Raw genomic sequence first — 71017 nt, 5'->3', positions numbered from 1 at the left:
TTTGTAATAATATATTGACTTTTGAAAACCATTTAATTAATTAAGAAAATATATAACCAGATCTACACCGATCCACCAGAAGCAAATAACTAGAGAGATACACGTATGCACAAGGAAACCACGCGTTCATGCAAGTTGGCCAACTAGCCTTGACGTACAGCCACGTTGAAGAACCCACACACCATCTTAGTTAGACTTGGTATTGGCGGTGACAGCGTGAGGGGTAAGGGCAAGTTGAATTATATATAATATGTGCGTAAACTGAATTTTGAATATTTCAGTACGATTTCTCTTGCAGCAAAACTAAAAAGCATTCCAACCAAAATAAAAGTCAAAGCCATACCAATTTAATTAAAGCATATATATATATATATATACCAACCCTCAGCCAAAGGAAAATCCAAAAATTCATATTACTAGTGTACGTGCTTTGAGAGTCGGTGGCGAATCCCCTGAGCTTTGTCTCAGATCTGAGGCTTTTGCCTCTTTCCACTTTTCTTTCAATCTCACTCTCACTCCAAAATTGTTCTTCCCTCTCTTCTGTCTCGGCGTATCAATCGGAAGGTATGTAGACTCGTTTTGACTCGGGTGCTCATCGGTGACGGCGTCGGTTTCGCGGCAGCGGCTGATGCTCCTTGGTTCAGGATTTGGTTTTAGATCGGTTGTTTTTTCTGGGCCATTTGCTATTGGGTCATGTTTAGTGTCTTTGAATGGATTAGTATGTCTGTTTTATTGTACATTTACCTTGATCTAATGGAATCTCATCTCAATTTCCACCCACAAAAAAAGAAAAAAAAAAAACAAGTCCCAAATTGAAAGTTGTTGTCCATATATTATTACCACATATATGATCTTGTGCCATAGTTAATTAATTGTTCCTTTTTTTTTGGCCAATAATTAATTAATTGTTTCTTTTCATTTTATTAAGATATATGGTAATTCTTTTTAGATATTAAAGTCATTTTATTCAAACTCTTTGCATTCATATATTATTAGTCAAACTAAGAGAATATATAGCCTATAACAAGTTCTTTTTTTCCTTTTAATAGACGGATCGAATAGTTTGTTCCTTAAATCGTCATAGACGGACTAGTTTATTGCTCAAGAAGAAGCTATTCGATCAACATCTAAGATGGAGGCTATCTAATTCAGACTAAGCTCCATCCAAATAGATAAAACTAATTCCAACAAGGCAAAACATACCTAACAAACGCATATACGTGCTACATGGTTACAAATACGAGGCCTAAATTAGCACACAATATATTCACTGAAAATTGTTAAAAAACGTGCAGCTAGTACGTACTTCATCAACCAAGACACCGGACAAATGGATCATATAAAGGAGACAAGATTGAATATAATACTTTTCATTAATTTGTATCTATTTTATTACAAAGATATTTAAAATTTGTAAATTTATATATAATTAAGTAACACCGCAAAATGCAAATGAGCTTATAATTTCGTTACTCTTTCAACATGTGACAGGCTCACAGGAGTAACATTAATAGCTAGAAAACTGAAAACAAAAGACACCCTCTAGGAAAAATATTAAAACAAGTTAATATGCATATATATAATCTATATTACATAATAAATATTCTTCATCAGTACTTCCCTTGTTTCCCTTTCTGCTTGCCCTAATTACTTGCTTGACATGCATTCTTTAGCAGTTGGTTAAGGCCTTGAACCACCTTGTTTCCCTTTCTTTTCCTCTGCAAGTTTCTGCTGTTTCTGCTTGTTTGCTTGACATTCTTGAGCAGTTGGCTGATGATGAGACGACGAAGAACCACCTTTTCTATGTGAGCTCGACCCATGATCATATCTAGGGCGCCCTAGGAGGCTATAGGCATCGAGTTGTTGATCTTTAAGAGAATAAGAAGACATCTCTACTTCTTAATTTGATCTTTTGAAAGATGTATTATCTTAGTTATGTGTATGTATCTCATTTGCCTTTCTCTATTTATAGGAGGGGGTTTTTGGGTTGGTGAGGCCGAGGAAAGCTTACTTCCCAAGTAATTAACAAAACGAATTGTTCTATTTTTCTTTTCTATTCTAATTTCATTTTTCTATATTAATTAATGAGTTAGAAAAAGGAATATTCAAACTATGCTATAAAAAGTAGTGTTTTAGGATAAGTATGTTGGTTTAGACGACACAAAGCTCCCTTGCGTTTACACATGAATTTGGATTTGCATGTACATCTTACATGGTACCTAACGGTCCAAGTAATTAACCCCTTGGTTTTCAGAGGGTTGCACAATGCTAGCTGTTATACGGAGCGTGTTTCAATGGTTTGGTTACATTTGAATATGCGGTTGCTTGACGAATTTTACTTTTGGACTAGGTCGACTTAATTTGTTATATATTATATTGATCTAAGTAATTAATACCTTGGAATTTGGCATTACATTTTCATTATATGAGCATTCTCTTGTAATTTGGTTGCTCTTTATGAACTTGGGTAGTTGGGTGGTGTGAATAATTGTGCTTTTGTTACAATCTAGACTTTTTTTTTGGCCATGTTACAATCTTGACTTTGAAAACCATATATCTAGCTACGAAAATTAACAGAATAATAGCCCAGAGACACCGACCAAAATCACATAATTAACCAGAGAGATACACGTACGGAAACCACTTGTACGTGGAAGGTGGCCAGCTAGCTGATCAAGTAAAGGGTCTAACAGCCACGTCATAGATCGATCCACACATAATCTTAATCTTCTATCTTCTGCAGCTGGCATCTAGCTGGTCAAGTCTATATAATGTGGAATACTAGAATGAATTAATGCAAAATAAGCCTAATGCAAATAACAAATTACACACAACTTGGGTCAAACTAATAGGATATTAATGTACTAGAAGATGCCACATTTTCCCAAATCAACAAGGGGTAACGCACGCTCAACAAAGCTAGAATATATTGTCCCATTGGGTCAAACCACAAACATATATCAGACACTCTCATTTTTAGGAGTTGAACTTAAAAAATCTTCCTATAAAGTAGAATTTTTTTTTTACCAAACCAAGTGGTCAGTACCAACATTTGCAATATACGTACACATTTTCTTTGCATTTTCTAATTAAGTACTTATGGGCAATTTGAATTCCAACTTGAGTAAATTGTGTTTTGAATATTTGAATATGATGGCTTGTAAATTGTGATAATGAGGTATTCCGGCCACCTCAAAATTCTCTTATTTTGACCATTTTTTAAAATGGTCTTACAGTCTTACAATTGCCTCTTGGAAACTATACCTTAGTTTCTAGTGGTGAAAAAATGGATCTAGTACGTGTAACGTGTTTGACCCAAAATAAGTGTGTAATTTTCCTTCATCACCACGGTCCTATTTTGTCTTAACTTAAAGTTAAACAAAATAATAGAAGTGATTTTATAATTGCCAAATTCATTTTTTATTTATGAGAGTGTCTGATATATACGGCGGGGTCAACCTTAGCCTTGATTTCCGGACCAAAAAGGGAAAACCTTGGCCTTGATTTTTTCCTGTTCAATAAATTGACCACTGACCACGATGGCTGGCTTTAACTTGATAGCTACAGAAACCGTGCTTTTTGGGTACTTATTTATAGGGGTCACCAAAAAGCCCAAGATCCCCACCCGAAGCTCGCTCGACCCATTGGGCCCGAAGTCTGATCTGATCCAAAATTTGGGCCGGATCGGCCCGGCTTAAATAGTCATTGGGTTGGACTTGGGCTATCCCCTTAAAGTCCACGGGTCACCTAAAGCCCGACCGCTTAGGCCCGGTCCAAATCTCATTTACACATAATATATCTTCAATAAAAAAAATATAAGATTTGGCTATGTTGTGAATCAAACATGAAACCTCATAGAACAAACTTCAACTCTCAACTAACTGAGCTGACTAGTTTATTTGTCTTATTGGTGAATCAGAACATATTTAATAGGTTTTTTGTTTGTATACTCTAATAAATTATTAATATGCTTATTCAGTTATTATATAATACTCTAATCATATAATATTAGTAAATAGTAATAGTGTAAACTGTGTAATACCATAAATAATAAACTTTTAAACTTATATACAACATTACAAATTTATAACTATAGTTATTAAAGTTATTACAATAAATTTTATAATACAATTATAATTAAAGTTATTAAACCACGATCGTTTATTAATTCAACGATCTGAACCGTTCATTTTATATGTTGATAGTCAAAGATCATCCATAAAAAAAAATCGGCCAAATATGAATTTATCTATCCGTTCGAATGTTCAATTATTATTAGAAAAACCACGATCATTCATTAATTCGACCACCGTTACGTCACTCTTACATCTCTGATTGAGCTAATTTTTTGTAAAGATTCTCTTTGAGTGAGGAACTAAAGTTTGAACGGTTCGGATCGTTGAAAATACAATTGATATGTGAGCTTCTATATATAAATACACTTGAAGAGTATAATTCTAATAACTTTCCCGTTGAAACCTTGTTGTTTCCATAATTATGAAGACTACAACGTGATTTCAACAATCTGATCCGTTCATAGTCAAAGATCATCCTTACAAAAAATCGGCCAAATCGAAATTCATCTACCCATTCGATCATCATTAGAAAAATCACGATCGTTCATTAATTCGACCACTGTTATGTCACTTTTACATCTATGATTAAGCTTATTTATTCTACGAATTATCTTTGAGTGAAGAACTAAAATTTGAACGGTTCGGATCGTTGAAAACAAAATTGCATCGTTTGTTTATAAAAATATGTAATAAAATATATAATAAAACATATATATGTACATTTATGTTTTATTATAGTTGTAATGTTCTATATAATTTTAAAAGTTTATTATTTATGGTATTACACTATTACTAACATAATAGTATTATATAATAACTTAATAAGCATATTAATAATTTATTAAAGTAAACAAACGAAAGAGCTATTAAATATGTTATAATTCACAAACTTGACAAATAAACTAGCCAGCTCAGTTGGTTAAAACTTGAAGTTTGTTATGTGAGGTCTCATGTTCAAATCATAACATAGCCAAAATCCTATATTTTTTTATTGAAGATATATATGTGTCTAAATAGGCTTTGTGCCCCTCCAAGCCCGCAAGCCAAAGCCCGATGGGCGGGCCTTGGGCTTGTGTATTAAATCCTAAGCCCAACCCGGCCCATTGCCGACCCTTACTTATTACCCAATTAGTTTACCCAAAACAGAAAATTACATAATTACTTTACTTTTATTAACAATTACTACCCAATTAGCTAGTTTACCCATATTTGTTAATTACTAAATCTAAGAGTACTAATTATTAGTTTAGGGCATGTACTTTATATCGTGGTGGATTAATCTGAGTCTAAGGGTTCTGTACCCTATGATTTAGGGCATGTTTGGTTCAAGTTTTGGAGGACTGTGAATGAGAAATTAATTTTATTCTCATGTTTGGTAAGTATATGGAAGAAAAATCATTTCCTGGACTAAGGGAAATGATTTCCCTTATTGGGGGGAAAATGAAACCCTTGATGGAGCTTGGGCCGGTTTTGTTTTCCCCTTATTGGAAAAACATTTATTGCTTATTTTGTTGACTAAACTAATTATGATATTTTATTAAATTAATTAAAAAATATATTACTTTTGTTTAATAAATAAGGGTACAATTAAAAATCTAGACCAATTTTATTTTTTATTCCTGCACAAATCAAATAAAGAAACGAAAATAAAAATGAAATTATTAGTTTACTTTTCCAATATTACCACTCGGGGGAATGACAATTTTACATTCTCTTCCCCCTGAAAAAGACATAAGAATTAATTTTTCAGAAAATTAATTCCTCGAACCAAACAGCCCTTAGAGTTTAATAGTAAAACTCAAAATTACAAATCTAGCTACATGTTTGGTTTGGATTTGTAATACAAAGCTCATGGCAACGAAAACTAATTAATGGGCATTCTTTGGAGTCAAAAAGTGTTTGACAAATTAATAATGTGGCCTTTTTATTTTCAAGTCACATCATTGTTCGTCTTATACGTAATTGGATGACATGCATATGCATGATGAGATCGAGGATGACTTAATCGATTGATGATGGTGCTGCAAGTGGTCAGCCCCAAAATAAAAGTCAAAGCTATCAAATTAATTTAAGAGAATTCATATACATAGTCTATAACTTAATTATGACTATATATGAAATGAACATAATAAGGATTAATATAGTCACAACCATATATGCATGGCATCTGTACGTGTTAGCAACCTTATCAGAGACCTATACAACCCTGTTGATCTTTGCATTGCATAGATGTTTAGTTGGGCCTGCACCATATCTATAATCAACATTTCAAAATTAATTACTGTTCATATATAGAGCTAGGTCTTAGCATAAATGTACCCATGCTTGGATCATAAATAAAAAGCTGAGGAGATTATAATAATAAGATCGAATATAATACTTTTCACAAATTTGTATCTATTTTGGTACAAAGATCGATAATCAAACTAATTTTGTAAATAAATCTATATATATATATATACAGACTTCTTTTGTTGAGGTACACCTCAACTTATTTATGTTGAGGTATGACCTTGTTGGAGCCCACACGAGTCGTTTTGTGTCGATCCGAACCGTTCACAAGGATAATCTTCATTGATAGATCATCCTTGCAAAAAATTAGCCCAATCGGAAATCATTTGCCTATCTAACTTTGATAAAACAAATAAACGGTTTCATCAAAAATATTTGGTTCGTCCATTTATTTGATCAAAGTTAGATAGGCAAATAATTTTCGATTTGGCTAATTTTTTGCAAGGATGATCTATTTATGGAGATGTAAAAAATGAACGGTTCGGATTGACACAAAAAGACTCGTGTACGCCCCAACAGGGTATACCTCAACATAAATAAGTTGAGGTATATCTCAACAGAAGGAGCCTGTATAAATGGAGTGAGAGCTTATAAACTTGTATCTATATTTTGGTACCTGTCTGATCAGCTGCAAGTGAGAGCTTATAATTTGGTTACTCTCTCAACATGAGGACATGATCACAGGATCAATAGCTAGCTAGAAAACTGAAAATAGAAGACTCCCTCTTAATTAATATATATATATATATATAAATTAATACAAATCTATCTATTGCATAAATATTTTCAATCACTTCCCTTAATTGCTTCCCCTTCTTCATCACTTCCCTTGTTCAATTCTTCTTTTCCCCAGAAGGTTTCTTCTTGTCTTTAATTGCTTGACAGTCCTGAGCAGTTGCTTGAGACGAACCACCATTTCCATGCGAGGTTGATCCATGATTATATTTAGGGCGCCAAAGGAGGCTATGGGCATCGAGTTTCTGATCTTTAAGAGAAGAAGACATGTTTACTGTGCTACTACTTAAGATTTATATCTTCTGATGAGAGATATTTGTTATGTATATATCTTCCTTAAAATGCACATATTTATAGTTGAGGGGAGGGACTAATTGGGAATTTTGAGTTTGGTTAGTTGAAAAATTATTGTAATATCAAGTCACACAAAATTTTTCGGGGTACCTTACCATTTAAGTAACCAAATCAATTGTGTTTTTTATTTATTATTATTAATTAATTTTATGTAATAATCAGTTAACAAAAATCAAACTACGAAAAGTAGTGTTTGGAGCTTCATTGATTTAATATTTATACATACGTACGGTTGCTATGTATGATGCATGTTTATTTTAGAGAATGTATGATGCATGTTTATTTTAGAGAATTTACGATGTATATTTGAATGGTTTAATTACATCTTACACGTACGCTACCAACCTTATGCAATATTGTTTCAGATATTGCTTGGGATTTCAGAGCGTGTTTGAATTAATTGACCAAAAAAAAAAAGAGCGTGTTTGAATGGTTTATTTACATTTGAATGTAATTAATTAACTACTTGAAGTATATATTACTCCTCCTAAATCACACATTCCTGGAAAATTAAATAAATTTTTGACCAGGACTCTGTTATTATATATATCGAGATAATATAATGAATGAATTAATAACTTAATTATACTGTTATACATGATCAGTATTATCTTTTGATTTGACTAATTTTTTATTGTAATTTCCTAATTATATCCCTTCCATGGGATCAATTAAGTTTCCTTTGTTTATTGACTTTCAAAACCCATCTAAGAAAGAAAATGAACGTCAGAAAGGAATATTATATATCCAAGCTTGCTTGCTCACAAAAAAAGTATTATCAGTGCAAAACCCTAAAACTGAAATGTTGAAAAGAGTTGTAAATCCGTGATAAATATCTCAAATTACAAAAGAAATGGTCAAGAGATCGACCTGTAGAAACTGCTCCACCTTTCTCAATGATATATATAATCTTTCCCAAAACCGACCAGATCCAAGCAAATAAATAACCAGATAGTTATATATATCTACAAGGAAATGATGTACGTGTAATATATACATGCCTAGTTGAAAGTAATAGGTTTAACAAGCGTGTATAAGATCCGCACACTATTTTAACGAGAAATTGTTTTATATGATTGTAATATCACATAACATGCTGATATAGTATTATCAATCCATTTAAATTATAATACGTATATAATTATTAATATTTAAATTCTTAAATCTTAAATAACACCTTTAAAAATTATACACTTGTTATAATTATAATTTGAACATATCAGTAACATTATATCAGCATGTCACAGCATGACATACAGTCAAGTTTTTACATGTGGAGTTAATTAATGTAAAATAACAAAGACTTCATTTGGAATGTAAAAATTGTGACCCTAATGCAAATGGCCTTTTAAGATAAACTACCTACATTCTCCTTCGACCTTCTCTTTTATTATTTTCTCATTTTGCGGTGTAGTCTCATGATTAGAACAGTTTATTTTTTATATTTTTATTTAAAGATCGTATATGTAAAAAATCAATTAAATCGAAAATCGTTTTGTTATGTAGTTGTTATCAAATAAACAAATGATTTTGATTCCCAAATTTTATACATAAATTTAGATTCCTAACATTATTCATTATAGTATAACGTCATATATAGCTATGTATTTGGTTTGGCCAGCTGGGGTGGGGCTTCGAAATTCAACCCATGTTGCCCATTATTCTTGGCTCGAGTGACTTGCTCTGAGCTTTACTTACATTAATTAAAACGTGAAAGCGTGTTGAACAATATATATGGTCAGTAACCCATGCAGTTTTCGTAGGAAGATATTTTGGATTTCCTGTGCCATGCATATATATTCAACCCTTTCCTTCTTTTACTTATTTATTCATTTTTTTATTGGCTATCTATCTCTTCAGAATTCAGATCACGATCAACGATTCAACACACACGTTGTTTCCTTATATATTTCTGCTCTGTTACGGTCGGTCCGATCGAGTATCCTCGGCCTTTTTCGGGGTAAAATATGAGAAATTGTGCACCAATTTTTGTAAGCCTTGACAATTTCTTTCTTTCTGTTTTTTTATTCCTACTTTTTAATTTTTTCTTTATATATATATATATATATATGTACGTAAGATCAGCATTGCAGTATTGCACTACCTTTGAAAATCAAAGCATATCTCAAGCACTAGTTGTCCAGCTAGTTGGTAGGATATTTATAGGTTGATTTTTCTAATTATAGTAAAAATAGAATGGGAAAATAGTTATTTATACTATTTAAACTGATCATCTTATGTACTATATATATATATATACAGGCTCATTCTATTGAGGTATACCTCAACATAAACTTATTTATGTTGAGGTATAACCTTGTTGGGGCCCACACGAGTCATTTTGTGTCCATCCGAACCGTTTGTAAGGATCATCTTCATTGATAGATCATCCTTGCAAAAAATTAGTCAAATCGGAAATCATTTGCCTATTTAACTTTGATAAAACAAATGGACGGCTTCATCGAAAATATTTGGTTCGTTCATTTATTTGATCAAAGTTAGATATACAAATGATTTCCGATTTGACTAATTTTTTGCAAGGATGATCTATTAATGGAGATGTAAAAAATGAACGGTTCGGATCAGCACAAAAGGACTCGTGTGGGCCATATAGGATATATCTCAATATAAATAAGTTGAGGTATACATCAATAGAAGGAGCCTATATATATATATATATCTTAATATATATACATATAAGTTCTACTTCCATCAGGTTCCTTCTATTGAGGTATACCTTAATTTATTTATGTTGAGATATACCCTATTAGGGCCCACACGAGTCGTTTTGTGTCGATCTGAACCGTTTATTTTTTACATCTCTATTGATAGATCATCCTTGCAAAAAATTAGCCAAATCGGAAATCATTTGTCTATCTAACTTTGATCAAATAAATGGACGAACCAAATATTTTTTATAAAACCGTCAATTTGTTTTATCAAATTTAGATAGGCAAATGATTTCCAATTTGACTAATTTTTGCAAGAATGATCCATCAATGAAGATGATCATTGCGAATGGTTTGAATCGACACAAAACGACTCGTGTGGGCCCCAACAAGGTCATATCTCAACATAAATAAGTTGAAGTATACCTCAACAGAAGGAACCTACTACTTCCATTATATATATAAATAGTTTTAGGGAACAAATATATTGGTTTCTTGTAATAATGTACAAACCATATATTAACCATGCATCCATGTTATTGGTAAACGCATGGGTACTTTCTGTTTAATTAACTTGCATGTCAACGAAAAAAAACAAATTTGTCAATGTGCCCTACTCTCCCTCCTCGTGCTATAAATATGCATGGAAACCTAGCTATGCAAATTAAACTAATTAAGATCCTGTTAGGTGCACCAAGATACATACACCAATTCAGTACATACGTACAAGCAAATATGTCTTCTGAGGATCCAAAAGATGTTCATAGTCTTCTTTGGATTAAATCCGATGGTGGATCGGCCGGCGGTACACCTGCAAAGGGTGGTTCGTCGTCTCGGCCAACTGCGCAGGACTGTCTAGCAAGGGACAACAAGAAATCTGGAGGGAAAAAGAAAGGGAATAAATAAGGGAAGTCAAGAATTATATATGCAATACGTCCAAACTTATTTTCATTTCATGTTTGCTTCATTCCATTTATTTTTGGTTTTTTGTGGTCTCAATGTATTCTCCCTTCTACTTGTACACATTTCAATTCATTTCATTTGTCATTAGTGTACTGTGAAAATGGGTGGCCGCATGCTGCCAAGAATAAATCCCACATGGGTGTACGTATCAGGAAAAAATTAATGCAGTATGTTGTTTAATTTGTTTTGGTATACATGATGTTCTTATAAATTCATTATATATTATATATTTATGTACAAACTTTGACACATTATGGACGAGGCAATTTAGACACTTCACAAATCTCCATTTATACTCCTTCTTTAATTTTTATGTTTTTTAATATTATTTTTATATTAATTTTTTGACTTTACCTTTAATAGCTTTTACCTTTATATTTTTTTATCAATTTATGTTCTAAATTTAATCTCAAATTAACTTTAATGGCCATATTAGACAGAGTTTAGGATTGCATAATTTCATTGAGTGGTCCAAAAGCCTTTATATAGTCCGAAACTGGACATTGGAACCCAAGTCCAATGGATTTAGGTACTGAGTTCTCCTCATCCTTCTTGTTCTGTCCGATCCAATCTGGACCTTTACCCAAGAGAGACTTGGTCTGGCCCGACTCAAAGTTTTGAATTTGGACCGGTCCGGTCTTTTTCGGGTCCTAACCGGTATCAATAAAACGAGTTTATCTGACGTGGCTGCATAAAATCTTCAGATGCCAAATCAGCAAACATTTTTATGACCTGGCACAAAACCACTGGTTGACCCTATGTGGCACTCCACAGCAGTCCGCTAACATGCGCCCCATCTAACCTGCACCCCTCCTATTTCCCACCCTCCGTTTGTTTCCCGAGAAAAACCGAAAAAGAAAAATAAAAAAACAACGAAAAAAACACAGAGAGAACCATGGCGGTTCGAGCCACTGTGTCGCGGTTCCCAATCGACGCCGGGGCTCACGACAGCTCAGGCATACCATGGGGCGTGACGGTGACGCCATTCGCGACCAAGGACGAGAACGGTCAAGCGCCGGTGTACGGATCGGACGGCCAGCTGTTGCCGCGGTGCGAGAACTGCTGGGCTTACTTCAACACCTTTTGCGAGCTCGACCAGTGGTCCTGGAACTGTTCGCTCTGCGGAAACCCCCAGGGACTTTCGTCTCAGGCCATTGCTCGCTACTCCAACCCTCAGTCCTGCCCCGAAATGATGTCCTCCTTCATCGATCTGGAGCTTCCTGGTTGGTCGCTCTGCCACACTCTATTTTGATTTTTCTCTCTGTTGTTTGGTTGCCGAGAAAATGAACGAGACTTCGAGCTTCGAAAGTTTGAATAGGTGTTTTTTATTTTTATTTTTAGTGATGATTTTTTTTTTTTGTTTTGTTTCCGTCTTTCTGTTCTGCAGTGGAAGAGTCGGATGAAGCAATGCAACCTCGCCCGGTTTATGTTGCTGCCATTGATTTGTCCTGTAAGATTACATTGCTATTTGGATTGGACTTTTTAATGATTAATTAGGGTTTGTTTTGAAGTGAAAGTTGACCTTTTTGGCCATTTGGTGCTTGAACAAGTTAATGTCATTAGGTTGAAGTTGAAAGTGTTTGAAATGTTCTAATCACAATGATAATGACCGTTAAAATTGCCGTGAGGAACTGATATGTTGATGATAATAAGTTTGTTTTTATTAATATCTAAATACTTGGGAAGAAATAGGATGAGAATATATAGAGCCGGAGGATTTCTCTTAATGTTAAAAGCTATCACCGGGTTGTGCTGATGATAATGAGGCCGATGTTCAGTTAGGTTGTGTCCAACTCATTTCTGTGTTGCATCAGATGCAGAAATTCTCCTAATGGTTGATGAGTGGGCTTATTTAGGGGGTATATGCTTTAGGATATAGAATTTGAAGCTTAATCTCATGAATATTTATCTCACTAAAACTAAAAGGTTTGCTTTATAATCGGGTTACTTTCAAAATTGGAAGTTGTTTAGGTTTGTTGTGCTTCTCTTTTTCTGGAGTTGGAGACCGAAGAGGATGTTAAGGATAAAACCATGTTCTGATTGCCACCATCTGGTTCATTTTAAGTTAAAAGTAACAGTTATCTTTTCTCAAGATAAGTATTTTGCAGACTATTATTGGAAAGACTCGCATGACAGTTTTTGTCAAGGCAATCTACCTATAGTATCTTTCGAGAACTTAATTCTTACTTAAATATAAATTCTTTGAGATTTGAGGGTTTTTGATTGTGTTGTTGTTCCCATCATTCTTCCCTGCTTTCCACCTAGCGAAAGATTCTCATGCTTAGCTTTGATAGATGCTTTATAGACACTTCGACTTGCTGGAGATCTATTTGGATTTTGACGAGGAGCATTTTAATTTTTTTCTCCAACTGTTGTAGTTGCATCTAGAGCAAAAATGTGAGTGTATTTGTTTGGTTTGAGGAAGCATCTAACGCCTTGGCTTTACTAACATTGTAGTAGAAGTTGATTTTTCCAGTGTTGTTGATTGGGTTTAGTGAGGAGCTGGAAGCCCTTGGACTCCAGTCTTATATGGGAATAGTTAGATATTCCTAAGGTGATAAAATGTTTCCTTCAATGGGTGCTTAGTTCTTCAAATTAGAAAACAAAAACTCTAGTGACAGTGTGCTGATGTGATGAGGATCTTCTAGGCGTAGCATATGGCAGACTAAGATGGCTTTAATCTTGGCTTTATTTTGACAGAAGTGAATTGCCAGAATTATGGCTTGTTATGCTGCAGAGTTGACTCTTGAGTCGAGGAATTCTATAGTTCTTGTTAATAGTTTCATAGGGATCTGCTTGACTCAGTCTTGGATAGAGATGTCCTCATCTTTGATAAAGTTTGTTGGTTTATCACTATTCCCAAACACTTGAGCTATTAGGGCGTGGACCAACAATTATTCTGACACTTCCCTCACATGTGGGTCTCTCTCCACCGTCAGATCCCAACATGTACAAGTGTAGAACTCAAATTATTTTGGGTGAATGCAATTGTAGGGATTTGAACTCAGCATCTCCTGCTATGATATCATGATAAAGCTTGTTGGTTTACTGCTATTCCCAAAAGCTTAAGCTATTAGAATGTGGGCCAACAATTGTTTTATATTCTAGCAATCTTCTTCTACCTCTGCTTTATAAAATTGTGAGCATCCACGAAAGTATTCACTAAGTGACTCATTTTAATAATTTCCCCTCAACTAAACATTTTCCTAGTTCTTTCTGGTCATCTATATTTGGTGTTTCTTGATTACTTGATCTATGCATTCTCTTCTGGAGTTGATAATTTCCTTCTTTTTATTTGCTTATAAGATTTTCAGAGAAATGACATTTATCTTTTATGGATTTTACTGCAGCTTCAGAAGAATTTTTGGAACTTACTAAAAGTGCATTGCTGGCAGCTTTGGAAGGTGATAATTGCTAGATCGAAATGATTTTTAGTTCTTTCTTTCATGAATGCCTGTACTTGGACAGCTAAAACTTTATCTTTTAATTTTTGTTATAACAGCTCTTGGGCCCGGTTCGCTGTTTGGTCTTGCTACCTTTAGCCACAAACTAGGGTTGTATGACGTTCAAGGGCCTATACCGGTTGTAAAGAATGTTTTCATTCCCCCGGATACAGAGGGCACCCTACCAATTGAGCTTGAAGATGTCATGCCTTTGTTACAGTTCTTAGCTCCAGTATGTCAGCCATGGTGTTTTCCAGTCTTATTTTCTTTTTGTGCAATATATTTCATCATTGAGTGATTGGTTGTTCGGGGACGATTTCTTCAGTACCCAAAATCGCGGTTTCTAAATAATCAAAATTTGGTTTCTGAGCTAAATTCAGTAACTTTGTTACAGGTGGATACTTGTAAGGACCGCATTGGATCTGCACTCGAAACACTTAGACCAACAACTTCATGGGAGAGAACAACAGCAGCAGGTCAAGGAGTAGATGGTGTTTTGATGGGTGGACGTGGTTTTGGGGTGGCAATGGAATCCCTTTTGAACTACCTTGGATCAGAATATGGAAGCACATTTGCATTAGGTGATGAATCTCAAAGCTCATAAGCTGTAATTTTTTTTTTATCTAAATGCTGCAATAATCAATGTTTCAACTCTTATTTTTTCACCATATGATTTCTAAAGCATGTTGTCTCTTTTGAATGCAACTGCAGGTAGAGTCTTTGCGTTTTTGTCCGGTCCTCCTGATTATGGAGCTGGGCAACTAGATACAAGACGGTATGGTGAACAATATGCTAGTAAAAGAGAGGATGCCGACCGTGCATTACTTCCTGAGCAGACTCCGTTCTACAGAGATCTGGTAATTTAGTCTTACTTATCGTTCTTATCATCTGCTGGATATCTTTCTGGAAATGTAAGCATTGACATATGTTACAGGCTGCTGTCGCTGTTCAAGCAGGTGTTTGCGTGGACATTTTTGCTGTTACAAATGAGTATACAGATTTGGCGTCTCTGAAGTTTCTTAGCGTAGAAAGTGGAGGCTCATTGTATTTATATTCAAATACTGATGATTCAACTCTTCCTCAGGACATGTGAGTATGTCATAAAAAATGTTGTGGAATTATTTTGACCTTTTAGTGTGTATAAATTCAACTCTTCCTCATTGTATTAGTTGATGTTTTCTTTCCAGATAGTCAGACATATTATGTTGTCAGACTGTTAATTTGGACCACACGTTCAAACAAGAACCTGCCTAATCAATTTAGATTGACAATTAACATGCCAAACTATCTAGTGAGAAAGGTTTTCCTTGTATGTGTATGTGTGTGTGTGTGCACGCGCGCGCGTGTGCGTACATATATGTGTACAATTACGTATATTGGAAGATAAAATAACACTAGTATATTCTAAAAAGTATGAATAGTTTCATAAATATCTTATCTTTATTTTCTGATATACATTAACATGTTTTATTGATACAGTTAAGATAGTAACTTCATCCTCGGATAAGGGTGAAGTAAATAAAATCTTTTTCTTATAAAAAAAAAAAAAACTTTACCCTCTGATAGAATAACTAAATAAGTAATTTAGACTTACAGGAATCCTGAAAGACTTTAGAGAGTGCCCTGATATGAGATGGGCGATGTTGTGACTGATATGCATTATTTGCAGGTACCGAATGCTAAGTCGACCATACGCTTTTGGTTGTGTACTGAGATTGAGGACATCATCTGAATTCAAAACTGGCCACTCTGTGAGTGTCATGTTGTTTAATTATAGAGTTAATATTATACCATTTGCTTATTGTATTTCCTTTTTTATTATGCAGTATGGTCATTTCTTTCCAGATCCACAGTATGAGAATGTTCAACACATTATCTGTTGTGATTCTTACGCCACATATGCTTATGACTTTGAGTTTGAAGAAACCAAGGGATTTGCGAAGTAAGTATATACCCATCATAGTATATATTTGTTTTGGCTGAACACAAATGATACTTGATGACTATTATTTGACTTTGAGTTTGAAGATACCAAGGGATTCTCTGTGGTGTTATTTATGGTTAATTTTGGGTGTATTTACAATAACTAGAAAATGATACTTTGTTTATCCTAGTTATTTTCTTTTTACTAAACCTTCAGCATGTACCATGACTTCTATTTTTTTGGTCTGTCAACTTTCAAGAAATCTGAAAGCACATTTTTTTCCCCAAACCACAGCCCACCTTCATCAGTTGTAAGCAGCATTCACTATCTGATGAGTGCTTTTTATACAACTTTATAGTTCTCCAGCTCAAAAGGCCATTTAGTTAAAGAGGTTCAATTCCTTGTTTGTTAGTTACCATGTCAAGTTATTTTGCTCTTATATTCATTTTTTCTAGCTAGCCTAACTATAATCAGATAGCCTTCCTGGGCCTTTAGTTAAAGAGGTTCAATTCCTTGTTTGTTAGTTAACATGTCAAGTTATTTTGCTCTTATATTCATTTTTTCTAGCTAGCCTAACTATAATCAGATAGCCTTCCTGATCTACTTCTCAAGTTTATAAGATGAAAATTCATGAAGAAATTTCAAACTTTTTTTTTCAATACTAAACTTTGTAATGTGACTGAGGTAGTAGGGTTTTTTTGGAGGGCGAAAGGGGGTGTTGGTGTCTTGAATTATCTTTAAGACGTAAAAAGACTTCTGCACATTATAAACCATCTGTTCACTGGAAATGCCTGATACCAAACATTAAACAATTCTTTTTTTCTTTTTTTTTTTAATGTATATCATCCACTATTTATTTTCTCCATTTGAAAAATTTTGGTCTTGCTAATGTTCTAGGTTATAATTGGTTCTCTAATAGACATCACATTTTGAAAGAAAATGAAGGAAAAAGTAAAACTAATTCTTGTCCCATTATCTCCATTGAAAAATTAATTATCAATCAGTTCAGTAATAATCAAAGAATTACTTGGTATGTTTGCATACAGCGTAAAGAATCATTTATATAAAGTGAATGCTATTTCTTTCAGATGCTAATCGTCTGTTGCTTTCAAAACTTAGTTTCTTGTTTGGGTTCATTTGGATTTTCACATTGTTTTGATATTTTCTAGCCCCCTCTCTCTGTCTTATAACTTTACATTTGCAGCTTTTAATCATTGAGCTGCATTCTTACTGCATGGCATCACTTGCTGATATAAAGCTCAATGCTTGCTTGATGTGCATCTCTAATCCAATCCTGAGGTGGTTGTCATACTTTTGCAGACATGGATCAGAACCTCCTATTATACAGATTGCATTTCAATATACAGTTGTTCTGCCCCCTGAGGAGCTCTCTGATTCAGGCTCGGTTTCCTCAAGTAGGTATGGTTGCTTTTACAGACAGCAATCTTTAAGTTGGTAAACTTGTTTTATTTTTTCAATAAATTAACATCCTATCTCAGACATTATCTTGTATTTTCTTTTGATGATTCAAACATTATGTTGCATTTCATCTACAATTTTACAGTGAATGTGGTGTCAATTAGTTATTTTACCTGAGTACGTTGGCAGAGGTTACTTCTCTTATGCTTGTATCTGTTTGATTCCAATTTGCTGTAACTGAGCCTCAAAAGGTGTTTCTTTTAAAATCTAAACCTTTTACGAAGAACCTTAGTAGCTCTGATGCGGCATTTTGTCCAACCATCAACTTTCCCAAGCATATTAGACACCAGATCCCAGAATTCTTTTGCCTTGAGATAAGCTCTTGATTGTAGAACTAGATATTCCAATAGATGGAGGACAACTTCTAGATACCTCAGTGGTCCTCTTAGACATTTGCATTTGATTCTTACAGAATTAAAACATTTCAGCATCTGTGTTTTTAAGAGGAGAGACATTAATATACCCTTTGCTCAGGTTGTTCTAGATGCATTTTCTTATAGGTAAATTCTACTACACATTTAACACTAATATGGAGCAGATGGGAGATAAGTTTTCCTTTAAAATGTAATAGTTTAATGACTTGTTCATCAGGAAGAAAAAAAAGTGCATGGATTTGTACTTAAGCTGTACTTGATTTAAGGTGCTTTACCTAGCTCGTTCTAAAGGACTGTGTATGAGCCTTTTATAGCTTTGGGTATTAAGCATGTCCAGCTGCACTTTGTTTGACACTTCCTGAGTGATGAGAAGCAACATGTCTTGGCATGAATGAATAGCCTTCTGAAATAAAACAATATTGTAGGAAGTTAGGAACCAGGATATTTTCAGTTCAGACAAAAATGCTTGGCATTCTGATGCAGTTCATTGCGTTTTATCTGATATCTTAAACATAGTATGTAATAAAAACATTCTGCTAAATATGGCTTTTTCTTTTTGTTATGAAAGCTTTCTGTGGTATTGACTCTACTCTACGTGTCGCTTTTATATGGGGAAATGTTTTTTTGTTTCTGGTGATTTGCTTTCCATAATGCTAAATTCTGTATGTTCACTAATCACTATTTTTCTCCCCTCCACAGAATGATTGCCTCTATGTGCTATGTTGCCACCACCAATCTTGCAGTTATTTTTACTTTTTAAGTTTACTAACTGTTTAGTTTCTACTTTAAATGCTTTTTGGCTAAGCTTGCTGTATGGTTATGTAGAGGCAAGCATTCCCTCAAACGACGGCTAAGGATCCGAACTTTGCAATGTGCAGTTGCCCAAAATATAAATGAACTCTATGACAGTGTTGATCCTGAAGTGGTTCTATCATTACTTGTTCACAAGGTATTTCTATTACCATCCTGCCAGTTTTGTCCCTTTGGATAGTTGTTCATATGTCTTTTGTCTCTGTTCATTAGGCCCTATCTATCATATTGCACCATGTAAATTACAAGATGATTTCTTGACGTCACTGTTCGTTTTGTTTTTGTTCAAGCGGACTAAAGGACTATCAAGCATGAATTCTGTAAACTGTGTTGGAAGGTTTCTATGAGGATGAATAATTTATGTTCTCTTACTCATTTTACACTAAACTGCACTACAGTATTGGAAGTGCGTTAGAAATCACAGCAAGCTTTCTATGTATTGGTTGGCATAATAATTTTTTGCTATTTTCATATTTTAATACATATTAAAAAAACAAAAAGTATGACTAACATACAGTTCTTCACTAAACCTTAACTTCCTCCCCACACTCCACTTGTCTCACAACTACCTATTTATATTTTCTTTTATAAATAAAAATTTCAAAAAGGAAACAAACTTTCATGCACATGACCGCATGTGAGAGGACTCCTTTAAATAAGGAGACATTGTAGTGTGATCATATAATTGTCAACTAAATGCCCATAGTCCCATGTAAATTGGTAGCTTACTACATGCTTGAAAGGTATAAATCTAAATATCATTGTCTTGGGACTAACCCTTCATGTGACATACCATTTTGGATAAAAAAAAAAAGGTTTGTGATGAGATGTCTCAGTTAAAATGCTCTTCACTCTATTCTGGTTGAGTTTTTCTGCGAGTTTTGTGAAAACCAAGAAAAATAATATTTTAACAGGACATTTGACTGAAATCCTTGGCTGCATGAATTGGGATGAAGTTATGGATTTTATTTAACCTTTATGTATACACGATATAATGACTTAATGAGTGAAGCTAGACTAGACTGTGGATTATAGTTTCACAAGGTTTTGCTATCTCAATCAAAGTGGTCGAAGATGCATTAAAAGAAAAAGAAAAAGAAAAAGAAAAAGAAATCTAAACTATGAATTTTTTATTGTTAAAAATGAAAAAATGCATCTTAACATGGTTGACTGGAATATCAACTTATTTTCCCCCTGTTTGGAGACTTAATTTCCTGGCATCACCAGATCCTGCAGGAGAGTTTCCCTGGGTCAGAAAGGAAATATGAGATATTCTTAAACTAACAACTCACATTTAAGAGACTATTTAGTGATGATAACTCTTTTGCATTTGTATGTAAATTAACTTGATGTTGGGCTGAGTTGTTAATCCCTGGTTCTCAATGGGCTTTGTGATTTATTATTTTTTTTTTTAAGAAAAGAAGATATAGATTTTTATGAGGGAATAGCACTCATTCCAAAATTTTGGGCGTGGTGTGGGTGTAGGCCGCATACTACAGTTATTGTTAATACCTAAAGATGTATTAAGTTAACACTTTTTATTCTTATCACTTAACATTTGTCACAAATTGTTTATTATAGGGCGCAAACTACTGTCATTGTTAATACCTAAAGATGTACTAAGTTAATGCAATTCTTACTTTTATCACTTAATATTTGTCACAAATTGTTTATTATAAATTTGTCAATTCTATAGGTTATATTAGCCTCTTTGGAGCAAGGGGTTAGGGAAGGCAGAATGTTGCTTCATGATTGGCTTGTGATCCTAACAGCTCAATACAATGAAGCATATAAACTTGTTCAGTACAAGAATGGAAGTTCAGTAACTGCTCAGATTGATGTTGCATTCTCACAATGCCCAGAACTGCAGCCTTTACCCCGCTTAGTTTTTGCATTGCTTCGAAATCCTCTGCTCCGTTTTCACGAAGAAGGTGTTCATCCTGACTACCGAATTTACCTGCAGTGTCTTTTCAGGTATTTGATGCACAAATTGTTATTAGTAAAAGGTTTTCCAGGAATCTGTTACAAGTTTTTGACTATCAATTTTGCAGTATCATATAAAGATTATCCAACTTGGTTTGTTTTATTTTCCGCTCTATGCATCATCATATACTTGTTGCTATATTGTGCAACAGGACTTCTATGTCTAAGTTGATAGTTAGTGTTGGAAAAAAGAAAGTTATTGTTTATTTAATTCCCCTTCTTGTTTTATGCATTTTTTGGGTTCCTGAATTTGAAATTCCTTACCTCTGCAACAAAATTTATATTTCTGTGATTGATGCCTGAAGAATTAATTGTGCTCGTCTCTTCTGATGAAACATCAACTCTGCAATTCTTCTTTTCTGATTTTTGTGTGCAGTGCACTGGAACCAAGTTCACTCCATCGTGCCGTGTATCCAGTCTTGACCTCCTATTCTACACCAGATAAACAAGCATACCCACGCCATTCACTGAGTCGTGCTGCACTGATTACCAGTGGTAGTCCTATATTTTTCCTTGATGCATTTACGACTCTAATTGTGTTTTATTCTTCGACAGCAGACCCTACACTTCCTTTTCCTCCACCCCATGATTGTAAGTTCTCTACATCATTTCTTGCTGGTTATCAAAGTTGAAAGAATCTTGGTTTGGCAGTGCTTCACTTCTAATACAAGATGTATTTTAGGTTTGTTGCGGACTGTGATCAACAAATTAAAAAAAGAGAGGTGTATCACCCCCAAACTCATATTTATAAGAGGAGGGCAGGATGATGCCACAGCTTTTGAAAACTATCTTATCGAGGAGCAAGACGTTGATGGAAGTGGTCTAACGAGCATCATGGGTTTTGTTTCCTTTCTTGAAGATATTACACAAAGTGTGTTGGAATACATGAAGTAATACTGGTATGAGAATATAATCACAAAGTACAGGAAAAAGGGTGGAGCTTATACATTTAGGGGGGATTGCTTAAATCACAGAAAGAAGGTGCTAAATCTCTTGGTGTACTGAGTCTACTGCCTTACTTGTTCAAACTGTGTATGCCCATTGAGGTTGAGAACTACTTTCTGCTGATTGAATCAACTGGGCAACTGTTTCTAACCATCTACTTTTTAAAGCTCCCTGCATGGTACGAATTACATAGAAATCAGTCACATTATTGTTGTAAAACATAGTTGCAGGCATGGAAGAGCTCAAGAAACTGTGCGGAAACTGGCTTTTGTGTTTGCCATTGCTTGGTGTAAAAACATGTAGTTAAAGGTGAAACGTTTGTTTTAAGTTAGAGGGGAAATTTTTGTTACAAGTTAGAGGTGAAATTATTGTTACAAGTTAAAGGTGAAATTTTTCTTTATAAGTTCTAGGTGAAATTTTTGTTATAACTTGAAGGTTAGTATGTATTCCTCTTTCCTTTTGGAAGACTCTGCTGAGATCCCATTGTTGATTGTATGGGATTTGAGTTGCATATTCTACCATGCGACTTCTGAGCAAGTGATTGTTTCAAATATTTTTTCACGTAAGCTACACTGAAAATAAAGCATTGTTGTGTCATTCATTGGTCATTAAGCCCAAACAACAAATGGCAATAATGAATCTTGACTGCCAAAAAGTAAGGGGTCGAGGTGTAGTTTTTACAACTCTTTTTGCACATTTTGGACGTAATGAGAAATATAGAATCAAATCTACACTATTGTAGTAGGCTTATTGTTAGTAAAATAATTTAGGATATTTCGGTTACAACTGACAGATAAGTTCAAATGAGAGAGACTATGCACAAAGAGAGGAACTTACCTATTCCTTATTGTATAAACACTTATTGTATAAACATGTAAGACACAAGCATAGTCATGTCTCAATAAAAGGAAAACAATTTTGTCTCTATCACATGACCATGTGTGTCTCACATGTTGTATACAACAAGGGATATGCAAGTTTTAGTCATGCACAAAATAGTCCTCCTACTCAATAAAAGGAAAACAACTTTGTCCATTTTTAAGTATTTGGATGAATTTTTGTTGAGCGCTTGAATGCTCTTTGCAAGCATTCAAAATGCTTATTGTTAGTATTCAAACGCTTATCATTCTAATTATTGATCAATGACATTCAACAGTTATTTCATAATAGTAGTTATGTAATGGTTTTTTTATGTATGGTATTTGTGGAATATTAATAGACTAACAAGAAGTCAATATATACGAATCCAAACAAACAACCTTAAGAATCTTAAAATACTATTGTAATTGTCAATCAATAACATTGACTAACAATTATATGAGTGTTCAATTGCTGGAACGCTTCAAGCATTTCTTTACATCTTCTCTTTTCAAGTCAATATGAACATGACACGATTATTACACGTGATAACTAATAAGATGACACGCACAACCCGTTTATCAATAATTTCTCCAAATTGAGTCATATTTGGATTGATACGATTAACCTATTTATAACCTAATATGATTATAGTCATATTCAATTAAACTTTTAACATCATATCTAACATTAAACAATTAATATTTAAATAATTTATAACATATTAAATGAGTAATAGTTTTTTTAGAAAATTAGGATTATATACCAAATCTCAATAATTTTTTAGTATAGCATGGAGACCATATAATATTTCAATTGAACTATTAAATTTAAATGTAGTTTTTTATATTAGATCACAAATATGTTGGCCCTTTTGATTTGAGCCTTTTTCATTTGATATTTTTGTCCTTTGGCCCACATATAATGATTGTTAGTTAAAATTTATAAGGTTTTGACAAAATTACACTTGAAGGTTTTATATTATTTTGAAAATTTGCTAATGTAGTTTTAACTTCACATTTAGTTGTAACTGTACGACACTCACAATTTCAAATTTAGTTGTGACTGAACGACAGTTACATTTAAGTTGAGAGACAATCACAGTTAAGTTGTGACTTAATTGAATTTTTTTTAGAGAAATTATATTACAATATAGTATAAATAGATGCCAAAACAATACTTTTACTCAAAATAATACATAGAATATTAGTGTGAATTGTCTATTTCAATTTACCAAGATAGTCACAATTAAGTTGTGACTTGATTGATTTTTTTTTAATACAATATAGTATAAATTAATGTAATATTTGTGATGTAATATTTTTTTATTTTTTTTATTGTAGTGGCATGTGATGTAATATTTATAAATTCTAGTACATTTTACTTGTTTATTTTGTTTGACTTTTCAACTAATACCTAATTTAAAATACTATTTAATTTTGGCACCTAAACTAAAAAGTTATTGAAATTTAGTAGTTAAAATCAATGGACCTTAATTTTTTTTTTGTTTTTTGAGAAAATATAAGTAATAGTTTATAATAATGTTAACACTACACGATTATTAAATATGTTAACACAATACGATTATTAAACGTGTGGATTCATAATATTTTGGAGTTAGGTTGACATCATTTCAGCACGAAACACAAGTACATAATAAACAGTTGACATAAACACAATTATATATATGCCTTCCAATTAGGAATTTTTTATTTAACACTAAATGAAGGATACCCCTTGTGGGGTCCACACGAGTCGTTTTATGTCGATTTGAATTGTTCATTTTTTACATCTTCATTGATAGATCATCTCTGCAAAAAATCAGCCAAATCGAAAATTATTTGTCTATCTAACTTTGATCAAACAAATAGACGAATCAAAAATTTTAGATGAAACCGTCTATTTGTTTGATCAAAGTTAGATATGCAAATGATTTTTAATTTGGCTAATTTTTTGTAAAGATAATTTATTAATGAAGATGTACAGGAATTCCCCATTTTGTAGTTACTGGGTGGTTAGGTAAGCGTCTGGTGATCGAGAAATCATTTATGTATATAATATATATCACAAACTCATTTATTTTGTGTCGTTTTTAAGTCGTGTCCAAAATCATCCCTAAATTCAATGCTCTTCTCCTTTACAATGGACAAGGAAAAAGTTAATAAATATGTCATAGGAAATCATACTCAATTCCCCCAAAAAAAAAAGAAAAATAGTTATCATGTCATTTAGTGAAAATGTTTCATTCGGATTCTTTCTATTCTAATTGTTTCACACAACTTAATCTGAAATGTAGATTTGCATTGCCATGCAAACTAATTCAATTGTTTATAAACCTAGATTCTAGTATGAAAAATTGAATTTAAAAAATAGCATGCGAATTTCCCGTTTCACAGACTTGGGATTTTTATTTTTATTTTTATCTTATTTGGATTCTGATTCCAAGCAAGGAATTAAATTTCGAAATTTTCGACGAAATTTCGCCGAAAATTTCGTTTTTTTAGGGTGTCGAAATCGAAACACATGTTTAATAATTTTTCGGGAAAATTTCGCCGAAATTTATCGAAATTTATCGAAATTTACCGAAATTTACCGAAATTTACCGAAATTTATCGAAATTTACCGAAATTTATCGAAATCTTCGAAATTTTCATATTTTCCATTTTCTCCAACTTCAAAAATTCACCAAAAATAGCTCGAGACTCCAAATAATTCACCGAAAAATTCTATGAACTCGTATTGATGAGTACTAATTTCCTATAACCTCAAAATAGTCAAATTGCTTTCAAAAAAATTATGAAAAATCCTACTCTTATAATTTAATTCTGAAAAAAATAATAATCGTCAAATTCTTGAATTTTCATTTTCTAAAATTCATTTCCACACAACTAAGCTCTAGAACCACAACCAAAGGTCTAAGTTAGTTAAAATAAATTTAAAGAAATTTCTAATTCCTTTAAACAAACCTTAAAACAAATTTGAAAAATTTGAGTAACAAAATTACCATAAGCCAAAATTTGGGTTGTTACACTTAGTGAAGACAAAGCTTGGCTAAGTAAGAGACACGGGAAAAAAGGAAGGAAGGAAAAAAAATAAAAAAAAGACTGAAGAGTGAGGCACGGGGAAAAAAAGGTAAGGAAATAAAAAAAAAAGAAAAAAAAGGGGGGGGGGGGGTTTGGGGCCTTTGGGCAATTGGAAAGAAGAAAAAAAGGTTTGAGATTTCTTTTAGTTATTTTAAACCTTAAACTTTAATACATTTCTATATAAAAAAATAATTAAAAGTATTCTAAAAGGCTTAAAACCTAAGATCCTAAAAAATATAGAGTATATAGGGTTTAATGTATAGATTATAGAGTATTAGGGTATATAGAATATATAGAGTATTAGGGTTTAGATTGTAGAGTATAATTAAATTATACAGTATAAATTAAAAATATACTAATTTTGTTTATTCATTATACTAATTTTATTTAACAGTATTTGTTCCAGCGCGCATTATATTCACCTTATATTACATGAAACCTACTATATAATTTGATTTCTTCAATGTTTTTTATCAATTAAGTAGATAATATGTTAAATAAACATATGGTAAAGTTTCATTCAAAATTTTCGTATTTTGATAGTAATTTTCGTCATTTCCATCTAATTTCTGTCGAAATTTAAAAATCTTCGAAATTTTCGTCGAAATTATTTTATTCCTTGATTCCAAGTACCCAAACATGAGGTAAGAAAGTGAAGCAGTAAAACCCAATTATGGTCGCCCTATTTGCTACTGTGAATCTACATGTAACTGTTAGCGGAATCCTCTAGGCTCTATCGGTCGGCAAATCTCAAATTTGGCCACGTTTCTGTCTAGGGTTTGTCCCCTTTTGGCTTTTGCATATAAAACTAGAGAGCCAGACTTCAATTATTTCCACCCAACCCCAAAGTTCGGATTCGAGCTTCCCCAATCCGAAAACAAAGAAAAGTAAAACCTCCTCAGATTTACTCATTTCATTTGGTACTTTCTCTCTCTCTAGACTGTTTACTATTATTCTGCATGGTACTTTTGCTTGCTGGTTTTTTCAAGTAGAAAATACATTTCTCTTTTGTGACTGTGTTTGTTGAAATTCAAGGCCAGTTGTGAATGGCCTCCTAATTATGTGAGCTGGGTTTTGGAATATTTCAAGTGGGGTTTCAAAAGTTCTCAACTTTCCCGGTGTCCATTTGCATTTTCTGAGTGGGGTTTCTTAGTGATTGAGGTTGCTAAAAACAGAAAATCCTTTTAAAAGGAAGTTGCAAAGTAGAAAGAAAGAAAAAGAAAAAAGAAAAGCAACATGAGTTATTCTACATCATCCCTGCTAGATGATTAACGACTGTAAAATGTTATGTACCTTTGAGTCATGTAGTTTCCTATACGGCTATCTATGATTCCACTTTGAATAGAACCTACATATATTTCATTAGAGATAATGTACTCTAATCCATTTATCCTATATCCTCTTTTTAAGAAGGTGGTAACTGATTTTTATCAAATCTCATATGTGTCATTTGTCGAAATGCCCCTGGTTCAAGTTCTATCTTTCTCAAAATGAGAAGGGGTGGAGAGGATGTACTATTGCATATTGAATTATGATTGTGCATATTGGTTATGTAAATCATAGATGTAATGTCCATCCCCATCTCAGTCGTTATATGTCAATTTATTGCAGGAAGGTACCCAGATTGGTACATTTATTTTGGAACTGGTATTATCTTTGTCAAATTGGACTATGTTGTGGCTTGATTCTCCTTTTTGTTGCAAGGTCTGATTCCTTTTATATCTGAATGATCTAAATAGAATCTTGGGGACTACTTTTCCCTCACTTTGTTTTGTCACCTTGCATACCCATGAAGCATTGTAGACGTCTCCATAATTTCTCCAATTATCGACAACATTTTTATCCCCTAGATCCTTATATGCTGCTTCGATGCTATTCTTATTATTGTAATGAGGTTAAAATGCACCCTTGGGTAAGGTTAAACTAGCCAATAATTTTTCTTTTGGACAGCAGTCTCATTGTGGTTTCAAGAAATTCATTTCTTGAATAACTGGACCACCTTCATAATCCTCATGATAATCATTCAGAAAACTCTTTTTCTTGTCTCTAATCTGCTGCTAATGTTATCATTGCCCCTTAATAAACGTCTTTCAAATTGAAACCCCTTTTGAGTCTGATCTCATGAACCCAGTTCAATTGAGAATCATACTCTGCAGCTCCTTTTGGCCATTCATTTTGTTTCCTCCTTTCAATATGTGTTTACTTCTTCCCATGAATTCTTCTGGCTTCTGTGTCTTCTTCACAGTTGCCTTGCAAGCTTATATAATTAGATACATAAGATGCCAAGGGCAAAGGCAAATGCTTCATCAGTTGCTAAACCAGTTGAACCTGAAAAGCCAATAGAGTCTGATGAGAAGGTTGATCTTGATGGAGACAATGATCCTGAGGAGGCAATGGATGAAGAGGTTGAGTATGAAGAAGTAGAGGAAGAAGAAGAAATAGAAGAAATAGAAGAAATGGAAGAAATAGAAGAAGAGGTAGAAGAAGAAGAAGAAGAAGAAGTAGAGGAAGAAGAGGAGGAGGAGGAGGAGGAAGAGGATGTGGAGGATGAAGATGCTAATAATGCCACTGGAACTGATGTCCAGAAATCCCATAGCAGTGGTGAAGTGAGGTCCGAAGAAGAAGACGAGAAGAAAAAACATGCCGAACTTCTTGCCCTTCCTCCACATGGTTCTGAAGTTTATATCGGTGGCATTCCTCATGATGCTTCTCAGGAGGATTTAAAGGTTTTTTGTGAGGCTGTAGGAGAAGTTACGGAGGTTAGTTGAATTGCTCTTTTTGGAGTGCCATGCCTGTTTATGGTTTTTTTTTTTTTTTTTAAATTTTATAAAAATAAACTTTGTACTGTACTTTGTAATAACAGGTCCGGATTATGAAAGACAAAGATTCAGATGAGAATAAGGGCTTTGCATTTGTGACATTCAGAAATGTGGAAATGGCTTCTGATGCCATTGATGAATTGAATAATACTGAATTTAAGGTAACATAACCTTCTTGTTCATAAGCATATAATTTTGGGGCACACATGTATTAATCCTTGAAATATAAGTACGGATAGGGAATAAAAGATGTAAGATATTTTTTTTTTGAACGTTTTGTCTCCTTACACTCTGAGCATTTTGTTATTCATTCTAAATATGCTGCTCGGCTTTTGAATTGACTCTCTGTGTCTCTGTCTCTCTCTCTCAGGGTAAAAGAATAAAATGTTCAACATCTAAAGCAAAGCACCGTTTGTTCATTGGCAATGTTCCAAGGAACTGGGGAGAAGAAGATCTGAGGAAGGTTGTGATGGAGATTGGGCCTGGAGTTACGGGTGTAGAACTGGTCAAGGTTAGTGCAGTGGTTGCACATTGTTATTGTTGGTTTTGTTAGTATGTTATGTGTCTGTTATTTTTATCCCTCAATTCTCAGCCTGCTAAACTTTTATCTTTCCGAAAGTTTTGGGTAACTCACTTTCAGTGGTTATGCTCGTTTTCTGGTTTATTAGTTTTTCTACTCATTGTTTATTCAACTCTATGTCACAGGATATGAAGAACACAAGCAATAACCGGGGCTTTGCTTTCATTGACTACTATAACCATGCATGTGCTGAATATTCAAGGCAGAAAATGATGGACTCAAAATTTAAGCTAGATAATAATTCTCCAACAGTGAGCTGGGCTGACCCTAAAAATGCCGAGTCTTCTTCTGCTTCTCAGGTTGTTGCTTAGTAACTCTATTTTCTTTCTCTTCCTGTTTTCTTCACATTTGATGGCTGAGGATTAAACTTTATGTAGCTGGAATATTAACGACAATGTCAATGTTTGACTTGGTAGTGCTGTTTTTGGACTTTTACTTGTCGACAGAAGGCCATATATGTATTTATCATGGTGTGCACGTAGGAATGAAGTTGCTAAAATATGAATACTATTAGGTAAATTGTAGTTAATACTCTATAGGAGTTATAAAATGGTAGCCCCTTTACAGATGCATGGTTATGGGGTGAAAAGAAGGGTGGTGGTGTGTGGTAATTTAGACTCAACCAATTAGCACCTAATGCACCCCACGTGATATTGTAATCATTTGATGGAGGTGACCACTTGCTAGAGTATGTACACTATCAGATTGTATAAATTTTGACCTATTGCTTGTTCATTACTGTGATCTTTGAATGGCTTTCACTTTGTTAATGATAAAATTAGGCCTTATCCTCTTATTTAAATAACCCCAAAATGTCCTTGCTTCACATGGCGACCAATTTCCAACCGTTTTTACTGTATTTCTGTTAGAAAGGTCTCATCCATTAATTTGTGAACCAGTCCTGGGACCTAGAGGTTATCATCTCCTATTTTGCAAATATTTGTTGTGTGCTGCTTGGTCTCTGAATGTTAAATATGGTAAATCTTAATTTAGCCCATCTCTTACAGGTGAAGGCAGTTTATGTGAAGAATTTACCTAAAACTGTGACCCAAGACCAGTTAAAGAAGTTATTTGAACACCATGGGAAAATTACGAAAGTGGTTCTGCCAGCTGCAAAATCTGGACAGGAAAAGAATAGAATTGGTTTTGTACATTTTGCAGAGCGGTCGAGTGCTATGAAAGCATTGAAGAACACTGAAAATTATGAACTTGATGGTGACAATTTCTTTAATGTCTTATGTGCATTTTCTTTCTTTTTTTCTTTTTTCCTTTCTCAAGATGGTCAAAGTAGTTGTAATGTTTGATCTCTCATTATTTTCAGGCCAGCGGTTGGATTGCTCTCTTGCAAGGCCACAGGCAGATCAAAAGTCTGGTGGATCAAATTCACAGAATTCAGGATTGCTTCCTAGTTATCCACCTCGTGTTGTTTATGGTATGGCTGGGGGTGCAGGATATGGAGCTGCAGGGTATGGAGCTGCAGGGTATGGAGCTGTAGGTTATGGTGCTGCAGGGTATGGCACTGCAGGTTTTGCACAGGTGAGATATGTGCTTAGTATTAATTTTCCTTTGTTCATTTACAATTTCTAATGAATATTCATTTGAGATTTACATTTTTGCTCATGGAATTTTTTTATTTAGTCTTCACATATATTGCTCATGGGCAGTCACTATTTAGCTTTAAATTACCTTGAAGGTGACTTTTTACCATGACCTGGTTATTATTGTTTGTGCCTGGTTTTCCTAATATGATATTAGATTGTTGATCCCCAATTTTCTTTTCCGTTTGTTTTGTGCTTTTGTAGCAGTTTGAGTGCCTTTTTTTTTGGGGGGGAGGCAATAAAATACATATGAAGAAACATCCAGCCCTGGGGGTATCTTGGTGGGAATAGAATATAAAAGGGGAGGGGAGGGACATTGATGAAGTCTTTAAAGCCTCTAATCAAAAGAGAATATTTAAAGAGTAAAGGTTCTACAACTAATAGACAAAAGAGTTCCATATTGAAGAAGAGGTGCAAACTGTGCGATAATATAGAACTCTTATTATGGCTAATCAGATTTTACAACAAAAAACCCTATTTATAATAGGCTTCATACAAGTTCCTAGAAACAGGAATGTGCATTCTTAAGGTCTTCCTAATCGATATATAACTTCTAAGACAACTATCAATTGTCTAAACTCCATTCATATGTTGTAGATCTTTAAAAGTACTTAATGTGATTTTGCATGCTTTGTTCAAAGCATATGACATGCAAACATTTGGTGATCTAATGCTACTAATCCCAAATATGAGAACCTAAAGCATAAAGAATTGATCTTTTGTGACATGTTTTAAGTACATAATTTCTAAATTCTTCTGTAATCTGATTGCAGCCATTGATGTCTGGACAGGGACCAGCTCCTGCTGGCATGGCAATGATGCCAATGCTCCTGCCTGATGGACGGATTGGATATGTTCTGTAAGCACAGTACATCGTTTGCCTCATATAGAATTTATATGGCATCACTTTTTTTAATGTTTTCTGCCTGCTACCAAATACATAATTGGATAAATAAAATCATACTGTGCCAAAGTCTTCTAAAATATAGCTCGAGAGGTGTGTATGTTTATGTACAAGCAGTGAAACTTACACAAACAATACAAATTCTCAGTATATAATGCTTAAAGTATGAAAACTCGAGATTTGGACAGGTACTTAAAATCCCACCTCTCTTGTTCATTCTTTTCAACTCTAGATTCCAGTGATCCTCTATTCAGGCAACCAAATACTGACAGCAATGTGTCTGCTCTGACAAGAAACTGATCCATACAAAATTAGTTTGCTGTTCTATTTGTTTAGTCAATTTTGTCCCTATGGACTTATAAATTTGAACTGACTAGTGATTTTTCCTTCAACAGAATTAGGTCTTGGTTTGTTTACACAAAGATGCCTAGACTTCTTTTTTGGGATCTTAAAATGAAAGAAAACCTCTAAATAGCCTTACCAATTAGCTTCTTTTAAGCATTTTAACCTGGGTAAATTTCACTTTTTGTCTTGAACTTTGGCCTGTGTCTCAGTTTTGTACTCGAACTCTAATTTGTCCCAATTTAGTTCCTAAATAAATTTTTGGGAAATTTTATCCAATGACCCATTTTAATGCCTTGTCTACTTTTGTGACCTCCCTGACCAAAAAGTTGACAATTTTGACTCTTTGAGCCATTTGGAGATCTAATTACCCCTCTTGATGGTGGTCGAGACACTGGTCGAGGGGGTCTTAATCACATCTTGACCATAATTTGAATGAGTGATAATGTAGTCCTTTCACAGTCCAAAAGAGTTAAAAATTGTAAACTCTTTGGTGGGGAGGTCAAAAAGAAAAAAACACAGCATGAAAATGGGTCATTTGACGAAAATTCCCTTAATTTCTTGTCTATTAAGGCCAAAATCAAACTTAGGTTAGAAATTACCAGTTGAGTTCTATGCATTTTATCTCATAGATTCTTAAAATCTGGCATGCCACAAATTTAGAGTTATGAACCCAAGATACTCACAAGAAATATGTAATGGAAGTTTAATTTTTTGTCCTTATTAAACACAAAGTTACGGACTAAATTGGAATAAATTAGAGTTTAGGTATTCAATTGTCATGGGTCAAAGTTCAGGGACCAAAAGTGGGAAGAAAAATGAATTTGGTTGCAAAATGGGTAATAGGAGCCTAATTTTTCAAAATGAACTTTGTAGCAGGATGTGGTTGATGTGCCAAGTCTAAATGAAAACTCAGTTAAAACTTTAGAATGATTGCTTTTTATGATTTGATCCTGCTAATTATTAATTTATTTTCGCCATAACAAAGGAGCCTTTTTCTGGTTTTCTGAAATTCTTTTAGCTATCTGTATTGTCTATTCTGTTCCATGGTGTAATCACATGGACCGTTGAATGTAGTGCTTGGATCACTGTCTCATAATCTAATATATATATAATTGCAACAATACATTTTGACCATGTATTTCTGGATTTTTGGAGCCAAAAGAATTCTTCCTGTTTCCGAATTTTTTTGTTGCCTGGAAAAGATTAAAACCCTCCAACTAACCTAATCATTGGAAATGAATGAAGTATTAGTATCTTCCTTAGCTTTATGTGCCACCCTGATTCTATGCATCTAGTAACCAGTCATTTATGTCTTCATTATAGGCAACAGCCAGGTGTGCAGCCACACCAATCACACCCTTCACCTTCACATCAACGAAGTAGTGGCAGGGGTGGCAGGGGCGGTGGTGGGAGCAGCAGCAAGAGTAGTGGTGCTCCAAATAAGGGTAGGCACAACAATGATTCTGGGCATGGGCGCAGGTATCACCCATATTGATTGTTATTGGTTCTAAGTAGGGAACAAGGGGAAGGGTCTCGTCAAAGATTGTTATATGAAGTTGCAACAGCATCATTATGTATGAAAGTGAGTTGGGGATTCTGATTCTTCAATGAGCTTTGCACAACATATACAATATATTTATTTGTCACACATATTGGTCAGAATTGGTTATATGTATGGTTGATCCTTCAAGTACAACAAACTAGACCGTTTGACACTGCTTTTAGAGTTGGCAAAAACGCTTTTAGATTAGTAAAAACGCTTTTGGTTACGTTTGGTAGAAATAAATAAAAGTGCTTTTGGGTTATAAAAACACTTTAAAGTGGTTTTTTGAAAATCACCTGATAGGTGATAGGTGCTTTCATAAGAAGCACTTCCAAGTGCTTTTGTATGAAGCGCTTGAAATTTTTTATAAAAGTTTGTATGTGTTTATGAACATAAGCGCTTTTAACAAAAACGTTGCTGATTATAAGTGCTTCTAAGAAGCAGTGCTAAACGGGCAAAGCTTATGAGTCATGGTTTGAATCTTTGCTAAGGTATATAGGTAAGAGTAAGTTACATTTTGCCAGTTTGTTCAATGTGTTATGGAAGACTTTGTAGAATTTGCGAAATACAGGTGTCTTGTGAAACTAATTGGTGTGAGACTCAATGTGATGATTGATGCTAAGAAAAAATTAAAGGTTGTGCTCCACAAGACAAGGTAGGTTTTTCTTTGCCAAGCAAGACAAATGTGTAGCTGCCTCCATCTTACCTCACAATCTAAAGTGCAAAAAGCCTCCTTGTCAATGCCTAATTTGCAATTGAAATTGCTAATTGTTATAGACCCATTTCAATAACTATCATGGGAATTTCAGATTTTGATGTAGCAGAAAAATACAGCCTAAAAAGGAAAAAAAATACAAAATTAGCAGGAAATGTTTATGCTTTGCTTGCTCATTCATCACCACTGCCATCCTCATCTTGGTTGTCTTCTTCCTTTTCCTCTTCCTCTTGCTTGCGTGATGGCTCTTCCAATTTCCTCTTCTTCTTCACTTCCTTTGTTTTCGATGTTTCGGCCTTCCTTCCAGCATTCCTTCCAGCATTCTTTCCAGCATTCTTTCCGGCGTTCTTCCGCCTAAGCTCTGCAAGGCAACCCACAAAACAAAATCTGCTCATACATTCAAATTTATTGAATTTGCTTATTCATTCAATGACCCAAGCAAACATGACACACAATTTTAGAATGTAAAAACAACTGAGTTGAGCATTTCATCAAAAACCTTACGGACACAAAACTTGATGTACCCATGAAATTGAAAATAACTAGTAACCAACCTTCAAGAGCGGCCTTAAGAGGCTTGATAAGCTCTGGGAACTCAATCTCTTCCAGCGCTTTCAAAACGTCGTCGCCGTTGATCGTTTGCCTCTTCGATTCCTTGCATATGTCATTTGCTCTGCACCAAATCAAAAATTAATTAAGAGTGCGATTAATTAAAATAATGCGAGAGAGAGAGAGAGAGAGAGAGTGCATACGTGGCGGAAAGGTAGTGGATGAAGATTCGGGAGCTTTCGGAGAAGGCGAGGAGGGCTTCTTTGTGAACGTTGAGGTCGCCGTCGCCTTTGTGGCACTGGGAAAGCTTATCCTTCACCACCCGGCGCACAATAGCCTTGGGCAACTCCTCCGCCTCCGCTATCACTTTCTCCATCTTTCCTTCTTTCTCCCTATCTGATCCGGTCGCACACTATTTAAGCTCGAGTCTTTGGAGACAATAATATCAAGGGGGTCGGGGCTAAATTGTAATTTCGTCGTTCATTTCCCGCCATCCCTCACACGGTCAGTCTTTTAATTACAAATAGAATAATGCTATATATACCATATTTTTATACCATATTTTTGTACCATCTTACGTGTCATTATTTTACTGGACAAGATTTTTCTTTTTCTTTTTGGATTTTGGTTTTTATTTTTTAGTATCCAATGTATGAATGCCATGTAAGTTGCCACATAAGGTGGTATGAAATTGTGGTATAAAAATGTGGGATGTCTAACACTACTGTTACAAATATATCCCTGCATAAAATTATTTTATGAAATCCATATAAATTTTTGGGTAGAATGGCGGAGAATCATTGGACTTTCGTAGAATTCTTTACTCTAAAGTCTATAAAACTCCACCAATTGATAAAATTCGCAAAAATCAATGACTTTTTGGATATCACAATAGTTTTATAGGATTCTTAAAAGTCTTGATTGAATATTACGTAGAGCAATATAATTATAAAATAAATATTGAGAATAAATTAAAATTAATAAATGACAAATGTTAAAAAGAGACAAACAGTACAAACAGTAAAAATCAGAGCATGGCAGCTGTGAGAAGAATTTGACTTTCGTAAACTTTTTAAAAATCTTTAAAAATCTTAAATAGACTCTCTCAAAATTTATATTGAATACACCTAAACTTTTAAATTTCATCAAAATCTTTTAAATTCTCCATACCGGATGTTTTACTTTACCTTAGTTGTTAAAAAAGAAGGAAATTAAAGAGAGAGAGAGAGGGAGAGGGAGAGAGAGTGTGGTGGGGTTGGTAGGATCGAATGGAGTTATATGATATGGGCTTGCTCTTTTCTTTTTTTTTGTAATATTTAATAACTAAAGACAAAATTGGAATACTTGATTATTAGTGGGAAACTTTGGGTACAGAAAGAAAATTGTGAACTACATTTAGAATCCCCCGAAAATTACATGTCAAAACTAACAGAAATATCAAGAGTGAAAAATACAAAAATACCAATAAAAACATGAACAAAATATAAAGCATGGGGAATCATCTCAAGATCTAGGCAATGAGCTTCAGTAAGCTCACAAAGAGTTCTAGTTAGGTATGTTAAAATCAGAGTTAGCTGCTCAAGGTGTCAGAGTCAACTCAAGGTCATAGATTTGCAATTAAAACAGAGATTTGTAATTAAGGCAGATTCTTGACTTTGTGTGAGCTACATATAGCTGTTTATACAGCTACAAGTTGTTGTTGAGTTTCTCCTATATAAACCTCCCATGAGGGAGAAGAATAATAACTCAGAATTACCCGAGAGCATTAGTTCTGACAAGGTAATGGCCAAACAAATAGAATGACTAAAAATAGATTTATTCGTTTATGAACATGTTTGTTAGGTTAAAAATAGATTTAACAAAGAATGAACAAAATAGAATTCGGCCAAAAAAAGAATGATAGATTGTACGTACATACAAAAAAAAAAAAAGGTTAAAAATAGATTTGAACATATTTGAAAGGATGATTCTCTCTCTTTGTATAAAAATTCTGAGTGAAATTCTGTTTGAGAATGCATGCCTTTTGAGAGCTGCATCCATTGGGATACCCCATGCGCTTGCATTGAGCACATGGATGGTTGGTCGCATTCCATGAAGCCCCCTCACAAAAACAACCAAAAATCTTGAATCCCAGATATCACATTATCAGCACCTTCTTGGAAGCAAATTTGTGTGCGTTCCTTTCAGGTTTTCAGCAAAACCCTTTTTGATTTCCTCAACACAAGACAACATATATATAGGAATGGGAGATATGGCTTTAATGGCTTCTTCCTTTGAGGATGGGAAATATGGCTCTGCACGACGCCTGCCCAAGCAGCTGTCCAAGTCCCACGGGCAGCCGGAACAACAATATAGTCCTACTACTTCTCAATCTCCTCTGAGTGGTTATGAGCTGCCCAAGCCCCTCGGGCAGCCGGAACAACAATATAGTCCTACTACTTGTCAATCTCAATCTCCTCCGAGTTGGCTTGGGCAGCCGGAACAACAATTTAGTCCCACTACTTCTCAATCTCAATCTCCTCCGAGTTGTTATGAGCTTCCCAATCCCCTCGGGCAGCCGGAACAACAATATAGTCCTACTACTTCTCAATCTCAATCTCCTCTGAGTTGTTTTGGGCAGGAGGGGTCGCCTTGTTCATATGGGCACTCGGCTTTTCCACCTGGGACAGACCCAACTGTGATTAGGAGCTTTGAGATGGTGGATAAAGATACAAGTGGATATATTGATGAGAATGAGTTACAAGAAGCTCTTTCTTCTGGGTACCAGAGGTTTAGCCTTAGGACCATTCGCCTGCTCATGTTTCTCTTCAAAAATCCCAAAGATACTCTCAGAGTTGGTCAGTGCTTTCTTCCCCCTTAGTAGCTTTTTTACTCTTCAGAATTTATGGTATTTCATTAACAAAATAGAGGATATTCTAATGCTGATAATTTGAAGGGTGTCATTTGATTTCTCATATTGATTTGATGGGTTTATGATTTCTTACATAGCATGATTAAATATGAATTCCTACCAAACTTTAATACCATAGCATTGGGGTGGTCATACCATACATATGCTATGACTTCCTCATATAAGACTTTTTTGGATAGACCTGCTGCTTGTGGGTTGTTTCCCTTTCATATCAAAGCATAAATTTAACTATTCCCGCTTTATTGATTTCGGCTAAATCTGCTGATACAGGGCCCAAAGAATTTGCTGCACTATGGAGTTGTCTTGGTCAATGGCGGGTATGTATCTCTAGTCACTTTCTTCAATCATGTACATCTCCTTGAAATAGTTTGGTTTTATTTTTTTTGGGCCAACCCTTGTGATAGTTAATGGTTTATAAACATGCATGGCCTTTCTAGCTAGTAAAATCTTCAATGTCTCATTGTTGAGAGTAAAAGAGAATACAGAATGAAAGGGCCTTTCACTATTTTCTTCTACTTGTTTTGTTCATTTCTTGATTTCCAACTGAAGTAAAGGAAGGTTCATCAGGCAGAAATTGGGGTCTCTACAATTTATCTTATTGAATAATCATTGATTTGGTAAAGAAACTTGTGTGTTAGGTAATCACAATTAGCTAGCTAGGCTTATTGATTAATACAATTGACCACTATGGTTGTTGATAATCCAGACTATCCAATTTGTGGAACTGATTAAATTTTAACATACACTGATGCCAATCTACAATGCCAAAGTATTCAGAATGGCTAGCCTTGTCATTCTCTACTAGTTAAAAAAAAAAAATGGCTTTTAAATGTTATAAATCTATTCCATGCTCTCTTTGCCACTGATTGTCACACTGAATTATTAATAATTAAACCTGCACTTGCAGGTAATATTTGAGAAATATGACAGAGATAAGAGTGGGAACATTGATGCGATGGAATTGAGGGATGCACTCTACAGTCTAGGCCTTGCAGTCCCAGCTTCTGTTCTTCTACTTTTGAGTTCCAAGTATGAGGATGGAAGTGGGCGCAGGGTTCAACTCAATTTTGACAGCTTCGTGGAGTAAGTCTTCTTATCCAGTATAGTGAAAATTTTTCTTGTAAAACAATCAGACATGTTATATTGTTAGACTGTGAAACATAACTATTGATTAGATTGAATCATATATATATGATCGAATATGTGGTGCTGATTAACAATCTAACAACATAGTATTTCAGAAATCTGCCAAGGGATCATTACCCCTAGTCTAGCTTGACATCCATTGTTATTTTCTTCATAATAAGAACCGAGTTGTGGTTATGCTTCTGACACAGTATTTTGTTGATATGCAGATGTGGGATGATTGTGAAGGTGAGAAATAGCTCTTTAACCAGATAATACAATGTGCCCTTTGTTTACAAAGAAATTAGCTATCTATCTTTCTGCAGATTCTTTTGTCAGAATTTGGTAACATGTAACAATTGATGTTATTTTGATTTCAGGGTTTGACTGATAAGTTCATAGAGAAAGATGTGGGGTATAATGGTTCAGCAACGCTCACTTACGACACATTTATGTACATGGTCATCCCATTTCTTGTTTCATATAATTGATTTGGTATATATGTCTTTGTAAATATATATTTTCCAAAGGGTTAATTTTGAATTAAATTGTTTTGTTTTTGTGAAACGAAAAGTGGGTATCTCTCTATGGGTACATTTTGGTAGGAATTTCAGACAAGCTATGTGTACTTTGTCTGCCAACATATGTATTACCAAATGTACCCAATCAAATGCAAAATGTAACAATCTTTATTTATCATATACTTTGTAAACACAAGGTGTATTTGCATTTGAATGTTAAAAAAGAAAGGAGTTTGCACCTTATATATGTTCGATCAAATAAAGATGGTGAAAGAAATCACTACTAAAAACCGGGGCCTTAGACATTAAAGAGCACGGTTTCTCTATGGCCTAATATAGCCTTTGGCCACTGTTAGGCCACAGATTTCTGGGAAATGGCCATTGTAGGGGTCTCCAATGCTAATTATGCTATTCAACACTGCATAGTCCAGCCTTAGCACAATTGTGAGTGGGTCCCACAGGCTTTTGCACTCAGTCTTATTGTATGTCTTAAGCAGTCACAAATTTCTTGGATATTGCACTAACCACGGTCAATCCTTTTTTATTTTTTCTTAACTATCATTATCTAATTAAAATTAATATTATTTAAAATGCAAATACCCAAGAATCCCCAAACCCGGCCCATCTGCAGGAGCCTCCCCCACCTTCGCCCATTTTCAGTGGTGACTTAAAGTCGCCGGACTTTGGCATCAGCGTGACTCAAGATTTTGCGAGAACACTAGATCGAAGACATCCATATTAAGTAGTAGTTGTGGTGAGCCAAGTAGGTGTCGGGAGAATCACCAACTAGCCATAGTAGTGTGGGAAACTAGGCGGTGACGAGTTTGAGCTATTTCTGGCATCGGAAGGTGGTGGTGTCACCGACGTTCTCTAGATCGTGGACTTTCAAGTGGTGTTGTACGAGGAGATCTGGTGCAACGATGATGCGAGGCGGCATCTAAGAACCGCCAACAATGGGTTAGTGAATTGAAGAAAAATATGGGGTAAGAAGAAGACGAGCAAATAGCTTGGAGTAGTACCTGGGCGGCAGGGCCGTCCCTGAGAATATTGGGGCCCTGTGTTAAAATACATAAATGAGCCCTTTCATTTCTTATAAAAAATGTATAAGACATTTATATTTTTCAAAATTAAGATTGTGTTATACGAATGAAAGAAAGTTAATAAATGAGTTCTTTTATTATGCAAAATATTCATAAAAGAAAATGGTATGGCTTATATTATTATTAGAGCAAATTACAATTTAGTACCTCAACTTTATATGTTGTTTCAATTTAGAAGCATCTACTCTTTTGATTAGAAAGAAAAGCATGGGTTTGCAGGGGAGAAGAAAATATAGAGCTTCGGTGTTGAGGGAAAGAAAAGAAGAAAGAGACTATTATTAATTTTTTTTCTTGATTATAAAATGAGTGAACAAATGGCAAGTTTTAATTGGCTGCGTCTTGCCATTCAGCATGGTGAGGTGGCAGGAGCTTACCCATTGAAGTTTTTCTCCATTAAGGGAACAAGTTAATTAATACATCAACATAAAGGGAAACATTCTAAAGCATAAGACTAAAGCCACATGTAACCCGAAAGCTAAAGAGATGAACAATTTTTTTTTTTTGGGGTCAAGGTTGATTAAAAAAAAGCCCAAGAAAGAGCAAGAGGAAAAAACTTTAAAAACACAAGGAGAGACCCAAGGCCATAGTCGTACAACCAAAGAAGTAACGACAAGAAAGGGAAACAAAACAGAACAACATAAGGGAAAGGAAAAGCAGAATAAAGTTGAGAAGGAATCTATTCCTCATCAACTACCCTAAAGAGATGAACTAATTAACAGGAAGTAGATAAATTGGGGCCCTGTGCGATCGCACAAGCCCATCCCCCTAATAGCCGGCCTTGCTGGGCGGAGGAACAGTATCTGCGGTAAGATGTACACAAGTGGTGGGGATGGCGTTGAGAGAGGTTATAATAGGAGTGGGCTGAAAGGTAAAGTATTTGAAATTAAAATCCCCAGTAGCCCTCCCAACCTCATCTGCATCAACTGTATCAACCCCTCCCTTCCCCCCAATCTTTAGATTAGTATTTGAACACTTATTTTCAACTCTTTGTTAAAATTTAATATTAAAAAAATTCCAAATCAGTGCCCAACTGGGAATAACTTTTTTTTGCTATTCGAAATGAATGTTAGAATGTCAGAGGCCGACAGAAAAAACCTGATAGCATTTCTAAATAGGCACGGTACAATGGCGGAAAATCTATTGGGTACCCTCAATCGGTGTCCTATATGAGATTGCACACCTATTTTTATTCAACTGTGCCCTATGTATTAGAAAGACCACTATTACTCAACAATGGCTATTAAATAGTGCCGTATGCCCAATTTTCTAGTAGTGAATCCCTATTCTAGACAAGCTTTATGTAATTGAATTGTAAAATATGACTTTATTATAAGTTGAGTCTTGAACATTTGTCAGTATGAAAAGAGATGTTTTTTAATTATTTCATAAGACAATTTTGCAGAATACGAATGATAAGAGAGAAAGTAAAGGAGAATGTAGCTAGTATTTTTAAAATTCTAAGGGGAATTGTGTAACAAAAAAAAAATTATGAGTAAATTTAATAATAAAATAAAGGGGAAAATTTACCCAAAGGACATAAATTTTGGGTTGTGTTTGTTTAGAATATGAATTTTGTTTTGTGTCAATCTACATCGTAAACTTTCATTTTGTGTTAAGGTGGCTCGCTCATTCTATATATCATGTCTATTAGATATTCTATCTAAAACAGATCATGTGACACGTGATCACTTTTAAGGGTCAAAATCATCGATCCACATGCACCACTTTGAAAGTTATCGCGTACCACACATGTGATCTGTTTTGGACATAATATGTAAATTGAGCAATATAAAATCACCAAATTGAGCAATATTATTACACAATTGAAATTTCTAGACCTAGACATTCCATTTCTTCATGAGTCAACCTTTATTTTTTTATCGAGATAGTGTAATTACCTCTTACAAACAACTATACACAACCATCTATCTCGCTAGCACAATTTATATATAGTACGAGAATACTTAAAGTTCTTCATTTATATATATATTGAAGTATAGAGTAAGGTTATGAGAACATATAATATATACATGGTCTAAGTCTAATCTTAAAAAAAGCGGTAAAGTTCAAATCTGAGATAACAACTTCCATAATAAGCACGCCCACCTCTCCTTCTATGACTGTCTTCTGGAAGTTCACTCATTGCTACATCAAGACAGTTCTTACAAGACCTCTTAGAAATGTCCCCAGTGCATTGAGCTATACCATAAACTATGGAATCGGTATTGTTGGATATCCCAATTCGTAGCCTCTCTTGAGCATACAAGCGTGGACTAACAGAAGCTCTAATACATAATTTGGTTAACAACACGCGAGTTTTGTTTTCAAACAACAAGGGATCACTATCAATAAATATGTTATTATTCACATAAATCCCGTTAATGGTGTCACTTTTACCAACAAACCTTGCATATATTTGAGTATTTTATGAGGCAACTATCGTACCAAATTATAGCTCCTTCACTATAAGGACAACGGCTACGAAGCTCTTCGATTGCTGCTCTAACACAGATTCTGCAGAGTTTGCTGGAAAATGCATGGTTTCCAACATTGCCTTAATCCATATACAACTTCATAATTTGTTCCTATACGTTTACCCTTCATGCCACTTCTATAAGATCCTTTAGAAGGAGTTGATAATTCTTGGAGTAATGCATTCAAGCTAACCTCAAAACTCCCATTGAATGGATTTTCTAACTCACTAAAACAAGTATGTTCCACTACAAGACCGCCACCAAAAGCCACATGCAAACAAATGGAGAAATATAAGAGATTCAGAGCTGCAATTAATGATTTTGAGAAAAACATCATGTTTAATTCAATCAAATTTTAATTGCATATATATATATATATTCAATTTAGCTGACTACTCTTAAAACAAATGCTTCTATACATAAACAAAATTAAAGTTATTGCCATATTTGCTTCTATATATATGATATCCATAGTAGCTAGATTAAATAGTAGCAATAATATATAGCTATATAACAAACCTAATTAGAAGTTATTAATGCTAGTTTTGCTATTGTTTTGTAATTTTTTTCCTGACTTTTAGAATTTGTATGATTATAAGAGTCATTCTAGAAATATTAATTCATATATAAATATATATATATGTATTTATGTGTTTTGCCCTATTTATGCCAAAAAGAGCCATATCTGCTTATTGTACACATATATAATACAATTAAATTTTAAAATCATCTTGATCAGTTTCTTAATTTCCAAAGTAACAATATTTAACGGTGATATTATATATATACAAGAAGTAAAATTTCGGATTTCGCAGAAATTTCGATAGAAATTTCCTTTGTAAAATTAAACAGAAACGATGAAAATTTCTATCAAAATACATAAATTTTGATAGTAATTTTATCATATGTTTATTTAATATATTATCTATTACATTGATAAAAAATATTAAAGAAATTAAATTATATAGTAGGTTTCATGTAATATAAGATGAATATAATGCGCGCTGGAGACAAATACTGTTAAATAAAATTAGTATAATGAATAAATGAAATTAATATATTCTTTATTCTCTATAAATCTATAATATATACGCTAAATCTTAATACTAAACCTTATATACTCTTTATACTTTATAATCTATACATTAAACCTTATATATTATGTAATTTATACTCTATATTGTTTAGGATATGATATAAGATATTAGAGCTTAGACTTTTTAGGATATTTTTAATTATTATTTTTATATAAAATGTATTGGGTTTAAAAACAATTAAATGAAATCTCAAAATGGCCAAATGAAACTCCAAACATTTTTGTTTTTCTTTCCAATTGCCCAAAGGCCCCAAACCCCAATCAATCCTAAATCTTTTTTTTTTTCTTTCCTTTTTTTTTTTTTCTTTTCATTTTTTTTTCTTTCCTTTTATTTTATTTTATTTTATTTCTTTTTTTTTCTTTTCTTTTATAAAATTAAACAGAAACGATGAAAATTACTATTAAAATACATAAATTTTGAATGAAATTTTATCATATATTTATTTAATATATTATCTACTACATTGACAAAAAATATTAAAGAAATTAAATTATATAATAGGTTTCATGTAATATAAGATGAATATAATGCGCGCTGGAGACAAATACTGTTAAATAAAATTAGTATAATGAATAAATGAAATTAATATATTCTTTATTCTCTATAAATCTATAATCTATACGCTAAATCTTAATACTAAACCTTATATACTCTTTGTACTCTATAATCTATACATTAAACCTTATATATTCTGTAATTTATACTCTATATTGTTTAGGATATGATATAAGATATTAGAGCTTAGACCTTTTAGGATATTTTTAATTATTATTTTTATATAAAATGTAATGGGTTTTAAAACAATTAAACGAAATCTCAAAATGGCCAAATGAAACTCCAAACATTTTTTTTTCTTTCCAATTGGCCAAAGGCCCCAAACCCCAATCAATCCTAAATTTTTTTTTTTCTTTCCTTTTTTTTTTCTTTTCTTTTCATTTTTTTTCTTTCTTTTTCTTTTATTTCTTTTCTTTTTTTTTTCTTTTCTTTTCTTTTCTTTTCTTTCCTTCCTTTTCCTTGTTTCCTTCCTTTTTCCCGTAACTCTCCACTTCTCCAGTCATGCATCTTCCCTCTCAATCTCTCATTACTTCATTAGTCAATAGTCACCTTCTCTTTCTCTCTCCCTCAGTCAGTAATTCCCTGAGATATCATCCTTCCCTCTCTGATCTCTTCTCTCTCCTCGATCCCTCTCCCTCCCCGATCTCCATCTCTTCTCTCCGCGCGCCAATCTCTTCTTTCCCCGCGCCGATCTCTTCCTCCTTTCTTCTCTCTCCCCGGTGACAACAGGCAACGAGGCCGGCTCTCCTTTTCCTCCCATCTCTCCATCTGGGCGTTGCCTCCCTGGCTCCAGTCGAAAATTTTGGCGAAATTTTTCAAAATTTGTTTAATATGGTGTTAAAATTTTCATACCCTTAAAAATCGAAATTTTCGGCGAGATTTCGCCGAAAATTTTGAAATTTAACACCTTGTATATATATAATACAATGAAAACATATCTAATCAAATTAAATTTTGTACTTCAAGATACAATTCAATAGTCACTACCACCCTTTAGCATCTATTGATCAATCCAACCCTCCATTACCACATGCATGTACCTTTTACTACCCACATCTACAATATATTAATGTCATATTTCAAAAATAAATATAAACATATATATACATATATAGTAGAATTTCATGATAAACAAAAAGCTCAAATGTTATCTTGAAAGAACAATTAATTAAGGGTTTTGACCCTATATATTCTCATTTCAATACCTATACATTAAAATATTTTAATTGAGTACCTAAAATTTCAATCTTGCTATGTGTTTAAGAAGTTTTATCTATAACTTTCGTACAAAAGGTTAATAGAAGTGGTCAGGCCTTCCACAACAATGCCGAAAAGGTAAGCCAAATCCTATTTTGGCTGCCTTTTGGGTTTAATCAATCTCTAATGGGCCGGAAATGGTAAGCCAAAATGGAGAAAAGCCAAAATAAAAACCCAAATTTGGGAGTCCAAGAAAGCCGAAGCCAAATTTTTATTGGGCCCACAAATCTGAAAAGGAGGAGAGAAGCAGCCCAGCAGACACACACCTGCAGTTGGGCCCAACCATCTGACCTCCCCCATGTGCTGCAAAGGAAAAAAAGTGAAGGGTCAGATTTAATTGACCGTTGTGAATCAAAGGCCAGATTTAAAAAGCCCAAACCTGACATGTGCAATAGTAAATGTGCGGCTCATATTTGTGGGCCGCAAATCGCTTTTTTTTTTTTTTTTTTTTAATCAGAAAAATTTGAAAAAAATATAAAAAATTTTTGGGTAATCCCCCTAATTTTGTACTGGCTAGTAACCAAAAATTTCTATATATACTTCATCCTTCTTAGTTTTTTCTTCACATCTTTCTTTTTTTTACACAATAAATTCATCAAATTTAGTGAATTCAATATGGTTAGAGGTCTTGCTTGGTCCCCAAAGGAAGATCATGCTCTAGTTAGAGTTTGCTAAAGAAGTCTCCAAATGCAGAACTTGGTGTGAATAAAAAAAAAAATGTGATTTTGTGGGAGGAAATCTTTGTTATTTTTTAACGTAATTTGGGCGAACCAACTATATGAAAGGTTGGTGAAATTATATCATGGTGGCAGGACATTGCGTGGGCTTGCAACAACTTTTATGCCTCGTTGATGGAGGCCGATCGAAAGCATCAAAGCGGTGTGAATGAAAAAATGGTGGTAAGTTTTATTTTATCATGTCATATATTTTCCCCTATAAATACCAAGGTTTAATTGGTAGACCACCCCCACCATATCACTATCGTTAGAAATTGCTTCCTCTTCTAGGCAAGCCCTCGAGGAGAGCTCCAAGCAATCCCTCGATGAGAGCTTCAGCCAATACCTCGATTTGAGCTTGTGTACCGACTACTTTCAAAGCCTCCCAATGTCGCAATATTGTATGTGCGATCGTTTAGAAAAATAGGCCACTGTGCCACTATTGTGTAAAGTGGGACCTAAAACTCCCAATAACCAAAGACTCAGGCCCAGTTCCATGCACTTATGGGAAGGGCATTTAACCATACCCCGATTGTGAAGCCAAAGCAAATATATCATATTCCTTTAATTATAAGAATGTTTACGTGAACAACCGTGAGTCACTCTTAACCTGTGAGATGAACCACTGAAGACCGTCGTTGTTGTAGTTCTATTTATGTCTTCATTCTAGTATTTGGTTGAGCGGCTAGTGTTGTTTCGTTTATGTGTTGTTTATCATTAAGTTATGTGTTTGTTTATCGTTGTATTGTGAAAGGAATAAATGTTGGTGTGTTTAACGTTCTTATGCTTTTAAAAAATTATATTAATATATTAATATTAGTATCATTTTGAAGAGCTAATTAAAATATTAAAAATGATATAACATTCATAATAAAAAAAATATAAACTTTAATTTAAGGGGCACTTAATCCAATTTTTACAGAAATTAAATGGGGGAAAAATTGTGAAACTCATTTTGGGTTTCAGAACCATTGGTGTTACTGATACCGAAACCCAAATTTTGGACACTATTTGATACCCAAAATGGGTTTTTGGGTCTGGGTGTTATTATTGTAGAAAGCCTCATGCGCCCATCACATGATCACTTAGGCAGGAAAATTTCATTTATTTATATAAGACAAAACTGTCGTTATATTTATACCCTTAAATAAAATTAAATAAATTGAAAAACTTCAAACTAAAAGAAAAAAAAAAAAAAAGGAAAAAGGGAAGGATGCAACACATAACCTCTGATCCCAAGCCTCATAAGTGGCAACTAGAAGGATGCTCAAATTCCCATGTACATAGATAAAGTGTTGAATAGATTCGATCAACATACATAATTTGAAGATAGTTTATTACCTTTTCGACATGACATTCATCTCTCAAAAGGACATGAGTCCTAAGACAGCATATGAGATTGAAAAGATGAGTAGAGGCCGTTATGCCTTGGCAATTGGAAGTCTCATGTACGCCATATATGCTATGTCCAAGGCCAGATATGAGTTAGGTTGTAAGTGTTACAAGAACATATCAATCAAACCTAGGTTTAGAACACTAGCTAGGCAGCTATTAAGAATGTTCACATATTTCTACGAACGTATTTCTTGTATATGGAGGAGGTGAGTTGCAAGTGGATGGCCGGGCTCACATATTCAGACTTCGCGTATGATATGAAATCCACCTTTGGGTTCGTCTTTATTATCAATGAAGACTTTATTAGTTTGAGGAAGACAGGTCGCTGGCCACCCATGATGGTCTGGTGAGGGAGGGAGGAAGAGAAAGAAAAAAGAAAGAGAAGGGACGAGAAAGACAGGAAGAGAGAGAGAGGTCGCCAGGGAGGGGCCGCTGGTGTTGACGGTGAAGGTGGGGTGGATTATTATTATAGAGTGCTGCTATTTGCATATCTTTTTTTTTTCTTTTTGCACACCCTTTCTGAAAAAAAAACACTCAAGAAAAAAGACCACTTTGGCCCTCCCCTCACCCACACACCCTATTCCCATCTCCCCCCCCCCCCGTACACATCTCATTCTCATCCCCATCCTTATCTCCATTTTTTTTTCTTCTTTTTTCTTCTTCATCGTCGTTGATGGGGTCACTCCTCCGCCAACCTTGGCCACGCATGCCATCGCTGGCCTGCGCGCACCTAGTCTTCGCAACCGCCTGCGCACACCTCGTCTTCGCAACCTCCTGCGCGCAGCACCCAGCTCCACCTGCGCGCACCTCCATGAGCCCGCTTTCCTCCCACATGATGCTACACCTCCGCCCGCAAACAACCACCGAACATTATCCACCATTAAAAAAAAAATGCAATTCGGCAGGTTCGGCGGACCAGTGCCAAACCGGGCTGTTTCGTTCAGCACTCATCCGCCGAATATAACAGGATTGTTCGGCGGATGAGTGTTGAATGAAACAGCCCAGTTCGACACTGATCCGCCGAACCTGCCGAATTGCAATTTTTTTTTAATGGTGTTCGGAGGGGAGGAGAGAGAGGGAGTGGTGCTGCCGAAGAAGAGAGAGAGAAAAGGATGTGGTCGGTGCTGCGGGGAGGAGAGAGAAAGGGAGGTGGTCAGTGCTGCGGGGAGGAGAGAGAAAGGGAGGTGGTCGATGAGGGAAAGAGGGAGGGAGGGAGGTGGTCGGGTGAGGATGAGGGTGAGGGTGAGGGAAGGGGAGGGGCTGTGTTTTTTTTTTTTTTTTTTGTCTGAGTTGATGAGGGTGTGGTGGGTGAAGGGGTGTGTTGTGGTGAGAAATTTTGTGAAATGTATAAAATATGGGTATTAGGGTAATTGGAGGGGTATGTTAAAGAGAAATTTAAAATTTTAAGAGAAGATAGGAGGTGTGTAGGAGAAAAGTGTGTGCAAAAAGAAAAAAAAAAGGTGTGCAAATAGCATCACTCTTATTATATTTTTAAAACTATTGAAGTATTTTATTTTAGTTCAAGATATAAAAGTAAATGATAAAAAAAAAAAGAGTCTATTTTACCACTAAGAATCATTGCCACTATCCTACAGTAGAAATAGTTGTTACTGTTTAACAATAGCAATCAATAACAACCATATATTATTATTGTTGAAATGCAGACGGATATGCCTCCATAAGCTTAAATTTTTTGTTTTATGTTGGTTTATTGATTTTTCACATCTTTAGGGCTAATTACAAAGTACCCTTTCCAAATTTGCGTTCATTTTCAATTTCCCCCATAAGGTTTAAATTTGTTCTATATAGTACATGTAATTTTCAATTTAAGTTAATGTGACCAATGCAACACTGGCTTCCGTTAAGTTTGATAGGTTAGTCAACCATTAATAAGTGTGACTTTTTGTGGGCCTGCCTCTCAGCTGATGTGGACTCAACACAAGGGATTTAATCTCTCTTCTCCCGCTCTTCTTCTGCAAATCCACCCCCATCAAACCCTTCTTCTTCTTTTTACTCTCTCTCTAATTCTCACATTCTTCTTCTCCTGATCCACGCCTCTCAAACCTTTATTCTTTTCTCTCTCTTTCTCTTTCTCTAGCTCTCCCATTCTTCTGTAGATTCACTCCCGCTCAAACCCTCCTTTTATTTCTATTTCTAGATTATTATATGTTGTTATTGTCCACATAGTGCTAATTGGGTTTCCACATAAGAAAAAAAGGACTTCATGCATGCCATGTCACTGCTTAACAGTTGACCAAACGGTCAATCTAAAGAAAGTTTGGCAATAAGTGACATTGACTTAAATTGAAAACTATATGTACTAGATTAAAAAAATTGAAACCCTATGGGGGAAATTGAAAATGATAGCAAACTGGGAGGGGTACTTTGTAATTAGCCCTAAAATAAAATAGAGCAAATTACACAGAGGTACCTCAGGTTTACATCGCTTTTTACTTGGGTACTCCAATTAAAAAAAGTTGCATAGACGTACCTCAATTACCATTTTTTGACACTTAAGTACCCCCGTTAACTTTTCCGTCCGGGAAGCTGTTAAGTGTCGACGTGGCACTGTGACATGGCTTTAAAAAATGCCGCGTGGACAAAAAAATAATAAAAAATAAAATAAACTTTAAAAAATGAAATAATTATTACAAAAATTAAAAACCTAATAATTAAATTAAAAAAAAAACACTCTTGCCTCACTCTCCCTGCCCCTTTCCCCTCTCCTCTCTCTCTCTCTCTCTCTCTCTCTCTCTCTCTCTCTCTCTCTCTCTCTCCCCGAAACCCCAGCCCCGAGCCCTCTTCCCTCCGCCTTCCCCACGTCGGTCACCCAACCCACCCACCTCCTTCCCCTTCTCCGGCCACCACCTACATCTCTCTCTTTGTCACTCTCTCTCACTCTGTTTCTCTTTCTTTCTCTCTCTTTCTCTCTCTCTCTCTCTCTCTCTCTCTCTTAGATCTGAACAAGGAGGGTGAAGTTCGGGGCAGGGCGGGGAGGGGCTGGGTTTGGGTTGCGTTTCAGTGGTGATGTGGGGTCGAGGCTGGGGTTTCTGGGGGAGAGAGAGAGAGTGTGTGTGAGGCAGAGAGAAGAGATCGGGGCTGGGGTTGGGTTGGGGTTTCAGAGAGAGAGTGTGAGACATAAAGAGAAGAAGGGGGCGGGGAGAGATGGGGGATAGGTGGCTGGGTGGGGTTCTCGGCGGGGTGGGTGGCTGGGTCGGGGAGAGAGAGAGTGAGGCAGAGAGAGAGAGAAGAAGAAGGCCAGGAAGAGAGAAGGGGTGGGTGGCTGGGTTCTATTTTTTCCTTTGTTTTTTTTTATTTAATTATTTGGGTTTTTAATTTTTTTTGTTTTGTTTTTATAATTATTTCATTTTTATAAGTTTATTTTATTTTTTTATCCACGTGGTATTTTTTTAAAGCCATGCCACGTCGACACTTAACGGCTTCTCGGACGGAAAAGTTGACGGAGGTACCTAAGTGTCAAAAAATGATAGTTGAGTTACGTCTATGCAACTTTTTTAAATTGGGGTACTCAAGTGAAAAATGGTAATCGAATAAGAGCAGCATTCAATAAGAGAGCTGCTATTTGCACACCCTTTTCTCCTACACACCTCCTACCATCTTCTAAAATTTAAAATTTCTCTTTTACACACCCCTCCCATTACCAAAATGCCCCAACCGCATTAATCTCACCAAATTTCTCACTACACATCCACCCAATCCAAACACTACACATCTCACCAACACATCCAAACTACACACAACCCACCCCAAATGTGAATTTTTAAATTAAAAAAAAGGGTAAATTACAATTATATACCTCAATTATACACCACTTTTCAACTTGGTACCTCAAGTTCAAAAAATTGCATTAAGGTACACCAACTACGAAACCGTGTCAATTAGGTACCTCCATTAGTCTAGCAGTCAAAAAAGCCGTTATCTGATGACGTGGCACACCACTAAAATGCTTAATTTCAATTTAGTACCTCAACTTTACCATAATTTTCAAGTTCATACCTCAAGTAAAAAAACTTGCAAATAAATAAATGTTTTGCAGTTTTTCTCTTAACTTCACCCCAACTTTTGACCCATCAAATCTTCACCAAAATCAACAATTTTATACTCATTTTGAAGCTATAAATCTCCTCTTTATAACCATATAAAAATAATTCAAAAAGAAGCTATGAAACGCTAGATAAGTAATCACAAATTAGGCTACCCGAAATTGCCAATTTGTTTGGAAAATTTGGCAGTTTCGGGTAGCCTACTTTGTGACCAATTATCTTGGGTTTCATAACTTATTTTTGCATGATTTTTATATGGTTGTAAAGAGGAGATTCATAGCTTCAAAATCAGTATAAGATTGATAATTTTGGTAGAGATTTGATTGGTCAAAAGCTGAAGTGAAGTTGAGATAAAAACTGGAAAACATTTATTTATTTATAAGTTTTTTAACTTGAGATATGAACTTGAAAAACATGATAAAATTGTGGTACTAAATTGAAATGAAGCTTTTTAGTGGTGTGCCACGTCATCAGATAACGGCCTTTTTGATGGCCAGACTAACGGAGGTACCTAACTGACACGGTTTCGTAATTGGGGTACCTTAATGCAACTTTTTGAACTTGAGGTACCAAGTTGAAAAGTGGTGTATAGTTGAGATATATAATTGTAATTAACCATTAAAAAAAAAAAACAAAGAACAAAAGAAAAAAAAATGCTGAAACCAGCCACTCCCGCAAGCCTCTGCTATCCCAGCCACTCCCGCAAGCCTCTGCTATCCCAGCCCCTCTCCCTCCCTTCCCCTCCGTCACCCGACCACCTCCCTCCCACTCTCCTTCCCTCACCCGACCACCTTCCCGCAGCACCGACCTTCCTCTTTCTCTTTCCTCCTTGCAGCACCACCTCTTTTCTCTCTCTCTTCTTCCCGCAGCACCAACTTTTTTAAAAATAAAATTTGCAAGTTCGCCGGACCAGTGCCCTGGCTGTTTCGTTCGACAAGTACCCGCCAAACATCCTCTTCTATTCAGTAGATGTCTGCCGAACGAAACAGCCAGGTTCGGCATTGGTCTGCTGAACCTGTAACTTTAAAAAAAAAAAAAAAATTTTGTTGCAGGAAGAAAATAGAGAGAGATAAAAGGGTGGTGCTGCAGGGACGAGAGAGAGAGAGAGAGATGAGGGTTGGTGCTGCGCTGGGAGGGTGGTGTTGTGGCTTGCGGGGAGGTCGGCGAGCTGAGAGGGTGTTGCTGCGGGGAGGGTGGTGCTGCGGGGAGCTCGACGAGCTGGGAAGGTGGTGTTGCAAGGAGGGTGGTGCTGCGAGGAGGGTGGTGTTGCGCTGGGAGGGTGGTGTTGCGAGGAGGTCGGCGAGTTAGAAAGAGAGAGGAGCCGAAGAGGGGAGAGAGAAGCCGGAGAGATGGGAGCTCGACAAGGTAGGTTGGGAGGGAGGGAGAAGAGAGATGAGGTGTGTTGGGGGAAGGCTTTAGGGTATTTTTACAATGGGACAAATGTGTAAAATCACTAATTAAGTGATTATGGTGTGCAAAAAGAAAAAGAAAAAAGAAAAAAAGAAGTCAAATACTAACTCTCTTCAATAAAATATCATAAAAAGAAGCAACCGAATGAGAGCAGCATTCAATTGGATACCCCACGCACTTGCGTTGAAGACATGGGATGGATGGTTCCACCTTCGTGCAGAGCCTTAACTTTGATGCGGCCTGAACTTATTAGAAAATAGAAACCAAACCAAATTAAAATTGGGCAACGAAATCACTTGCGTCACCTATAATTGTATAAACAACCATCACGCTGTTAAAAACAAGGCATTGTTCAATATTCCTCACAAAAACACCCCCAAATTCTTAAACCCCAAATATCACCAAATTTGTGTTTTCGTTTCAGGTTTTCAGCACCCTTCCAATTTCTGCAACACAAACGCATTCCTTTTAGGCTCTAATGGCTTCCTATGGGAATGGGAGATATGGGTCACACTCGTATGCACCCTCTGCACCTCCCCTGCCCGAGTCCTACGGGCAGCAACAGCAGCAGCAACAACAACAACAACAACAATATAGTGCTGCTACTACCACTTCTCAATCTCATCCTCCTGCAAGTAATTACTACGGGCAGCAGGAGCAGCAGCAACACTTCTCTCATGGGCAGGGCTCGTCTTCTCCATATGGGCACTCAGTTTTTCCACCGGGGACAGACCCAAATGTGATTAGGAGCTTTGAGATGGTGGATAAGGATAGGAGTAGATATATTGATGAGAATGAGTTGCAGCAAGCTCTTTCTTCTGGGTACCAGAGGTTTAGCCTTAGGACTATTCGCTTGCTCATGTTCCTCTTCCAAAATCCCAAAGATCCTCTCAGAGTTGGTCAGTTTTTTTTTTTTTTTCTATTTTTCTTTGTTCTTCAGAATTTATGGTATTTTATTAGAGAAATAGACAAATTCTAATGCTTATTACTTTATTAGAAGGGTATCATTTTATTTCTTATACTATGAATTTATGGGTGTTTAAATGTGAATTCCTACCGAACTTTAATACCATTTTTGAATGTAAATAGTTCCTTTTTTCTTTTATAAAAGAAAGGTACACTTGAAAACCAACCTGGAGTCTGGTTGTGAATGTTCATGTGTTTGTGACTATGTGTACACCAATAGTTTTGACTTCTTCATTGAGTCTGCATTCTTATATTGTTTGACCCCATAAAATGGATAGGCCTGCTGCTTGTGGGTTGTTTCCCTTTCATATCAAAGCATTAATGTAACTATCCCACTTTATTGATTTCGTCTAAATCTGCTGATTGATACAGGGCCCAAGGAGTTTGCTGCACTCTGGAGTTGTCTTGGTCAATGGCGAGTAAGTATCTTTAGTCACTTTCTTCAATCATGTATTCTCTTTGAGATAGTGTCTTTTTTTTTTTTTTTCTTTTTTTGGATAGTTAATGGCTATTGATCATGGCCTTTCTTCCTGGTAAAACCCATTTCTCATTGTTAAGGGAATCAGAATGAGAGGGACTTACTTTTCACTATTTTCTTCTACTGGTTTTATTTCATTTCTTGAAGTCCAATTAATTAAAGAAAAGGGGTCATTTCAGCACCAATTCATTTTTAATAATGCATTGATTTTTGGCATTAATAGCATGCAGTTGGTACAATTGCAAGGATCCCCACTCATTTGATGATTCAACCCCTTAATTCATTTTACTTACTCTAGAACAACTAATAAAAACTGTAAAGGGTCATGTAGTAGTGAAGCTCTCTTGCAATCTGGCAAAGAAACTTATCTATTGGGTAATCACAGTTGGCTAGGCATATTGATTCCAATCAACCACTATGTATGTAACATATGGTGGATAACAATCCAGTTTGTTGAACTAATTGAATTTTGGTATACACTGATGCCAATCTGGAATGCCATTTTAAGTAGTCATATGCTGCACAGCCTGCACTACTCCCTACTTTCTTGTTCAAAGAAAATGCTTTTAGATGTTAATTATGTCCATTCATGTTCTCTTTGCCACTAATTGTCACACTGGATTGTTAATTAAATCTGCATCTTGCAGACCATATTCGAGAGATATGACAAAGATAGGAGTGGGAAAATCGATTTAATGGAATTGAGGGATGCACTCTACGGTCTAGGCCTTGCAGTACCATCTTCTGTTCTTCAACTTCTGACTTCCAAGTATGATGATGGAAGTGGGCGCAGGGTTGAACTCAATTTTGACAGCTTTGTGGAGTAAGTCTTTTTATCTAGTATTGTGAGATTTCTCTTGTCGGACAATCAAACATATTATATTGTTAGACTGTGAACCATAACTATTGATTAGGTGGAATCATGTCTAAATATGTAGTCTTGCTTAACAATCTAACAACATAGCATGCTAAATATTTGTTAAAGGGATAATTACCCCTAGTATATTTCCTGTTGTGGTTATGCTTTTAACGTGGTGTTTTTTTTTGGGTATGCAGATGTGGGATGATTGTGAAGGTGAGAAATTGTTACTTTTATGCTACTCTTTAACCAGACATTGCAACGTGCTCTTCGAAACAAAAGATAGCTATCTTTCTTCTGATTTTTTTTGCTAGTATTTGGTAACATGTAAAAGTTGATATCATTTTGATTTCAGGGTTTGACTGATAAATTCAAAGAGAAAGATCCGCGGTATACTGGTTCAGCGACATTCACTTATGACACATTTATGTCCATGCTCATTCCATTTCTTGTGTCATACAATTGATTTGGTCTTACTTTGTAATCATATATTTTCCAAAGGACTTTGAATTTAATTGTTTTGATTTCGTGAGGAACTTGTTTTGTTTTGTTTCCTCTCTTTGGGTACATTTTGGTTAAAATTTTAGACAAGCTATGCATACTCTGTATGCCAACGTATGTTTTGCAAAATGTAACCATCTTTTATCTGCCAATATATGTAACATAAGGTGTTTTTGCATAAGGAGTTTGCACACCTTATGTTGACAGATAAACATGATGAAACAAATCCTATTTTCGACAAGCTTTATGTAATTGAATTGTAAAATATGATCTCATTATATGTTGAGCCGACCACTTGTCAGAAAAATATGGGTATATCCCACCAAATTAAGAAGAGCAAATCTGTGTAGAATTAAAGAATTAGATAAAACTGTGCCCTATTTCACCTTATGTCTTCAATTTTGGGAGCAAAATTTTATTGGCTACTTATACTAGATGCCTGAGAAAAAAGTTTTGGATTTCTCCTATGCTGCATTCATAGGCAAACAAGGCTAGAGTTATACTGAATATTGATCAAACTAGTCCATTTTGTGGAACACAAGGAAAGTTTGGATCATTGGTTTTGTGAATGCTCATTTGCTAAGAATATTAGGATCCATGTTTTCAATGTCCAAAATGATGAAGAAGCCAAGTAACCTGACTAGCCATCAAGGCGAAGATCACAAAGAGGCCCAAGCAAGCCCGGTAGATAAAAGATGCAAAGCTTCACCATACCACGCCCTATCCTATGGACTATAGACACCTTGACCTCAATTTTTTTTTTTTTTGTGAAAAGCTTTTAAAACTTGGACATAACGATTGCATACACCCACATTAACGATTGCATACACCCACATTTTCACATTTGCTCACATGTTAGTTATGTGACCATTTATTATAAGAAAAAAGATATATACACTTGTTACAAATAATTTTTATGTTCAATTTTATATCTAATTAAAAAACTAAAAATCAATTTAAAAAACAATAATAAGGTTGAAGCTGATGACCACAACTCCCCCTCCCCTCCACCCCAACTTCACACCATTGTTGGGCCACCGGTAGTCGGCAGCTCCACTCCCGGACTCCCCCTTCTTCTCTCATTCTCTCTCTCCTTCGATCTATTCCTCTCTTTGCCTCCCTCTCACCGGACCACCGAATATGTGTAGCCATTGATTCTACATAAGCCTGAAAATAACAATATTTAGGCTAGATTTGGCAAGAGCATATGTCGCCAGTCGAATAGATGTTTGAAGATCCGCTTGGCTCAAGACGTGGATCTAAGGTTTCGAGCTTGCCACTCTTTTGTAATATGGCGAGATCTAAGGTCATTTAGGGTTGGTCAAAAAATTTTAAAAGCTCTATGCAAACTATAAAAATGAGATTCTCGACTTTTCATATACATTCAAATTATTTTTTTCCTTTTCGATAAGTTCTCACAAAAATCCTTACAAAATTTTTGGGCCTCATACATTGGCGGTATAATTTTGTCCTACTCGACTCTCCCCATAACCGACCCTGAGATGCTTGTGAATATGTGATGTATATGATATGGTTGTCCGCGAAAAAAATATGCGTCAAACATTACACGTTTATCATTATTGATCTGAAAACTGCAAAAAGCTCTGTGCCGCTGTTCCCCTGCGCAGACGCAGCAACATAGGAAATTGCATGTTAGGAAAACAGAGAATAGACCCACATTAATTTAAGATCCCTGTTTACTATTATTGCTCTGTGGACCACCGAAAACCAGAATTGCTTCAATCCTTTTCCAGAAATGGCCTAACACAGAACAAATATATATAATGGAGGGTGAATATTTTGCATCATAGGGTATGAGAATCAACTTTAATTTTGTCATTGTTTACCCTCTTTATTTTCTTTTCATTGCTATGACATCATTTACCTTTTGGTAAGCTGCATATGGAAGCCAACATTATTGCTTTCTTTGCTACTATGCTATGAGCTATGCAGAATTCAATTTATTCCCAAATGACCTATTTTAATGCTACGTATTACTTTTTGACTCAAACACGTGTGTAATTATTAATTTCTAAAACTTTAAACTCTAAAAAATATCTTTAAAATTGTACATGTGTTATAATCTAAGTGAATTGGTAATATTATGTTATCATGTTACGTGGTGGTACGGTCACATATAATAATTTTTCCTTTTAAAGTTTGTAAATGCAAAATATCCATATAAATATCCACAATCAATGTCTGCTAGACTAGTAGGAGATTTTTTCTTGAATCTAAGCTTGATTATGAAAAAATTATTCAACTCAAAACCAATTGATAATATACAAAAAAGTCTAAGAGTACATAAATTATAAAGCAAGACTTTATATCTCTTATTAGAGATATTATTCTCAACACACTTCCTCACACGTATAGCCCTTGGGCTGAAACGTGCATTATCTACTTTGACACCATAAACAAGTTAAAGTATTCAACTCAAAATCAATTGACACTAAGTACAAAGATTTAAGTGAATCATAAGGATTAAAAAACAATAATTTTCGAAAGTGAGTCAAAAGGCAATACGATACATTGAACTAGGTCATTTGGGCATAAACCCCTAAATTTGCTTTGATATTGTATCCTTAACACCATAACATCAAAACCCTTCATTAATTTTTTTTTTTTTTTGGCCAAGCCCTTCATTAATTTATTAAACATTGACTAACGCATATGGTTTGATGAAGCTGTCCAAAACCAGTTCGGTTGTAGAAGGTGTAGATTAATAATATCTTAATAGTTCATTGAAACGTGTGGTTATACATAGATATCAACATGGAATCAGGTATTATAGCAGCTAATTGGTCACAACAGATGTTGAATGCTCAAGTGGGTTCATCTATTTTATATATCTGTCAAGCTTATCCTCTTTGTGGGGTCATGCTGATGAGAATCCTAGAAGGCAAAGGCATGTGGTCCATCTAGTTGAAAGCGACACCCACTTTGTAGCTCTTGCATTGCTTGATGTTACATTTGCAAAGAAAAATTCTCAACATATATTAATTATTTTTTCACATACCAAACACGAAAATGTACATATGATTCTTAGGTTGAATTATTATTTGGGGGATTAATCACTACGCCTGCTTTTGACACAGGAAGGTATTAAAGAAATACCTCCATTCAAGTATATATTATACACTTGTTTTGACCATCATTATCATTACTAGATTAATTAAGAACTTGGACATGTCTAGTAGCAGACAATACACTGTTAATATATATATATATATATGAAGAAAATTAGCATGCGGATTGACCCTAGCTATGTAAAGCTTGCTACTACAGTTTGATTGAGTTCATATTGTGAAATTTGGAGGGTTCAAGTTCGGCTCATAAAAGAAATTAGTGGTGCACGACCAAAATTTTTTAGTTTGTTAATTCGCTCAACTCGTAAAGCTTGTGAGTAGGTCAAATTTCATCACCTTCAACTCAAGTTCTCTACTCATTCAAATTTGACTTGTAAGACTCAGCACTCTTTAATTTCTCGATTAAAACATTTAACACGTAACTTTAAAAAATTTGTTATTTGTTTATGTATCTATACTTTTTTTCATTATTTGCCATTAAGTCCAATCAAGCCTAACTTCTAAGTTTGAGCTTGCATCATTTGAATCTCGACTTGTTGCACAAACAAGCCAAGCTAAGATTACACTTAGATTTTAATTTCCAAAGCTTGAGCATGCACAATTCATCAAGCTTTGACTCGAGCTTGATAGAATATTTATATCAAGTTCAAGCACCTTGATATTTGGCTTGGATCAGCTCATTTGCACCCATATATGCTCATTTGGCCGCAAATAGAGAAAAACAAATGTAGAACTGTATGTGCAGATAAAGGAGAAAAACTTACCTATCCTGTGATAGGTAATGTGACATCACCACTAGAGAGAGATGATTTTTGATACATTAAAGTTTGAAACTCTCTTTTCTCTCTAGTGGTGATGCCACATCACCTATCACATTGATAGATATATTTTTCTTGTAGACAAAGAAGTACCCATTCTTGAGATGGAGTTCACACCCAAAGACAAAGCTGATAAGGTTTACGAATTTTCAATTTTAGTGACCCTGGAATATAAGTTAAAAAGCCACCCAAAAAGAAGAGAACTCTAAAGGTTTCTTGCCTTGATAGAAACCAATTTGGACTTTTGTCAAGTTGAAGCCACACAGAATTTTATTCACAGGAAAGATTCACATGCATGATTACAAGTGGGGCGTAAGGAAGATGGAGACCCATTACCATGAGTCCATGAGCCTAGTAAACAACAATATATATGACATTGCATTCATCAAAAATTGAGTTTCATATGGTGTCATGTTAATAATAAGTTATAACTCTATTGTCAAAAGTCCACTTGGTGCACGTATGAAGTGGACAGAAATTGACAGCCCCTACGTCACAGATACCTTTCCCACCATATATGATTTGATTACGAGTTGGTTCTAGTGTACCGGAAATTCATCAAACAAGAATATGAAAATTTAGTGGATCAGGATCAGAATTTGTGTGTGATTGAGTGGTGAATTTATAATATTTTTTGCCCACGTCAGCAATGTGAGTAGATTAAAATGTCAAAATAAGTAGGACGATATGAAATAGGATGCTCAAGTGATCTTTTTGGTGCTCATCTTAAAAAATAACTATATTGAAGTCTAAAATGACGTAGTTTTTTATATATACACAAAATTAAAACAAAAAATATCAGTATAGAATCCAGATACAAAAGAATCCATGATTTACACATTATTCCAAATGGTTCTACTGTCTGAATGTAGATAAAATGTGCAGGAAAAAATATACAATGAAAATAAAGGAAAATCCAATTATTTGATTTCATCAACTTAATCGTCATGTACTGTCTCCCATTTCAATTGTTCATAAGCAAGGTGTAAATGCTATAGACTATAGTAGTAAATACTGGCCAATACTAGCTAGTATATAAATTAATGAAAATAAATGTGATGGGCCATATACAGTATAAGAATTAATGCTATAACCTATTTTGGAATTCCTTTTGTTTTTCAAAAAAAAAAAAATCTTCAGGAATTCTTCATGTTGCTCCAGTCTCTCATCATTAGCCTCCCCAAAAGTTCACAAACATATGAGCAATTAAGCACATAATAAGTACACAATAAGAAAGATCAAAAAGTAGAAGATGGACAAGCCCTGCAAAATAGGAATAAAAACATAGCATTATATACATATTTGATCAACTCCAACACAAAAATCATAAAAGAGATGATAAAGTCTTAGTCTTGCACTTACATTCTTATAAGACCCTGAAGAAAAAGTTAACTGAGGGAGATAACCCTCCAATCCAATATCATAAACTGGTGTACCATCAGGATAGAAGAGTCCATAGTTCCTCTCCGAAGCCGGACCGGGCTTCAAATCCTCGTTAAAAAGTGCGAAAACATATATGTCAATCGGAACTGAAGGCTTTGCCGGAGTACCCTTTTTCTCTTCAATTTTTCTCAGCAAGTTTCCATTGTACAACCCTGCATTTTCCGGCGTTGCTCCGGCCTCATTCGGGTCCCCCTTCGAAGGCCACCCGGTTTCGGAGATTCTCACCTCAACATCTGTATGCCCCATTGCTTTTATAGCTGAGTAAACTGCATCAATCTGAGCATCCAACATGTTGTCATAGTGAAGATTGGTGATTTGATCATTCATCCCCGAATTGGGCTGAAACAGCACATACTCCAATGGGACTTCACCTGGGTTGTCCTTGTATGCGAAATAAGGGTACGCATTGATCAGGAAAGGTGTGTTAATCTGAGAATGCAAATTGACAATGGGTTGAATATACTGAGCAAGATCTTGTCGAAAACTCCCAGATGAAGGAGGGTAAGAGTTTCCCAAAATGGTAAGTGAGTGTGCTGTTGTGACAGCTACTTGTTTTGCAAGTCCGAGATTGAGAAGAGCACTATAGACTGACTGCATTGCAGGGAAGAGATACGACATCAATTGGGTGTCGTTGCCACTCAAAATCTCGTTGCCTACGACGATGCAAGTGATTTTGGTTTGGGGGAGATGGGGTTCGAGGTGTTGTTGAATCCAGATTTGGGCTTTGAGAGGGTCGGTCATGTTTGGTAAGTACTCGTTGCCGAGGCCGATTATGAAGTCGACCTCGGAGTTTGAGAAGGCTTGGAGGACATTGGGGTCTGCGTCGTAGAGTTTGACTCTGGTGACGTTTAGGGTTTGGAGGAGGATCGAAACTCGTGATGGAGAAGGTAGATTGTTCGCTATCTGTCCATAGTTGATCCCAAAGCTTGCGCTCAGGACATGGATAGCTGTATCTGAAAAACAGAGTTCAAAACAGAGCCAGAATGAAAATAATCACAGATTGGATTTTAAACAGATCATAAATTCAATGCAATTAATAGGGAACTATTTATTTTTTAAAAACCCTTTATGGATGAGTTAGTGACGAAACTGAATTGACCCCAAAGCAGAAAATAACAGAGAAGATAGAGTTTCGTTTGGTTGCCGAGAAACAGAGAAAAATATATGAACAAACAGAGATTTTGAAGCACTTTTTCTTTCTTTGAAGTCGAGAAAAGCCAAAAAGGAGTTTTATATAAGACCCAGTTGAGGAAATTCTTTTTAGAAGGTCCCAGAAGAAAAATCTGAGACTTTTGGCTCAAATTTACCATCCTTTGTTTTTCTTTTCTTTTCTTTTCTTGCACTTTCTTGGGAACCAAACTGCTGAACAAGAAAGTAGATTGTTATTACTTGTTAACGAACCTGAGAGACTAAGAAGGACCAGAATGATTCTGAATACGACAGTGTAGTAGCCTGCCATTACTGATCCGATCTTGGCCTTCTACCTTCACCACCTTCACCACCTCCACCACCTCCCCACTATCAATGCCCTGTTTCGCAGCAACCGCGTATGACTTTGCCACCTGACAATGCCCTTCTCAATTTTGTATATATATATATATATATATAGGAGTGTGTGTCTGTTTTCGAGTTGCAACTGAAGATAAGAATTAAAAAAGAAAAAAAGAAAAAGGAGAGGCTCTGTTTCGTGTATGCCTACTCTGTTTACACATTATGGTAGGTTTCCACTGATTTTTATTGTATTTAATTTCGGTTTTGATTTTGTGACTTTTTATTTAATTCCAGTTGTTTGCTTACACGTATTGAACACTATTTATAGGCTCTGTTGGATATTGCGGCCATGGTAATTTTGCTTCATTTAGTAAAGTTAGTTCTTTCTTATTTCCTTTTTGGGGGAAACTTGAAGGGAAAACTGTAGAGCTGAGATATTTGGCTGATTTTGTTTCCACTTATGGAATGTCAAAGTGTGAGAGGAAGTAAGTTGGCCTTGGCCATGCCGTTCCACCCTGCTTTTTCTTTTTTCATATTTATTTTCTTGTTGCTTTCCCATCTCGGGTAGTTTGGGTTTGAGTTTAGGGATTAATTAGCATTCCAAGACTATTCCAAGCAAAATAGTGTTTTTTTTTTTGGCCACTTATTCCAAGCAAAATAGTGATACACACGAAACATTTCAATTTTTTTTTGAAATTACAACTTAGCATTCCAATTTGTTTCAATTTTTTTTGAAATTAGCATTCCAAGACTATTCCAACCCCATTCTACTTTTTTTTTTTAAAGAAAATTACAACTTACACTCATGCGGTTTAGGGTATTTCATAACTAACACTCTATCGTTTCAATTTTTCAATTTAATACTCAACATTTCAATTTAATATTCAATTGACTGATGTCGTTTGTCTGACTGTCAGGTCAGACATTAATTGATGACGTGACAGTTAATTTAATTACAATTGATTATCCACGAAACTATTAGGAGTGCCCAAAGTACCATATCCCTTCTATGTACCCTTCCTAAGCTCCTCATCAACCCACGTATGAGAATTTGTGCACATGCACATATGGAGGATCAACCCAAATAAAAAGGAAAATTTTTCAAAAATTACACGTACTTTAGGGTCAATCTTATTTTAGGACACATGTTTGAGTTTATATTAGCGTAGGATACATATTTAGGGTTTGTATTAATGTGAGACAATCCATCAACTCTGTTAAGATTTCTGTTAAAAAAAGATTATGTGCCAGTCACATGACTTATTTTAAGGGGTAAAATGGTCATTTTCTATGTGTGACCGTTTCACTTAAAAAAAATTCATTTTTATGTTTTAGAATCCTATAATGTATAGTAAAAAATTAAAACTAAATTATAAAATAAAAAAAAAGAGACGGCAAATGGTAGATCGCTTCTCCCTACCCCGCCCTAAAGCCCAACCCACCTGCGACGACCTTACTTGCCACCGATGACCCCCTTCTCTCTCTCTCTCTCTCTCTCTCTCTCTCTCTCTCTCTCTCTCTCTCTCTTTCTCTCTCTCCATCTCTCCCTCTATTCCTCTTTCTCTCTTTCTCTCTCTCTCTCTCTAACCAGGCATCATCAACATCGGATATCAAACTGGCAACAGTCATATATAATACAAGGAATTGGCCGGCTTATTCGGCCAAACGACGGAGACTCGCCTGAGGCGAGGTCCAAAAAATTGGAATATGATTTTGACACCATTTATTTCTAGACTAGAACTCTAAGTTCATCAAAACCTTCTTAATCTATGCCCACATAGATGAAACATCCTAGCTATTAAAGCAAAATAACAAACAAAAACCTTTTGAAAATTTACCCAACAGACTACAGTAAGTGTTGAATACAAAAAATAGGCCTGAGTTTTGGGTCAAAGGTTGCTGCTAGTACTTTGTACTGACAAATGAAATCCTAGATAGAGAGTAAAGGATAATTGAGACAAGAACAGAGCGAAAAGTTACCAATATATCTTTGAAGATAAGCTTTGAGAGGTGAATCAAAACAAAGGAAGGATAAACCAAGTAGTTTTCTTGTTTTCTAGATACTTTAGCTTCATTCTATCTTGAGGGAGAGGATCAATGGTTGCAGTGGTTAAAACGAACCTATGAAGAGGAAGGGAGCACCATCACCTGGGAAGTCTTTGAACAAGAACTACTATCACTGTTTGGATCTATAGAGTATAAGGACTTTGATGAGGCTCTCTCATGGATTAAGCAAACTGGAACGTTGAGGGACTATCAACGTGAATTTTAACGTCTTGCTAATCGGGTGATAGGATGGCTGTTGGAATATACCCTAATATAAATCGTTTTAATAACGTATTGTGTATATTTCTAACATCACAGACAAACTTGTCTTTTATGTTCCATTCTTCATATACATACTATATCTTAATAAATGTGTGTATGCATAAAAGAGGTTCATGATTTCAAGTTAAAGGAATAATGTCCTAAAGAAGTTAGGATAGTGAGAGTCATATTCTTTAGTTTTTGAAGTCTAAACTGTTTATGGTTGCAAGATTGATATCAAAACAATATCAAATCTGGTAAAACCATCATGATCTATCTCTGTTTAACGTTTAGGATAATCGGTCTCAAATTATTGGTGTAGAGACACTAGGAGAAGATTATGAGTGCCAGTATATAGTTCACTAAACGTGACCAAAGTAACGAATATCTGTCATGAAGCATTACACACCCGTCAACAGGAAATTGTTAATTCTTGATAATACAACTGGTCCCTGGACTTGAGACACCATAGTTGTCTTGTGTGCTCAGTCGCTATGCTTTAACTGTATCATAAGGTTAGACTCCTAAAGTTTAGTTAAAGGTACAGATTGGGCATAGTCACTGAGTGTATGAGGACATATGTATGTTCAACAAAGAATCTATCACTCTTGGTAATAAGAGAGATGTTTCAAGAGGCAACAAATGTCTAGATTCAGGAATCTCTGACCAGATTACTAGATCATAAAAACAAGCTTCCATGATCGAATGAAATCTATACATAAGTGTTAGACCTCAATGATCATGCTAGGGTTGATGGAATTTCATTCCCGACCATTATTCAGGAACATTGGATGATAGAGAAACTTTATTGTATTGTAATCGAAGATGGAATATGTTCTTCTCTCTTCCGATTAATCTGAGTAGTCATGATACTTTGCTAGGCGTCAATCTTGACTTGTGGAGACCTAAGGGTAAAATGGTAATTTTACTCGGATTATGTTATTTTGGGAAAATGTCTCAATCCACTGCCGAATTCAATTGGAACCTAAAATATCACATGTCAATAGGTGTGAGATGGTTTTAGAAATGGGCTTGAGCAGAATTAATTGGGCTTTAAACTAATTAATGGAGATAGAAATGATGGGTCTTTTAATTAATTAAGTAGTTAATTAATTGGCATTGGGCTATTGAGCTTATTAATTAATTAAGTAGTTAATTAATTAATATTGGGCTAATGAACTTATTAATTAATTAAAGGGTTAATTAATAATCAAATTAAAGGTTAATTACCTAGTCAAATGGACCAACAAACTTGGTCCATAAGACTAGGTGGCCGGCCCTCTATAGTGGAAAGATGGTAATAAGGTCTTAAGTTAAGAAGTCAGACTAATGGAAGTTCCTGTAGAATTCATTCTACGTTCTTTCTATTTTCTAAAAGCCACACTTGCTAAAGAGAGCTAGCACTCTCATTGCCTAGTTAGCTCAATCCCTCAATCTCCTCCTAGTGTAGACTAATTAGAGGTCATACATCTTTGTGTGACTAGAAGAACCAAATGATGGAGAGCTTGTGGATTCTCACTTTGATGGGCTTCAAATCAACAAAAATAAGGTACGAATCCTCCTTGGTTAAATTATGTTTTATTGCATCAGATTCCAATCTGAAGCATGATCATATGAATTTTATTTCTGCTGCGTTTATATGATCAATTTCCAACAATGGCCACATAAGGCATTCATTGGTACCTTCTTATGAGGACTTAAAGAGGAGATAGTTGAGGAAGTTCGCATGTTCAAGTCGAACACTCTATGAGAAACCATTGAGCTTGCTCGAATGAGACATTAAAGACTTATTCACCAAAAGAAATTTACTCGCACCATAGCTGTGCCTTCGACACAAACATTAGGACGCCAAACCTTTCCTTCCACTATTAAAAAAGCTTTCTTGGGAGGAGATGCAACGCCAAAGAGAGAAGGGGCTTTGTTTCAACTGTGATGAGCGTGATTGATCCATTTTATTGAAACAAGCTTTATAGTACATTAAGTGTGTTTATTAAAGATTTATATTAAAATAGGTAAAAAGTTCTAGTTATTAAAAGATTTTTTTTTAGTAAATTATAAATAAATCAATAAAACATTTAAAAATTTCACAATAGTCAAAAAATAATTTGGATTTCCATAATGGTCACATACACATATTTTCTAATTACATAATAGTCAATGGGCCCAACCCAATTTGAGTGGCCCTATACTATTCTTAGTGTAAAATTACTATCATGCCCTTTAAAAGTATTTTGACTCAATTTTAAAAATGGTGGCTGTCACACAGTTATCAAGTCTACAAAAGGTAATTGTGTGATAGTTATTAATTAAAAAATAATAATTGTGTAACAGTTACAAATTAAAAAACATAACAACAGTTACTATCATGCAGTTACCAATTAAAAAAGGTAAATGTTACACAGTTACCATTTAAAAAAAAATGTGGTTATTATTGACTTATATGTAATTTTAAATATTAGACATTGGTGATGTCAGCAACATGTCAGCATAGTGGCAAGATCTATAAATTTCCTTTTGTTTTTGTCCAATTGTTAATTCACATAGTTTCTCTTAATTTCATTTTGGTCAATAATAACTATCATGGTATTTTGAAAACGTTCATTGACTAATTTGTAATATTGAAAAATATTTATTTATTTATTTGTAATTGACCTTTTCTTTTTTTTGGTTAATGCTCTATAGATCTCAAATTTATATCTTAAAATTGATTTTCAAATGCAAAAATGTGTTAGTGTTTTACTTGTTGTAAATAATTGAATCTAGAGTTGATCCTAATATAAATATATGACACACTGTTACATATATTTAGAATCCAAACTCGCAAAGAAAAATGAATTTCAGATCCTTAACAGCACTCAAAGTCTAAAGGAAAAATTCTTTGGTGCTTGATTAATCTATTTTCTTGAAGCAAGCTTTATTGTACTTCTACTGTTCTACATTAAGTGTGTTCATTAAAGATTTAAATTAAAATGGGTAAAAAGTTCTAGTTATTAAAGGAAATTTCTTTCTTTTGGGGGGGCGCGGGGGTGTAAAGTCTATTGGGAAAATTCTTTGGTGCTTGATTGATCCCAGATTCTAAGTGATTAATTTTTTTTTTTATTATTCTTAATTTAACAATTCTTTTTCCCAAAATATATGTACCCAAAAGAATATTTAACACAAAGAACACATGCGTCGGCAGGAGAATCTTTCATTGGGTATGAAAAGAAAAAAGGTAGGGGCTGATTTGCTGAAAGGTGACTTTTTATTCCAAATCTCCAAAAGTGATACTTAAAGTTATAGCAGCCACACCAGACGGTTTAAATTATAAATTTATAATAACATATAGACAGGCTCCTTCTGTTGAGGTATATCTCAACTTATTTATGTTGAGGTATAACTTTGTTGGGGTCCACACGAGTCGTTTTGTATCGATCCGAACCGTTCAATTTTTACATCTTCATTGATAGATCATCCTTGCAAAAAATTAGCCAAATCGGAAATCATTTGCCTATCTAACTTTGATAAAACAAATGGACGGTTTCATCGAAAATATTTGGTTTGTCCATTTATTTGATCAAAGTTAAATAGGCAAATGATTTCCGATTTGGCTAATTTTTTGCAAGGATGATCTATCTATGGAGATGTAAAAATTGAACGGTTCGGATCGACACAAAACGACTCGTGTGGGCCCCAACATAATATACCTCAATATAAATAAGTTGAGGTATACCTCAACAGAAGGAACCTGAACATATAGAAATGATAAATACATTTTTTATTAATTATTTGGTTTTAATAAAATTGATTTGCTGACACGAATCTTAATAGAGCGCACGTGTTAAGCACCGTCTTTCAGGCGGCTTCCTCGCGTGCATGAGAAAGGTTGGTTGACACGTCAGCGATGGCACGTATCATTGTACTTTTCCTCATTTGTGGCTTTCTTTTAATATTTGTTTATGTATTTTTGTTTAATTTTATTTGCTGTAATTGATTTAAACTTTTAGATATCTTTCCAATATCTGTTGACTCAAAAATTATAATTTAAAAATAGGAGATAATTAAAATTAAGGCTGGCACTCTTTGACCCTTTTACTGTTTTTTGTGAAAGTCAGAAAGTGCATGGCCAACTCAATAGAGGAAACAAAATAAAGAGAACAAGTTAAGAAGATAATTATTAAACGAAAAAAGTTGCCTGACCATCCATGTAGATAATAAGTCATATTTATGAGGGTGTATTCAATTAGGATTTTAAATGACTTTGGTGGAATTAAAAAGTCTGATAGTATTCAATCAAAATTTTTAAAGAGTTTATAAAAGTCGAGTAGTATTCAATCAATACTTTTAAAAAGTCTATGGTATTCAATTAAGACTTTTAGAGAGTCTATAAAAATGACATGGTATTCAAAAAGTCATTGACTTTATTAAATGATAGACTTTAAAAGACTTTCATGGACTTTGTAGTGTAAATTATGTTATATCGAAGTCAATAATTCTCCAGCGTTCCCCCTGCAGATTTCAAAGGATTTCAAATATTAAAAAGCTATTAAAAAAGTGGTATTTATTTATTTTTTAAAGAGTAATGCTAAACCCCCTAATCTTATTTTTTTCACCCACCTCTTAATTTATTTTTTTTCTAATTACTATATCCTCTTATATTAATTTTCTTTTTCTCTTATATTTAATTGACTCCTCATCCTGGGTTGGAACCAACAGCGTTGCCACAATGCAATGTAACAGCAAAATATTCAAACCAACCACTTCACAGTCTTTAAGTACTTAACAAAATCACAAGATTATATATTCATAATTTGAGAAATAATGTTACCACCACATCATATAATGTTCTCAACCTGTCAATTCAATTAGACAAATTCTAACAACTCGTTAAAACACAATATTTGACAGTCTAACAACATAAAAACATAAAATTCAGAACACTTATAATAAATTATGGAATAAAATAATTTTGATCCCTACAATTCTAGCCCCAACTTTTTATATTGTTTGCAATATTATGACAATTTATAACACATGCATCTTGGTCTTGAAGCTCATCCTCATTCCACTCACTCATGGAGGACAAAAAAATAAAAAACATATTGGAGAAATCCAAAATAAATAATAAAAAATTATATCAAAATTATTAGAAGTCTATAAAAATCCTTCAAAATCTATGAGAAAAGTCAGGGAAACTCTAAATAGAATTCTGTCAAAGTCTATATGGAGTTTATGAAAGTCATTAAAAATTTATCAACTCTACCAAAGTCAATGACTTTTAAAAACTCTACAAAGTCCATTAAAATCTTAATTGAATACACCCCCCTTAAACTCCAAATTTTCAACCTCAGTTCAATCTTTAATTTCTTCCGATGGTTTTATTTAAAAACAACAATGTTAACATGACAACTTAGAAAATG

At 34.8% G+C, this 71017-nt stretch overlaps 7 protein-coding genes across 12 annotated transcripts; 4 read left to right on the top strand and 3 right to left on the bottom strand.

The window, feature by feature from the left end:
• Positions 1-11946: 11946 nt before the first annotated feature.
• LOC147299058 (sec23/sec24 transport family protein) lies at positions 11947-22730 on the top strand. Of its 2 annotated transcripts, XM_086229834.1 has the most exons (14): positions 11947-12312; positions 12477-12539; positions 14440-14493; positions 14592-14764; positions 14927-15113; positions 15244-15389; positions 15467-15621; positions 16202-16283; positions 16359-16474; positions 17777-17875; positions 19135-19258; positions 20816-21093; positions 21479-21693; positions 21785-22730. In XM_086229834.1, exons 1-14 carry the CDS (start codon positions 11985-11987, stop codon positions 21994-21996), a joined length of 2232 nt encoding a protein of 743 aa, XP_086085960.1. In that variant the 5' UTR covers positions 11947-11984; the 3' UTR covers positions 21997-22730. The 2 variants fall into 2 exon arrangements, with proteins under 2 accessions (XP_086085960.1, XP_086085959.1); XM_086229833.1 differs by having other exon boundaries at positions 16202-16474.
• Positions 22731-26646: 3916 nt separating this feature from the next.
• Positions 26647-33882, top strand: LOC147299057 (heterogeneous nuclear ribonucleoprotein Q-like). Of its 4 annotated transcripts, XM_086251165.1 has the most exons (10): positions 26648-26908; positions 27600-27692; positions 28234-28747; positions 28852-28968; positions 29178-29318; positions 29513-29686; positions 30395-30602; positions 30709-30923; positions 31759-31844; positions 33558-33882. In XM_086251165.1, exons 3-10 carry the CDS (start codon positions 28268-28270, stop codon positions 33727-33729), a joined length of 1593 nt encoding a protein of 530 aa, XP_086107291.1. In that variant the 5' UTR covers positions 26648-26908; positions 27600-27692; positions 28234-28267; the 3' UTR covers positions 33730-33882. The 4 variants fall into 4 exon arrangements, with proteins under 4 accessions (XP_086107300.1, XP_086107291.1, XP_086107283.1 ...); XM_086251174.1 differs by having other exon boundaries at positions 26647-26908; positions 27600-28747; positions 31777-31844; XM_086251157.1 differs by lacking the exon at positions 27600-27692.
• A 610-nt stretch (positions 33883-34492) lies between these two features.
• On the bottom strand, positions 34493-35456 carry NF-YB11 (nuclear factor Y, subunit B11). The gene is made up of 3 exons (XM_086251187.1): positions 35245-35456; positions 35047-35165; positions 34493-34853 (listed from the first exon to the last, which is right to left on the bottom strand). Exons 1-3 carry the CDS (start codon positions 35415-35417, stop codon positions 34666-34668), a joined length of 480 nt encoding a protein of 159 aa, XP_086107313.1. The 5' UTR covers positions 35418-35456; the 3' UTR covers positions 34493-34665.
• A 2202-nt stretch (positions 35457-37658) lies between these two features.
• LOC147299055 (Calcium-binding EF-hand family protein) lies at positions 37659-39568 on the top strand. Its single transcript, XM_086229714.1, has 5 exons — positions 37659-37878; positions 38223-38269; positions 38860-39035; positions 39308-39326; positions 39458-39568. Exons 1-5 carry the CDS (start codon positions 37737-37739, stop codon positions 39566-39568), a joined length of 495 nt encoding a protein of 164 aa, XP_086085840.1. The 5' UTR covers positions 37659-37736.
• Positions 39569-42745: 3177 nt separating this feature from the next.
• Positions 42746-43509, bottom strand: LOC147299054 (antimicrobial ginkbilobin-2-like protein). The gene is made up of 3 exons (XM_086229305.1): positions 43296-43509; positions 43104-43252; positions 42746-42949 (listed from the first exon to the last, which is right to left on the bottom strand). The coding sequence occupies exons 1-3, from the start codon at positions 43507-43509 to the stop codon at positions 42746-42748; spliced, it is 567 nt and encodes a 188-aa protein (XP_086085431.1).
• Positions 43510-53885: 10376 nt separating this feature from the next.
• Positions 53886-56756, top strand: LOC147299053 (putative calcium-binding protein CML48). 2 transcript variants are annotated; one of them, XM_086253656.1, is made up of 5 exons: positions 53886-54565; positions 55005-55051; positions 55758-55933; positions 56167-56232; positions 56325-56756. In XM_086253656.1, the coding sequence occupies exons 1-4, from the start codon at positions 54145-54147 to the stop codon at positions 56216-56218; spliced, it is 696 nt and encodes a 231-aa protein (XP_086109782.1). In that variant the 5' UTR covers positions 53886-54144; the 3' UTR covers positions 56219-56232; positions 56325-56756. The 2 variants fall into 2 exon arrangements, with proteins under 2 accessions (XP_086109782.1, XP_086109780.1); XM_086253654.1 differs by having other exon boundaries at positions 53887-54565; positions 56167-56185.
• A 4528-nt stretch (positions 56757-61284) lies between these two features.
• LOC147299052 (Glycosyl hydrolase superfamily protein) lies at positions 61285-63399 on the bottom strand. The gene is given in 4 exon segments (XM_086229250.1): positions 61285-61551; positions 61554-61640; positions 61736-62773; positions 63222-63399. Coding segments are annotated over 4 exon segments (1221 nt in total). The 5' UTR covers positions 63280-63399; the 3' UTR covers positions 61285-61513.
• Between the last annotated feature and the right edge of the window lie 7618 nt (positions 63400-71017).

Source organism: Dryas octopetala, chromosome 1, assembly GCF_963921425.1.
Source record: "Dryas octopetala chromosome 1, drDryOcto1.1, whole genome shotgun sequence".
Lineage (NCBI taxonomy): Eukaryota > Viridiplantae > Streptophyta > Magnoliopsida > Rosales > Rosaceae > Dryas > Dryas octopetala.
This window is presented reverse-complemented; position numbering and strand designations above follow the sequence as displayed.

Coding starts and splice junctions, on each gene's coding strand:
- LOC147299055 (XM_086229714.1), top strand. CDS start 37,737: ATGGTGGATAAAGATACAAGTGGATATATTGATGAGAATGAGTTACAA. Junction 37,879..38,222: donor CAAAGATACTCTCAGAGTTG/GTCAGTGCTTTC, acceptor CTGCTGATACAG/GGCCCAAAGAATTTGCTGCA. Junction 38,270..38,859: donor GTTGTCTTGGTCAATGGCGG/GTATGTATCTCT, acceptor CTGCACTTGCAG/GTAATATTTGAGAAATATGA.
- LOC147299054 (XM_086229305.1), bottom strand. CDS start 43,509: ATGATGTTTTTCTCAAAATCATTAATTGCAGCTCTGAATCTCTTATAT. Junction 43,253..43,295: donor TTATAGAAGTGGCATGAAGG/GTAAACGTATAG, acceptor ATATGGATTAAG/GCAATGTTGGAAACCATGCA. Junction 42,950..43,103: donor AATACTCAAATATATGCAAG/GTTTGTTGGTAA, acceptor TATGCTCAAGAG/AGGCTACGAATTGGGATATC.
- LOC147299057 (XM_086251157.1), top strand. CDS start 28,268: ATGCCAAGGGCAAAGGCAAATGCTTCATCAGTTGCTAAACCAGTTGAA. Junction 28,748..28,851: donor CTGTAGGAGAAGTTACGGAG/GTTAGTTGAATT, acceptor TTGTAATAACAG/GTCCGGATTATGAAAGACAA. Junction 29,319..29,512: donor CGGGTGTAGAACTGGTCAAG/GTTAGTGCAGTG, acceptor TCTATGTCACAG/GATATGAAGAACACAAGCAA.
- LOC147299058 (XM_086229833.1), top strand. CDS start 11,985: ATGGCGGTTCGAGCCACTGTGTCGCGGTTCCCAATCGACGCCGGGGCT. Junction 14,494..14,591: donor ATTGCTGGCAGCTTTGGAAG/GTGATAATTGCT, acceptor TTGTTATAACAG/CTCTTGGGCCCGGTTCGCTG. Junction 16,475..17,776: donor GAAACCAAGGGATTTGCGAA/GTAAGTATATAC, acceptor ATACTTTTGCAG/ACATGGATCAGAACCTCCTA.
- LOC147299053 (XM_086253654.1), top strand. CDS start 54,145: ATGGCTTCCTATGGGAATGGGAGATATGGGTCACACTCGTATGCACCC. Junction 54,566..55,004: donor CAAAGATCCTCTCAGAGTTG/GTCAGTTTTTTT, acceptor TGATTGATACAG/GGCCCAAGGAGTTTGCTGCA. Junction 55,052..55,757: donor GTTGTCTTGGTCAATGGCGA/GTAAGTATCTTT, acceptor TGCATCTTGCAG/ACCATATTCGAGAGATATGA.
- NF-YB11 (XM_086251187.1), bottom strand. CDS start 35,417: ATGGAGAAAGTGATAGCGGAGGCGGAGGAGTTGCCCAAGGCTATTGTG. Junction 35,166..35,244: donor ATCCACTACCTTTCCGCCAC/GTATGCACTCTC, acceptor GATTTGGTGCAG/AGCAAATGACATATGCAAGG. Junction 34,854..35,046: donor TCTTAAGGCCGCTCTTGAAG/GTTGGTTACTAG, acceptor GTTGCCTTGCAG/AGCTTAGGCGGAAGAACGCC.